This window comes from Pagrus pagrus, assembly GCF_965226575.1.
Source record: "Pagrus pagrus genome assembly, chromosome: 19".
NCBI classification, from domain to species: domain Eukaryota; kingdom Metazoa; phylum Chordata; class Actinopteri; order Spariformes; family Sparidae; genus Pagrus; species Pagrus pagrus.
The window spans coordinates 22,770,874-22,831,821 of record NC_140203.1 but is presented as its reverse complement, the minus strand read 5'-3'; the positions used below and the strand labels follow the sequence as shown (position 1 = coordinate 22,831,821).

General features: G+C 41.2%; 5 protein-coding genes across 7 annotated transcripts; 4 read left to right on the top strand and 1 right to left on the bottom strand.

Moving 5' to 3' along the window:
- Positions 1 to 362: 362 nt before the first annotated feature.
- Positions 363 to 24,680, top strand: ghrb (growth hormone receptor b). The gene is made up of 9 exons (XM_084383495.1): positions 363 to 561; positions 7,100 to 7,184; positions 17,014 to 17,146; positions 18,374 to 18,552; positions 20,225 to 20,403; positions 20,625 to 20,769; positions 21,244 to 21,334; positions 21,615 to 21,684; positions 22,048 to 24,680. The coding sequence occupies exons 2-9, from the start codon at positions 7,109 to 7,111 to the stop codon at positions 22,921 to 22,923; spliced, it is 1,749 nt and encodes a 582-aa protein (XP_084239621.1). The 5' UTR covers positions 363 to 561; positions 7,100 to 7,108; the 3' UTR covers positions 22,924 to 24,680.
- A 361-nt stretch (positions 24,681 to 25,041) lies between these two features.
- Positions 25,042 to 30,717, top strand: ccdc152 (coiled-coil domain containing 152). 2 transcript variants are annotated; one of them, XM_084382656.1, is made up of 8 exons: positions 25,042 to 25,287; positions 25,752 to 25,854; positions 26,350 to 26,418; positions 26,834 to 26,898; positions 27,910 to 28,045; positions 28,385 to 28,512; positions 29,159 to 29,260; positions 30,449 to 30,717. In XM_084382656.1, the coding sequence occupies exons 1-8, from the start codon at positions 25,225 to 25,227 to the stop codon at positions 30,575 to 30,577; spliced, it is 795 nt and encodes a 264-aa protein (XP_084238782.1). In that variant the 5' UTR covers positions 25,042 to 25,224; the 3' UTR covers positions 30,578 to 30,717. The 2 variants fall into 2 exon arrangements, with proteins under 2 accessions (XP_084238782.1, XP_084238781.1); XM_084382655.1 differs by having other exon boundaries at positions 25,749 to 25,854.
- Positions 30,718 to 30,898: 181 nt separating this feature from the next.
- nim1kb (NIM1 serine/threonine protein kinase) lies at positions 30,899 to 36,773 on the top strand. 2 transcript variants are annotated; one of them, XM_084384026.1, is made up of 4 exons: positions 30,899 to 32,187; positions 32,679 to 32,980; positions 34,655 to 34,923; positions 35,326 to 36,773. In XM_084384026.1, the coding sequence occupies exons 2-4, from the start codon at positions 32,707 to 32,709 to the stop codon at positions 36,082 to 36,084; spliced, it is 1,302 nt and encodes a 433-aa protein (XP_084240152.1). In that variant the 5' UTR covers positions 30,899 to 32,187; positions 32,679 to 32,706; the 3' UTR covers positions 36,085 to 36,773. The 2 variants fall into 2 exon arrangements, with proteins under 2 accessions (XP_084240152.1, XP_084240151.1); XM_084384025.1 differs by having other exon boundaries at positions 30,899 to 32,980.
- Positions 36,774 to 37,460: 687 nt separating this feature from the next.
- Positions 37,461 to 39,171, bottom strand: LOC311275023 (growth arrest and DNA damage-inducible protein GADD45 gamma-like). The gene is made up of 3 exons (XM_084383156.1): positions 38,845 to 39,171; positions 38,511 to 38,718; positions 37,461 to 38,395 (listed from the first exon to the last, which is right to left on the bottom strand). Exons 1-3 carry the CDS (start codon positions 38,985 to 38,987, stop codon positions 38,282 to 38,284), a joined length of 465 nt encoding a protein of 154 aa, XP_084239282.1. The 5' UTR covers positions 38,988 to 39,171; the 3' UTR covers positions 37,461 to 38,281.
- Positions 39,172 to 44,702: 5,531 nt separating this feature from the next.
- LOC311274611 (growth arrest and DNA damage-inducible protein GADD45 gamma-like) lies at positions 44,703 to 46,162 on the top strand. The gene is made up of 3 exons (XM_084382425.1): positions 44,703 to 44,809; positions 44,928 to 45,135; positions 45,250 to 46,162. The coding sequence occupies exons 1-3, from the start codon at positions 44,709 to 44,711 to the stop codon at positions 45,361 to 45,363; spliced, it is 423 nt and encodes a 140-aa protein (XP_084238551.1). The 5' UTR covers positions 44,703 to 44,708; the 3' UTR covers positions 45,364 to 46,162.
- Positions 46,163 to 60,948: the final 14,786 nt, after the last annotated feature.

Below are 60,948 nucleotides of genomic sequence, written 5' to 3'. Positions count from 1 at the left end.
GTATAAAGTAAATACAACCTACATGTAGCCTATGTATATGTTTGTATACATTCATACATGTAAATATATGTATACTTTACTGCATAGAGCCAGAAAATTACTTTTGATTTAAGTACTTTTAATATCAGATACTTTTACTCAGTTACTATTTGTATGAAGGACTTTGTATGATTTGTGAGTTCTTTCACAACACTGTCAGTGTCCCTGGACAGCTGCAGGTTGTTTTCCTGCTGTACTCAGACTCAACCGACAGAGGGCGCCCTTCTCTCCGCCTCAGAGCCAGCCGGGGGACTATTACAGCTGTGCTGCTGCTGCTGCTGCTGCTCTACAGACACACTCACACACACGCTCACACACACACACACACACACACACACACACACACAGACCGTCAGCCAGGCAGGGTTTCTTCGACAGCGTCACCAGCTTACATGGAGCTCGGTTAAACTGGTCCCAGTTTGTTTCCAGAGGCTGTCGGCGGTCTGAACGCGGACTGACGGTGTGAGAGTTGGAGTTGTTGCAGTTGGATGAAGGAGCGGAGCTGCGGACTTCTGTCCAGCGGTGAGTGGCTCTCATGTCCATGTCTGTGTGTGTTTGTGTTCACGCAGCTGCGTGGAAAGCGACGGTATCTGGCAGCTCCCAGTTCAACTCACGAGCTGAGATGTGTCAGGCAGGCTGTTTACTTCTCGTGAGTCATCGTGTCAGAACCTGTTAGCTGCTTAAATGCATGTTCTTCATGAGTCTTGCACAATCTCAGAGCGCACAGAGGAAAACAGGTCTGATCTGGAAAACAAACACGAGACCTCGTTACACTGAGAGCCCACTACTGTGGAGAAAAAGTTCATCTGATCTACACCTGTCTGACAAAAAGTTGAGACAAATACACCTCAAGTCTACAGGTGGTGGTGTGTTCAATCACAATAGAGGGTACTTAAGTGAAATGGGGCCATTTAAAAGGAAAACAGGCCTGTTTTTAATGATGGAATTGTTTATGTATTAAAAAATAATAATAATTACAACTGAAACACCCAGTCGATTAATCAATTAGTTGATGACCATACATTAATTTGCAACTGTTTGAAATTCCAGCTTCTTAACTGTGAGGATTTACTCTTTGTCTTTGGTGTTGTGTGAAAATATATTTGGTGTTGTGACTGCTGGTAACACAAAACCAACTATTTGAAATAATAATAATAACAACTATAATAATAACTTTCATGTTCGAGACATTTTATTCGGCATTTTTTACTTTTTTTTTACCTACATTAAAGAGGCGATAAATCATTAATCCACATGAATAATTGTTCAATTAATTAACAATGTAATGTTGTTCATTGTCAGTGTTAAAGTAATCATTTGGTGCTGCCCTGTAAATATTAGTTTAATATAGAGGCTTACTGATACTGGGGTTTTGGGGCTGATGTTGATACCAATGTTACAAAGTAAAAAAAAAACTTCTATCAGTATATCTGCTGATATTCTTTATGCACAAAATAAATACATAATTTAGCAATGATCCCTCAAATGTGATTAAACAGTTCTGACAGAGATAGAGGCAGGATATTTTAGACAGGGAACTTTATAGTCCATGTAACAGTGAACTTCGTAATAACCTCAACCATCTTCTTTCTGCATTATATTATGAAAAAACTAACGTTTTTATACCGGCACATATCATAACAGATGATTCTATATCTTGATAGGCCAATACCGGCCAACTGATATGTTGTTGGAGCTCTAGTTTAATGTTATGTTTAACTCAGTTGCATTAATTATTTGATGGCTGTTATTCACTAGTTACATGATGTTGTTTTTATATCCAAACACTGACTAATGAATTATGATGCAGTGAAGTAGTGATGAGCTGGTGGGAAAGTGGAACAAAAAGCAGATTATGAGATGAGATATTTTTCCCCTGGAGTTGATTGTGACTTAAACATGAAAGCAGAGTGGATGATGGACGATGAATGTCAGATGCTAACAAACGTAGATGATAATGAACAACCTTTTGCTATGGCAATTGTTATATACACATTTATTATGTCATGCTATGTTTACTGCTGGTTCTGCTGTCCCCTAGTGGCCAAAAATAAAAACAAAAACAAAACATTGCAGCTTTAACTTCAGCATGCTTTGCTGTCTATTAAAGGATATTTTCCACATAAGTTACAGAGTGTTTAACATTGTACACATTTGACTTTAAATAACTTTACGTAATGAGAAGTGTGCAATTCTGCAGTGAAAACTCTTATAACTCATATCATATTATATAACTACATATTCACACGGACACTTAAATACATTGATACACGTATTTAGGTCATATATAGAAAAACAACCTATATGGGAACTGATAAAGTTCAAAAAACAGGAAGCCTTGGGGTGTATTTTTCTTTCTTTTAACCTGATCTGGAATTCCCCTGGTTGTCGTGGTATTTACTGAGTGAAGCTTTACTCAAGCAAAAATAATATGTTCTCACCATACCTGCCCTTTCATACTTGCGGTTTCCTCTTCATATCAACAATAACAGTCAACTCAGATGTAGGTTACATAACAATAGTATCTATAGTATCTAATGTCATCTTACAGCATGGCCTCTCAACCTTTGTGTCCCACGGTTATAGATCAACAAAATTTCATTACTCTAGTAGTCAGGACAGTTTCTGGCAGAATTTGCAATAACAGTCTAAAGATAAAAGCTCAAAATAGATTGTATGGAAGTTTTTTTTGTTTTGTTTTTTAAGTGTGTCTTACAAATATTTTCTTATAAATCTTAAAAACCTCCCACTCCCTCCTCTGCAGTTGGAAACTTGGTGTTTTGTATCAGGAAATAAGGACTTAAATGGCAATGAAATACTAGTTTATAGTTTCTCCCAGTCTTATTATCATGACCTTGAGTTTCCTCCTGTTTTATCTAAACAGAGTTTGGAGGGTAGTTTAGTCTTTAAGTCTGTCTTATCAGTATGAGAAAAATGAGAAATCCCACAGTGTGAAAGCGTATCTGTTCTCAGCTGTATGTAGACCAACACTTGCTACAGAGTAATAATGGTGTGACTACAGCAGAGTTCATGTTGGTGAAGATGAACATTGTTGTTCTCGCTCCGGGGCTTTATACGAGACACGTAACGGCAAGAAAACCTTTCAGTAAGTATTTAGTCTCCATTAACTGAACACAAATGGTTGTTATTTTAAGCATATTGCGTATGTGCACCTACTAATTCTAACTGAAAAAAAGTAATACAATCATGATTAATCAGCTAATACTCTAATTAACATAAGCACCAAACTTTATGGCAAGAAGCCTTCATGTTCGGCAACTTAAGAGTCATCACAAAGATTAGTGATGATGTTATACATTTTACCAGGAAGACAGAAACATTATGAATTATATGAACTGATTCAGAGCTGCACAGCTGATCAAAATATTATGTGACAACACAGCAATGGAGTACTGTAGTGCTGCAGAGATGTCCTGGCTTACAAATCTTCTTCTTCTCCTGATTTAAGAAAGCATGTTTCTTTGGTACAGACCCCAACACATTTTTTTTTTAATCTTATCTTCATCGTGCAGCCCTTAATTAATCTTAATCCAACTGTTATTTTTCCATGTTTTGAAAAGACTAACTTCACTCGAGCTTAAATTATTCTAAATCAATAATTTAAATCAAGCAAATCACAACACTGCAGAGATATTCAAACCAAATATGAATCATTAATATCAGTACTAAACAATATACTGTACACTATAAGTTAATTCGGCCTGCAAGTGTATAGGAAGCAATAAAAGAGCATCTTTTGTGTGTCATGATAACAAAGTGACTCTATTATAAACTGTGTACGATAGATAGAAGTGTGATATGGTAAACTATTAAGATACTGCATGTCTTCCAGTATGCAGCAGCGAAACAACAAGATGACAGTCAGTGGGCGCGAGGAGAGAAAAAGAGGACATTATTTGACTGAGCATGAAAAGGAAAATGTAAATGTGACCCGTGAATCATTAATACATTGTTTGATTTCATGTACGCGAATATGTTTGCACAGTGCAAAGTCAAGTGCACTCCAGGTGTCACATCACATTTAGAAACACGTGCGATTCATTCAGGGCTCCTATAACAGATTTACCTCATTTACTTTAGAATGACATCAACAACATCACCGGATAGCGCCAGAGTTTGATTGCAGCACTTCCGCTTTCAATCATATGTCATACTTATCTTTTATATTGTGTATTGCCCAAAAATGTCTGTTAAAAACATAGGGTTGGGTAGTAACAGATTACAGGTGATTGGGATTACACAATTACATTACAAAAAAATAAGATAAGTAAATCAGCCCAGATTAAATTTGAAAAATGTGTAATTACATTATAGTTATGTTGTCAAGGGATTGCTTCGTAAAATGTCTGGATGACGTCATTTTTAAATCATGATAGCCAGTGCTCTATTAAATCATGAGAAGTGGTCTGATGAAGACTGATGTTGAGTCAAGATGGAAGGAAGCAGCAGCAGTCCCTCTGAAACAGCCTTCTATTCCTGGCGATATGGACGTCACTTCAGCTTTAAAACTACGCAAACGATGAAATTCTTGTCCAGTGCAATTTCATTGGACATAGACGTTCTTTTTCAGAGATCCTTTATTGATTTGTTTGGGAAAAAGCTTTACTCTGGACATAATTGAGAAACCAAGCTTTGTAACATACTGAATTTCTATCTTTTTTTTATTTGTTGTTGAGTCACTGAAGGATGGTATTTTTGGTGAATATTATTTGAACTTGCATGAGCCTAATCTGCAAAAAAGCCACCAGGATAAAGTCAAGCTGTTGTTGTAAAGCAACTCAGTTTTCAGGGTATAAAAGCAATGATATGTTGATCTTTACGAATGCGATGGTCTAACAATAGACCCTTTTCACAGCAGACATTTTGACTTTTCAAAGCAGGTAAAACACAAATGTGATTAATGATGTTAACAACGGCTCCACTCTATTAAGTTTCCCAATAGAAAATTGTCTCGTTAAAATTGAAAGTCAAATCAAATCAAATCCAGGATTTTGAGATTCTCAACACCCCTAATTCAGATTAGATTACTAATTGTTTGTTGTTATGTTACTAACGTGCCACTTAATTTGTATGCTGTATCTACTGTAAGTACATTGGCCTGAACTTCTCTCCTGCATACACTCTTTTAACACAACTCCTCAGGGGGTTTGTTTTGTGTTTCTGGCTGCCAACACACAGTTTTAGGCCAGCAATTACACGTGTTAAATTGCATATGAAATCCAATAAATACATTGCTATTTTTATCTAAGCATGGAAATCATCTCCAGATAGATCTTTTAAGTGATAAATCAGGTTGAGAAATGTGATGGAAACTCACAAGGGGCCCCAACATCTGGGTAGAAATACTCTGCATTACAAGATGAACTAATGATAATTATGTGTACAGGCATGTATTGGTTGACATGATCTAAATGAAGTCCAGATTTAGTGGGGAGGGATTGCAAAAATGCCGTCAGAAACCAAGCACTGTTGGCAGGAGATAGATGTCACGTTTCAAACGGTTTACTGTTTCGAAACAAGGCTCTCCAGGAAGATAAACAGTGTGAATACTAGGAAGTGTGTGATGAATAAAACATGCTCGGTTTCTGATTTAGACCTGCTGGTCCTCCCCGCTGTCCAGTAATTCTGTTGTACTATGATTCATCACTCAGGTTTTTTTTCATTATTTTATTTTTCATGTTAGACAACATCTTAGATGAAGAGGAAACATAAAAGAAGAGCAATGAGAGAAGTTGAAGTGTTAGATGAAGAGTAAACATAAAAGATAAGCAATGAAAGGAGTTAAAACGTTAAATGAAGAGTTAACGTAAAAGATAAGCAATGAAAGGAGTTGAAACGTTAAATGAAGAGTTAACATAAAAGGTACGAAATTAAAGTAGTTGAAACGTTAAATGAAGAGTTAACGTAAAAGATAAGCAATGAAAGGAGTTAAAACGTTAAATGAACAGTTAACGTAAAAGATAAGCAATGAAAGGAGTTGAAACGTTAAATGAAGAGTTAACATAAAAGGTACGAAATTAAAGGAGTTGAAACATTAAATGAAGAGTTAACGTAAAAGGTACGTAATGAAAGGAGTTGAAATGTTAAATGAAGAGTTAACATAAAAGATAAGCAATGAAAGGAGTTGAAACGTGAAATGAAGAGTTAACATAAAAGGTACGAAATGAAAGAAGTTCAAACGTTAAAATAAGAGTATACGGCAATGAAAGGAGTTGAAATATTTGTTCAAAGAAATTAGTGTCGGTTCGTTTGACAAAACTTCTGAAGGTATATTTCTTAAAGAAGTGGCAGTTGCAGTTGGTTAAAGTTCAAGTGAAAGCAATGAAAGGAGTAGAAATGTCGGCTGAAGTGTAAGTGATAGAAGAACTGAAAGTCTCATTGTGAGATCCTGAATGGAATTAGTATTAGTTCAATTGTGAACACTGAAAGAATATTTCTGAAAGAAGTTGAAGTGGCAGTTATAAAAGTCCTTAAGTCAAAGTTAGGTCCTTAAAGGAGTTAGATTCAGTTGTGTGTGTCAAAAATTGTAAGAACTGAGCAGATATCAGTTAAAGTAGCAATATTTCACATGGCTGGGATGAAACAAGAAAAATAAAACAAGAAATCATATTTTAAAGCAATCAATTGTGTGATTGCACATGTAGTAGTCAAATTGAGCACACAAATCAAAATAATAACACCCAAATAACTTGAGAAGTAAAAGTTGAGAAGGCAAAATGGTCACTATGGTTCCTGCCCCAGTTCAAATTTCAAGTATTCAGCAAAACATTTGTGGAATTCCTTCAGCTGAATATATATAAATGTCTGCTCTGGAGCAGGGTTTGCAACCCGAAACATTAAGTCATTTGATGAATGCTTTTTTTCTAAAGCGCTTCAAATGCTAAAGAGTTTTATCATGGGTATACTCAACCTCTGCTATTTAAGTTAAGGCGTGTCAGGCCCTGTTTAATGGTGGTAGTGGGCTGGGCCTTCATGTGTTGTGGTTCAGCTGTGTGGACTGCACTGAGAAAGTAACACTCGCCACATGTTTCCTTGACAGCTCAACACCATGGCTGCCGCTCTCACTCTGCTATTCTTCCTATACATCGTCACTTCTTCAGTGTTGGAATCAGCCTCTGAGCAAGGTAAGTTTATGAATACTGATATTTGGTAAGCAATGTCTTCAGTTTACTTACATAGCTTAAGTAGATTAGAATTTTTAAACACCCTGGGCATTTGAGACAAATATGTTTATTATGTTACAAATATCAATGCAGTGTTATGTTATTTTATGCTTGGCACTGATAATGCTGTCCTTAACAACTGGTGTCCTATGATGCCCAGATTTTGTGTTTCTGTTTATCTATTTGGTTTGAAATCCAAAAATTGCAAAACACCAGATGGAACTTGTTTTTGAGACAAATCTGCTTTTAATGGGACTCAGGACAATATAAAACACTTCTAATTGTACACTTACTGTGCTGCTTTGGTGTTCGAGTGAATCAGAAATGTGTTGCACAACAGCGAAGCCCTCCACAGAGAGCCACATGGAACAGCCAACAGGATTTCTAGTGAAGTGGCTTCCCAGGAATTCTGGAGAGCAGAGAGTACTCTACTGCTGAACAATGGGAAGCTGTTTAGTGTGTAGAGGCCCCCCTTTCGACCAAACAGCCCCTCGGTGGCAGTGGAAAGGCTGTGTATTTGCATACATGGGCTGTGTTTTACCCACAGATATAAACTCTGTTGGCGCTGACCATTACAGTCCCATATGGACATCCTGTACTTCATCTTGTTACATAACGCTGGCAGCGACTTGGCAGACGCATGAGGACATGTTCTCCTCTACTCCTGTTCTCCTTCTTATTTTCATTCTGTTTTTGTTTGATGTCTTTATGTAGGATTGAACAAGGGCGCTGTGTTCTGACGGGCATGTTTTCACCCTGTAGCATAATATGGGATTGAGAGCCAACAACTTGCTGCCAAATTGACATTGGTGGCTTCTCAGCCATGTATGCTTTTCTTTTAAATGCAGGCTTGGCAGCAAGTTTGAGAACCGCTAATGGCCGGCAGATTTCTGAATTGCTGCCTTCATCTCAAATTATATTGTGTGATTCAAATTGCTCAGGTGCTGAATGGCTGCTTTCCCATACTAGGGGTTTAATAGAATAATTTGACTTTTGAATTACTGCTGTAAAACAGTATCTCCAGCTCAGACAAGCTTGCTGTAGGTTCAGTCCAATCAGAGCTCTCAGAGCCAATGGAGGACTCTGCTATTTCTCCTGGACCCACCTATTAGTTTACCCTTAAGTACAGAATTTGAGACCATTTTGACACAAATTGATTGTTATTGGCTGAAAAAAACTCAAGCGATCAATCGACTATTCAACTTCCTTATTGGATTAGTTGATGACTACTAAAATGCAGTATTCATGAATGCCCCACTACATATGGAAGATCAAATATGAATTAAACACGTTAATGTTCTCAGTATTTGCTAGCCACGGTAGCTACGCGACCCTGAGTGTTTCTTGTCACATTATCATGCATGATCTGAAATTAACTTCCTGTTCATAGTAACATAAAAGACCTCAATTCTTCCATACACAGTCCTGCACCCCTTAGTTACTAGCTACTAGGTCGGACAAGCTTGACAATAAGAAACATGGCGACGCTGGTCCAGTTTTTTGGAGTCAGTCAATATAGCTTCAAGAAGCCGACAGCGTGGAGTACTGTACGAGACTGAAAGATATATTCACTGTATTAAATGTTGTGAACACGGGAGAATGTGAATTGAGGCCAAGTCATGCTGGTCTCAATGAAAACGAGAGAAGCCTTGATCTTTTATGACCAGCAGTAATTTATGATGTCTTAAAAATACTTCAGCAGCCAACATATTTCACCTTTTCCAAATCTTTTTAACTTTAATTGGTCATCCGACATCAGGCTAGCACCGCATGATGTAATGTTAGCAAACCGTATAACGTTAGCTTGTAGTACGGTAGACTTTCGCTGACATTAGCTAACCTAAGAGGTGACTATATACAATGTGATGTGTCCGTCACGATCTTTTTTGTTTTTAATCAGCCTTTGTTTGCTCACTGCTGTTGTAGACGTGTATAATATCAGTAATATTGGCACCTGTAGCTATCATTATTGCATGGTGTGGTTTATTTTCCCTCATGTCAAAGTTGTTTGTAGCTTTAGCTCGCTAGTGGTGCAGGCAACAATTTTAAGTCCCTCTTCTTACATTTTTCATGAACACGGGCCTTGACTTTTTTTCCAGGGACCAGGTATTCTGTAACCCAGTTGCTTATCTTTGCTACTCGTAATGCAACCTGGAGAGTTCCATGTCTGTTGGAGCCTTGTGGATGTGCTCTGTAAGTCAACGTCACTGGCCGCCCAAAATAATTAGCTTCACAACTCCATTGGAGCCCCATCCGCCGGAGATGCTGCTTTGAGAAATTGAATAGTCCCTGTTGAGGTGGACAAGTGTTTTTCCCGGATCACCACCTGAGCAGAGCTGTTTATTTCACTCAGGAATCAGGACATTGGTTCTTAATGTGATTATGTTTCTGGACTGGAGGGGTCACACTGTCACTCGTCACATTTTTTTCTGCCCACGTTGTGCCCACAAGGCTTGTTAGGTTAGTAAAAGGTTCAATAATCACTGATTGTAGAATTGTGGCCCTTAGCCAAGGAAGGAAATGGCTTTTCTAAATGCAGAGGATGAGGTATTTCCCCCCTGAGAGTGCACTGATTGATGTCTGAACACGTGACTCTCTAAATAACCATTTGGCCTGTGCACTCACAGGAAAGACATTAATGAAGGCTTCCCGCAAACACACACTGCAGATGTTAATAGATGCTATGATTGGAAAAACACACAGTAATTATCACCAAGAGGTTGTGTAAACGAACAACAACAATAAGCAGTGTTCTACTTAATAACATATGGGATCAGCCGAGGCTGTGATTGAGTTCTGTAAAGGAAATTAATGGAAGCTGCTATTTCCTGCTCCACTTGAAATCATGGCTGAAAGGAAACGCCTCTGTGCTTATCAAAACAGATTGGGCGAAGAATGTTTTGTTTCGGGATGCTGACCCTGAAATAGACTGTGTCAGCCGCACTCAGAGAAAAATCGTGCCGTAAACATGTTTACTTCGTAGCGGTTTTGGCACTTTGCCTCAGAAATGGGAGTCCCGAAATGAGAAAATGTTGTAAATTGATATTGCCATCTTTGAAATCGTCCGTGTTTTGCGGCTCTGATGTGCGGAAAGTGCTCTGCGTTCACTGCTCTCATGTTTGCTTAAACTAGAGGTGAACTCTGCCTGGCAGCTGTTGAACAAACACAGCAGCACTTAGTCTGACAAGCACACACGCACAGAAATGAATCTTGTTAGAATCAGTTTGCGACACTCTCACACACACTCTGCCAATAAGGGTGAATTAGGCATCACGGAGTCTTTTTTTCCTATATGGTCTCTTTATACACCTGTCTCACTTTCACTCAGTAGTAGAATACATATTCAGATCCAGTAGTTAAAGACAGGAATTCTTCATTGAAATGTCTAAAAATGACTTGACCTTTGTCGTTTATTTTGTTGAGTTGTGTACTTATCCCAAAACCCAGAGAAATCCGCAAGTTTACTCAAGGTAAAGCTTCCTTTCATCGGGTCACATGTCGCTTTAACTTCTGGCAGAGAGTCAGAGAGTGAGGACGGAAAACCACTTAACATACAGTGAATAAAACTCAAACATTACCTCGTCTGTGAACGTGTGTGCCCAAGTCCAGCACATCCATTTCCATCAGCAATGGTGGTTGTTCAATGGTATGTTCATTACCAGCAGAGCCAATTTGACCGCGAGATACTTGTGTGACTGTTACTGTGTGTATTTACCCCGAACACCAAGATCACGTTACTGTTCATTAGCCATAAGCTAACGAGCAACAGCTACCATCGAGGATGTGTGTGTGTGTGTCTGTGTGTTTAAATCTAGGTCAGCTCTCACTAAACTCAGCACTCACCAGAGAATCAGGTTCACTCTCTTCTGTTCCCCTCTCCTCTCTGTAATGTTACGTTCATGAAGTAAGTAACATTTCCTCTCAGTGAGCAGTCAACATTACAGTGCACAAACAATGGAGGGTTCCTTCGCAGATTGCTGCTGCAGTCTGGTTGATAAGCTGGAGTTAATGTAAATGTAATGCAAATTCAAAGTTATAAAGTCATGTCTGAGCTCTCCTCGGTTGGTAAATAGGTCCAGATCAGAGCAGGATCCGACCTGATACCAGATGTTCATTCCTCCAGGGAGGCCAAGATGGTTTTATTATGGTTATATTTAAGTCATTTTTTTATTATTTATATAGCCCCAATTCACAACAAAAGTTATCTAATGACACTTTAATTAATTAATTTACAGAGACCAAACATTTCCCCCCATGAGCAAGCACTTGGCAACAGTGGCCATTTTACTTGACTGGTTGAGTTGAATGACAGAGTGAGGAGAGAAATGTACAGCAACTACAACAATAACAACAGCTATAACAATTGAAATATGAATACAAATACGACTGTAGCCTCAAAATCATCCATGACGACAATAACAGTAATAATTATGAAAATATCATGCACAAATTTTAACAATTAAAGTGTGTCCTTACTTTTTACCATGGTCCAAATTAACCTAACCTGACCTCATGTCCAGCAGCCGCTCCGTGACATGCAGCAAATAAACACAGCTCTTCACTTAATTGAGAGGAACATTTCCATATAAATGCATCCAGGCAGTAATCAAGTTGCCCTTGGAAATATAATAAATCAAGAAAGCACACATGTTCCCTGTCACACACACAATTTTCAAAGCATCCACACGACCTCATATATCATGATGAAGTGAGCCATAAAAATGCTCTGCATAGCTGAGTGTCAAATTGATTTTTCTCTTAATCCTGAGCTAAGCACAGTTCCGAGGAGGAGCGGAGGATCTGGTAAACAGGTTATTTTTAACCTGTAGCTCCCTTTCCCTGAAACACCCAAAGCAGGCCAGAGGTATTCATCGTCTGCTCCGAGGGCTGCCTCTCAGCTGTAAAGGAGCCATCTTGTCCTCACGCTTCTCGGTACTCAGCCGGCCCGGGCTTGTGAGGTGTTTCTCTGTGAAATGTTTTGAGCGGTTGACTGCTGCAGCTGTCCCCAGAATCGCTGATCTCAAAGCCCTCCTGGTAATACAATCAGCAGTGTTTACTTAAAGGATTGTAGAAAAAAAAAAAAGAAAGGAAAAAAGCTCCCTCAGTGCTTTGTTTAAAGGGCCAGTTCACCTGCTTTGAACAAACACCTTGCAGTAACTCATGCAAACTAAGTCATGCAAACTCTATCCACTTATAAGGACTGTGAGATGTGTTAGAGTTAAAGGTGCAATATGTAAGAATTTTCCTTTAAAACATAAAAAATACAAAGATTATCAACAGAATGTGAAGAAATATTCAGTTTTGTCATGTCAAAGACGTCTCTGTATTGTAATCAAATCAAATCAAATCAAATTTTATTTGTATAGCCCAAATTCACAAATCACAGTTTGCCTCAGAGGGCTTTACAATCTGTACAGAGACGACACCCTCTGTCCTTCGACCCTCGATTCGAGTGAGGAAAAACTTGCCCCAAAAAAGGCCCTTTTAACAGGGAAAAAATGCGGAAGAAACCTCAGGGAGAGCCACAGAGGAGGGATCCCTCTCCCAGGACGGACAGACGTGCAATAGATGTCGCATGTACAGAGCAGATCAACGAGATCACAATGTATTCAATTATAAGCGATGGTTGACAGGAGTGAAAGTACACAAAGATGTATTACAGCAATAATGATGAAATGCACATGGAAATGTGATTACTAGTGATAACAGTAGTAATGATCAATGGCAAGGATGGTATGTAGCAATGCAGTACGATAATAGTAGTGGAACGTATGTAACAGAGATGTGACTAATATTAGCGACAGTAGTGGTGGGTGTCAGGCAGGGTCATGGCAGTAGGTGCATCCACGATCAGGCAGGGCCATAGCAGTAGGCGCATCCACGATCAGGCAGGGCCATAGCAGTGGGCGCATCCACGATCAGGCAGGGCCATAGCAGTGGGCGCATCCACGATCCACGACCCGGGCGCGGCCAGGATCCAAGGGAGCCTGTAGGACTAGAAAGCACAAGGACTCCGGGGAAGAAGCAAGTCAGTGACATGCAGAGATGGGGCATGTATACAGGCATAATGTATACAGATGGAGAGGAGAGGAGAGGGGAGGAGAGAGAAGCTCAGTGTGTCATTGTCCCCCGGACTAGGCCTATAGCAGCATAACTAAGAGCTGGTCCAGGACAGGCCTGGGCCTGTCCTGGACCAGCCCTAACTATAAGCTCTATCGAAGAGGAAGGTCTTAAGTCTACTCTTAAAGGTAGAGAGGGTGTCCGCCTCCCGGACCAAAACAGGAAGATGGTTCCACAGAAGAGGAGCTTGATAACTGAAGGCTCTGGCTCCCATTCTACTTTTGGAGACTTTAGGAACTACAAGTAATCCTGCGTTCTGGGAGCGTAATGCTCTAGTTGGGTGATAGGGTAATATGAGCTCCTGGAGATATGATGGTGCCTGACCATTAACAGCTTTGTAAGTGAGGAGAAGGATTTTAAACTCTATTCTTGATTTTACAGGGAGCCAGTGCAGAGAGGCCAGTACAGGAGTAATATGATCTCTTTTCTTAGTTCCTGTCAGTACACGTGCTGCAGCATTCTGGACCAGCTGGAGACTCTTTAGAGACTTGTTAGGGCAGCCTGATAATAGAGAATTACAATAGTCCAGTCTGGAAGTAACAAATGCATGGACTAGCTTTTCTGCGTCTTTTTGAGACAGGATGGGCCTGATTTTTGCAATGTTACGTAGATGAAAAAATGCAGACCTTGAAATTTGTTTTATGTGGGAGTTGAAGGACATATCTTGATCAAAGATAACTCCCAGATTCCTGACGGTGGTGCTGGAGGCCAAGTTAGTGCCATCCAAACTCGCTATATCATTAGATAATGCATCTCTAAGGTGTTTAGGACCAAGTACTATAACTTCGGTTTTATCTGAGTTTAACAGCAGAAAATTGCAGGTCATCCAGGTCTTGATGTCCTTGAGACATGCATGGAGTTTAGTAAGCTGATTAGTTTCATTTGGCTTTATTGATAGGTATAACTGTGTATCATCTGCATAACAATGAAAGTTTATGGAGTGTTTCCGAATTATATTTCCTAGAGGGAGCATATATAAGGTGAATAGTATGGGTCCAAGCACGGAGCCTTGAGGAACACCATGACTAACCTTGGTATACAGGGATGACTCATCATTAACATGTACAAACTGAAATCGATCCGATAAATAGGACTTAAACCAGTTTAATGCGGGTCCTTTAATGCCAATTAAGTGTTCCAGTCTCTGTAGTAGAATGTGATGATCAATGGTATCAAATGCAGCACTAAGATCTAGTAAGACCAGGACAGAGACAAGTCCTTTGTCAGAAGCGATTAGGAGGTCATTTGTAACTTTCACCAGTGCCGTCTCTGTGCTATGATGTGCTCTAAAACCTGATTGAAAATCCTCATATAAACTATTTTTATGAAGAAAGTCACATAGCTGGTTGCCGACTGCTTTCTCAAGGATCTTGGAGAGGAAAGGGAGGTTGGATATAGGTCTATAGTTGGCTAAAGTTTCTGGATCAAGATTAGGCTTTTTTTTGTATTGCAGAGACATCTCCTAAAGTTAGCATGCTAACCAGCTAGCCCCGGCAGACCGAGGCTCCTGTGTTATCTGTGTTAACACCAACACTCCCCCGTTGCTCTGAGCTCAGCTATAGTTAGCAGCAGTTACTGAAGTTAGCATGCTAATCAGCTAGCCCCTGGCCTAAAAACCCCTTTTTTCCCCAAAGCTCTTGCGCTAGCGGTGTAAACACACCAACCCTGGTAATCCAGCTAGCTGCATGGATTCTAAGGTGGCCAATTTTTGCTTATTGCACCTTTAAGATTATTTTGTCAGATTTTTGGCTTTATGTGCCTAGGTTGGATATTGGAAATTTGAGGCCAATACTAATCTCTGAGACTTATCAACTTATCATGAATTGTAAACACATACACAACACTAGTGCTAGTGGAACACACATATCTGAGCTAAGCTGTGTTATAATATCTTTGGATTATGTCAGCCGATAACCACAACAATGAAATACCATGCTATTGACAAGCCAACAGCAGGAAATGGCAAGCCACTGCCACGACCACGTGACATTTTCACCGTCATGTGCAGTGTGTTTTTTAAGACAGAATCAATGGCAGCTCTTCTGATTGCGAAACCAAATACATCTTTGCCAGTGTGGTAAAATCAGGCCCTCCACAGAATGAAAAGAGAGCCAGCCAATGTAGAAAAGGCAATATGCAATTCTCTCTTTGCTACTTAATGTCTTCTATTTACGGGATCACGGTGAGCTCCTGCTCATTCACTCCGCTACTCCGGACAGGACACACCAGCCTTCAAATTTAAAATGCCATTTGGTGTGCTGATTAACCCAGTGTCACACAGCTGTGGCGTAGCATCCCACAGCTGACACCCTCAGGAGTAGAGACTGCAGGTGATTAGTACAGGCAGATACTAAGGTTAAAACATTATACGACAGTACACATTACAACTTAGCCTAATTTGCTCGAAATAAAAAAAACAAAAAACACCACCAGCATTCCACACTGCTGATCCACCCGAAATTACAGCGGGGGAAATTCCTTCACCGTAACAACTATAGTCAGATGATCTTTCAGTTGACCTCTAGGTCTAAGATATTTGTCCCAGTGACTCTGGGTAATCCATATACCTCACAGTCAGCTGCGTTCATTGGAAACTACTTTCTACCTAAAGAATTAGTGCCCATGAAAATAGCGTGTTCTGTGGATCATGAGTATATCATAAGGTTACTCCTGAGGAAAACAACCCTTTAAGGAGGTGAGACGTTACAACAGAAAGCATGGAGCTAATGGGCTCACAAATGAGGACATGTTGACATTAAAGACATGGACAGGACTGATAAATTACAGTATACAGTGTATCTTTTTAATGCAATTAGTGCACATAGGCCGAAATCATTGTAGTTGTATACTTAACCGTATTTTGCTTGAGAAATGATACAATACTTGCAACCACAGATGCCAATCCAGTTGCACCAATGTAATGTCACTACCAATTACACTGGAAGAGTACCGCAGCAAGTTAGCATCGCACTCTGGACTCACAATGCAGTTACAAAAAACAAAAACATCCCACACATTCGGTTTCCTTGTTAAAGCCTACATTTCCCACAACACAACTTGGAAGATTCAGGTTTCATATGCTAGTAGAGTTTTAGGCTACAGAGATCTGTTCCTCTCACTTATTTTTCATTTCAAATCTTGTAGTCTGACATCATTTATCAGAGTTCACACTGCTCTGGAGCCACAAAATGCTTTATACAACTACCTCCTGCTTTGTGGGACAAGTGTGCCATATCTGCAGCACGCTAACAAATGAAGTAATTTATAGTATGCATGCTGGCTGCCCTGTGCACACATGGTTTGAGTTTGTGCAGCCAGTATAACAGGATCCAAGTCGTACTTTTTGTGCTTGGATGTTTCTTAGTACACAGAGAGCAGCTAGCTCATTCCACGACAGCCGTGGCAGTGAACTCTCCAGCTGCAGTTTTCGCTTGAAGAGCAATAAAACCGCCTTCCAGGAAAAAGCAGATACTTGCCCTGCGGCTCGGCTGCTCTCTGGAGTTAGGTTACAGTTATTATCCAGTCCTTGAAGTGCAGCACAGCCACCATCAAAGACGACGATGACTCATGGGCGTTGTTAGAAAGAAAATAAAACAAAACAGAGCTTTACAGTATAAAAAACAATTAGATATGTAATTATTTTACCCTCTCTGTCTCTGTTTCTCTACAGTCCACCCTCAGAGGGACCCACACTTCACTGGCTGTGTCTCTACCAACATGGAGACTTTCCGCTGCAGATGGAATGTCGGCACTCTGCAGAACCTCTCCAAGCCGGGAGAGCTCCGCTTATTCTACATTAACAAGTAAGTGGAAAAACTCTGTTAGTTCTGTGCTTTCCAGGAAATCAGAGTAACAGATTTTAAAAAAATGGGAGAAGAGAACAAGCCTTTAGTTTTTTAGTTTTGTTTTGTTTTTTATTATTATTATTTTTTCACTTTTGATATGGCTGGAGTACAAATAATTACGTAATTACAGCATGAGATTGACCATCCAGGCTTCCACACAGTGTTAATACAAGAGAAGAACAATAATGACAGCAATAGAAGAAATTAAACAACACAAAATGAAACGAGAACAAATAATACGATTTAAAATCAGTAGAAATAACAAATATAGATGTCTGACAAATGTGTGGGTGGTGTGTACAAGTGCTCGATAAAGGACACAAAGTTAACAGGTTGAACCTTGAAGAATTCACATTAGATAATTACATATGTGTCTGATAAGGAAAGAAGGGAGAGGAGTGTCAGACAATGCATATAGCTTTAAGCAAATGTGGGATAGAGTTGAAAAAAGCCTTTTCACCTACATTTGCATTTTTTCCCACTGAACGGCTGCTCTGATCCAGGTGAAGCAGGGTCACTGTTTTACAACTCTAATATTTACACGGTTGTGTTTAAGCCTTATCTGTCATGTGGTGCACCTGCTCACTCTGTGCTGTGTCCAGTTCAGGCTTACACTTAGTTGTAAGGTATTACTTTTAAAACACCCTACCTGGTATTCGAGCTACCCTGAAAACTTTCTTTTAGTTTACCATTTTTTATTTTTTAAATATCCTCAGTAATGTTGTAAAGCAGATGGATACTGTAGTCTTTAGCAGGAAGAAATAGAAGAAGTAGTGCATTTGTTCAGCTGCGGATTAATACACGTTTGGTGTACTAATGAGGATTAGATTAGCTCGAAATCCGAATTAACATAATTCGTTGGAATTATTTGGAAAGCTTGTGGAATGAGATGAGAGTATGAGACTTAAGTTCCCTGGATAAACTCTGAGCAGCACTTTTACATTCAAGCAACATCGACAGAACTGTTTCATCCAATCAGGAGTGCAGCCCTACTCCATGAATTACTCCCTCAGGCCAGTGTCACCTTTGGATAGGCTCTCAGAACATTATACCCTGTTATGATCTCCAGCTGTAAAGATTAGAAGAGAGATTTTCAGACTGAATGAAGACATATTTCCTGTTCCCTCCTTCCTCTAGTTCATGCTGCTTTTTGAATGACATGTTGACCCCCCCCCCCCCCCGCAGAATCCCACACGATCCTCCTAAAGAGTGGAGTGAGTGTCCTCACTACAGCACGGACAGGGCAAACGAGTGCTTCTTCAATGAGAACCACACATCCGTCTGGACACCTTACAGAGTCCAGCTCCGCTCGAGGGATGAATCCACCCTCTATGACCAGATTATGTTCAACGTTCAAGACATCGGTGAGTTTCCTGTCCCGTCAGATCAGAGGGAGCTGTTAAGAGCAGATGGAAAATGGGACCAGTTGCAATAAACAGACCCACACAAACAAAACAACAACATTGGAAATAATAATGGCACAGAAAGGATATTTACAGTAATAATCCTTAATGAGGGTAATAAAAATACTGCTGACCAAGCATGCTTGTTCCTGCCAGCCTATTCTGGAGGCCCCTGGTGGCGCCCTGACCCTGCCTCACTGCCAGTGGCTGAGGCGGATGAGCTGCCTGCTCCTTCCCTCACTTTATTATTATTATCGTTGTTAGTGGTGTTGGTGATGTTTGTAGGAATAACAGCAGGAGTATGATTTTGTCAGGGGGGTATATTAATATTATTGCTTAATCTGAGACCCGAATAAACCAAAATATACTCTTACTGGTACTCTTAGATAGTCAGTAGAACAGAGACCTAGATGAAAATAAAATAGCAAGTATAAATATGTTCACCTCGTCCGTTTACCATTGTGTCTTTTTAGTCCAGTGTTTATTTTTATGGTTTCAGCCCCCTTGCTTCAGTTACAAGAAATCTTAATGCTACAGCTTACAATGATCTTTTTAGACAATAGCATACTTCCCAGTCTTGGCAACAGTATGGGGAAGGTCTTGTTTCAACACAACATTATGAATGACACGACAATGAATGAACTCCAGTGCGAGCCAGGACTTATCGTTTAACACCCCTGTTGGACCTCACTAATGCTCTTATGGCTGGGAGGAATCAAATCCCAGCATCCAGGTTCAGAAAACCTTATGGAAAGCTTTCCCGTAGCAGGGGAAGCTGTTGGTTGGTTGGTCGGTTGGTTGTGAAATGACATGTCCAGAAATCACATGTAATGTTCAGGTGTCCACCTACTTTAGCCCATGCAGTTTAAAATTGCAGTCAGTCATTGATCGCTGTGGTCTCCCACTTAACAAATAAATGTAGTCCAGTGGAGGAATTCCTCATATGCAGACATAGGAGGCCCATAAAGAATAAGAAAATAAATACGGATATTAAGAATGAAATGGTACATGTAAATGTGAAATACAAAGACACATTAGAGTGAAAATAAATGAATTCATAACATATTTAACAGAATAAATAAGCAGTCAAAAGGTGTGAAAATATAGAGTAATAAATAAAACAATAAATACATGTGTTAATATAAAGACAAATAATGAAACATCAAGCATTTTCATTTGTTTTTAATTTTTATAGATTTTTTATCTCTGTATATATTTAATGTGTCCAGTTGATTGACAGCTCAGCCCATCGAGAAATAGGGAAAATAATTAAGGAATAAAAATAAGTAAATGACATTATATGAAAATAAAAAAAATATCGAAAATGTAATGGATATGCACTAAATAAATAAATAAATGTTTAAAAAATATATAAATAAGTATATAAAGAAGGAAACAGATAAATGTAAAAATTATTATTTCATATTTCCTATTTGTTTTTTTCACATTTAGTCTTTTATTTATTCCACAGATTTATTTTCACCGCTCCTCTGACTCCATCCTCAGACTCCAACTAACATACCTCCACCACCACTATATATTACAGAATGACTCCATGCATATATGCATGTAAACTTGTTGTAGTTCAATTGCTAATGATAAAACTCCTCTAAACTTACTTTCTGTTCTGCAGTGCAACCGGATGCTCCAGTCAGCCTGACCTGGGCAACACTGAATGAAAGTCTGAGCGGCATTTATTATGACGTTATGCTGAACTGGAAGCCGCCTCAGTCTGCAGATGTGGAGATGGGCTGGATGACGCTACAGTATCAGGTCCAGTACCGCAGCGCCAGCTCTGACCTGTGGCAAGTGGTGGGTGTCTTCTCTGTTTTATTTTAGTGTGCTTCATTACCACTTCAGCTCTGTCATGATAAACACACTTACATGTATTAACCTCAGTGCAGTGCAAGACTCTAATAAACACTGATAGATTTTTCTAGTCAACTTTGTCAAAGGAAACATGAATGCTTTTCAGATGAGCAGATCGTGATGCTGTAGCTTCTGATATCTGAACCTTATTTCCTTCAACACAGGTCGAGCCTGTGACGAGCACCCATCGCTCCCTTTTTGGACTTGAAACTAACGTCAATCATGAGGTTCGGGTCCGGTGCAAAATGTTGGGTGGGAAAGAGTTTGGAGAATTTAGCGACTCCATATTCATCCACATCCCGTCGAAAGGTAAACACTCATTGCAGTGTTTTAGGCTAGTAGATAGAGGTGTTGTGAATGCTATTCTAAAGGTGTTTCAACCTGTAGAGACTGCAGCTGAATGTCCTTGTCGGTATAAAGAAACCTCTCAATATGATTGCTTAGAGTTCACGTCACAGCTCCCCCATCCTTTCACTGAACATCAATAGCTTGAATCACCATATGAAAAAGAAATGATATGCCAGTAGTTATCTGTGTGATCTTCCCGACGCTGTAATCATAATGTACCAGTAGCAATGTGTGAATACAGTTGCATCAAGCCACATAAGTAGGCCCTGGACTTTACTTGGTGTCATATCTGAATACGTGCAGATGTCACTTTTAATTTGAAAGTTGCAATCTTTACAGATTACAGTAGGACGGACCTAGTAACATTTGTGTAACACAGGTGTCAGAGAGATAAACTCAATTTCAGCATTGTTTTGTTTGCGCTTCTCTTCCCAGTGTCGAGTTTCCCAGTGGTGGCTCTGCTTCTCTTTGGCGCCTTGTGTCTAGTGGCCATCCTGATGTTAGTCATCATATCGCAGCAGGAAAAGTAAGTATTTCGCAACCATCTGGATTTCTGTGTAGGACTGGAAGGTTTTTGAAAAGCTAAGAGCAATGAGAAATGCTCAGTGTGTGGGCTGATTGACCTTCAATAACTGTGTCTCTGTTGACTGGGATGTCATTCAAAGGTTTAGACACTGACATGAACATGAACAAACATCCTATATATCTATTGGTCAATGTTTATACTGAGGTCTGAGGTCAAGTGTGTTATGTCATTCATGTGTTATGTCAAATGTATAATTTTCTTTTTTTTCCCCCGCCCTAAGGTTGATGTTTATTCTTTTGCCTCCTGTTCCTGGACCCAAAATAAGAGGAATTGACTCTGAACTGCTCAAGGTATACGACTTGTTTTTTAGTAAAATCTAAAGTAGGCTCACACAAATATCAGTTATACCTTACTGCAGTCCAAAACTGTGTGCTCACAACTACAGTTAGCAGGTCAGGTCAAAGTTGAAGCAGGAAGGAAGTTTTTGCTTCCAAAGAAGTTTTGCTCATCTGCAGGCAATGTCACCCCATTTCCAGTTCTTCCCAATTGACCTCATGAGAAGAACATTATATTACCAGTATAAATGATTGCCAAAGCTACAAAAATAAGACCCATGTTGTAATAAACTTGTATTCTCCCTTAAGCAGCCAAAGTAGGTCACCAGCTGCATCTGGCCTCTTGAGTGTACCAATGCTATTTTCTTTATCTAACAGAAAGGGAAGCTGAGAGAGTTGACATCCATCCTGGGCGGCCCCCCTAATCTGAGGCCGGAGCTGTACAACAACGACCCCTGGGTGGAATTCATCGATCTGGACATCGAGGAGCAAGGCGACAAACTCACCGACCTGGACACGGACTGTCTCATGCACCGCTCCCTGTCCTCCAACTGCACTCCCGTCTCCATCGGCTTCAGAGATGATGACTCAGGCCGGGCCAGCTGCTGCGACCCAGATCTCCCCAGCGACCCTGAAGCATCACCTTTCCATCCTCTCATCCCAAATCAAACCCTCAGTGAGGAAGCGTCATGCCAGACTGCCAGCGAGCCGAGCTCCCCGGTCCAGAGCCCTGCCTCTGGAGAGCCTCCTTTTGCAGCACCGGGCAGAGAGGCTTTGTACACCCAGGTGAGTGAGGTGAGGTCGTCTGGCAAGGTGCTGCTGTCACCTGAGGAACAGACCGAGGTGGAGAAAACCACGAGCAAAGACACAGAGAGAGACGTCATGGCGGAGAAGGAGAAAGAAAAGAAAGAGTTTCAGCTCGTGGTGGTGAATGCAGATCACGGGGGTTACACCTCAGAGCTCAACGCAGGGAAAATGAGCCCAAGATTGTCCATAGGAGACAAGAGTGAACCCAGCCTGACAGGAGACTCGAGTCCTTTGCCATCCCCGTCGCCTTACCATGAATCAGATCCCACCCCCGCGTCCCCTCTTCCCCCTGCTCCTGTCTACACTGTGGTAGAGGGTGTTGACAGGCAGAACAGCCTCTTACTGACACCAAACTCAACACCTGCCCCCCAGCTGATAATCCCGAAGACCATGCCAACACCAGGCGGCTACCTGACCCCTGACCTTTTGGGAAGCATCACACCATAGATCAGCAGTGAACGGTGCACAGATAAGACTGGCCAATCAACGGAGATCGGCTTGGGAACAGTCTTGGTGATTGACTATTGAGGGTCCTGAGGTTGAGTGTTGAATGTCAGCTCTCCTAAAATAGTTGGGTGGGTGGGGCATCTGTGCCTGTCCTGCCACCACCTCTACCTCCTCTGGCCTCCCACTGCTCCCTCAGACAGGGCTGTAAAATCAACATTGGCTGGAAGTTTGGTATGAGGGAGGATGAGCACACAACAATGTGTTTAACTGCAGTTGAGGAAAAGGAACCTTTCAAAGGGAAATACCACAAACTGGTGCTGGAAATGTTCTCAAAAACGGAATAAGCACCTAAGAAACTGGTTTACAACACTTTCTAAAGGTGTGCTATGCAGGAAAACAATGTATGAGCCTCATAAAAAAGTAATCCCTCTCAGTCATCCCTTATAACCCACTAGAGGTGTGTGGCACTGTCTATATCTGCAGAGACTCTTCTCTCTGCCTGTTTTCTTATTTTTATAGTATTTTGCAGGGTTAGGGGACAATCCCAGGACAATAGAGCCGTGCAGGATGTGAGGTCAGGACTCAGTTTCCTTCGCTGCTTCCGTCTCTCTCCTCTGCTCCGGGCTGTTATGATGTAAAAAGAGCTGCAGGTTTGTGTGTCTGTTTGACTGAGGGTGTTGCTGAGCTACACACAGAGCAGAGCAGAGAGGTCGAACAGCAGACAGGATAAAGCTTCACTTCAGCTGCATTCCCATGACAAAATCCAGAGGGTCATGCCGAGGTGTGAGCATGTTTGTTTGTGCTTTAGAGCATAACCAACATTTAATTTATCTGCTTTGTTCTCCTTTAAGCTGTGGCTCGGCCTCCATCAACTCTTTAGAAAAGTATCTCAGTCTCCTTAGCTGCTAAATGCTCCGTTTTCTTCGCCAGCTTGTCGCTCATTTTGTCTGTCTGCTGTTAAGTGCTTCGAGCGAAAAGGCTAAAGAGCTCTGTTGTGCTGCAGAGTTGTTGCTAATTCCCTGTGGTTTGTCACTACATAACATTTTTCTCATTGTAAGTAGTCATTTCATTCAACGTTAAAATAAAACTATTGACTTATGCAGCTTTAAATAAGAGCACATTAAATTGCATTTGTAAATTGCCAGATGCTTTTTTTTTTCTTTTTACATTTTGTACGTATCAAAAGCTCTCTATCGGATAAAATCAGGTCATTTGTAAATGAAATGCTGTGTGAACAATGTCTGTAAACACTTTTATATGAATCCAGCAATTTTACGCTTTCCATAAGCTCCATTAGTTTTCTTTTCATTCAGTCCTATTGAAGCTTTAAGACCAATATTGCCACAATATCAGTGTTACTTCCTCAATAAGTAATCCATTGCTCTATCGTAATACAGCCGGGGTTTATATATCATGATATTACCAACACATGAACTCCAGACAAAGTAAAATAAAGCACGAGCTGTTTGTGAAAGTATCAACTGGAGCAGATGCTTATCGTATTTTGACGCCGTGACGCTCTTCATTTATGTTTTCGATAACTGGGAAATGTTTGTAGAGCTGAACGACAAACTAATCTGCTCAGTCAGTCAGTATATGTTTGAGTGCATGGAATATAAACGTTTTTGTTTTTCATTTGGTTTCTGATTTACAGAGCATCGAATGTAAATGTAGTCGGGGATACATGGTGTTGAATTTGTACAGTTATTGCTTTTTGACCAGTCAACCGTGAGTCACAAATAAACAACTTTCATATATCTGCCCTGTCTTCTTGTTATTAATCACAGGCCTGTTTAGTTTTATGTTCCCATAGTGCTGAGGAGACTGCACAGATGACAGTGTTTAATTTACTGGGTGCACAAAGAGGAATAAACTACGCCCTACAGATGTTACCTCAGTAAGAGCAGCAGCACTGGGAAAATACTGAATAACAAACAATATGCTGCATTAAAATTTAATTTTGGTGAATTAACAATAACATGAGTTTAGTGAGACAGCTGCCTTTCAGGGTGCTACATTATTTAGGCATACATGTAAATCTCCATACACACAGACTTTGCTCTGAAATGTTGAGTAAGTTAAAGTAAGTGTACTAAAATCATATTAAAGCAGCTCAGAATGTACTCACATTACATTCCACGGTGCACTAGCCCAACAAGCGCTGCTACTTACCAGCTCCTGCTTAGCTTTAACAACTGCGTAGCTCGCTTATAGCTAGCTGAGATTTTAACGTGATTTTAACGCTGAAGCGGGAGTATTATTCATCTTTTACAGTCGTTTGGTCTTCCTTTAACTGGCAAAATGATAAAGCCAAACTGTGTTAACCTTGACACGTTTATGGAGAAGTTCACTCAACTGGAACAGGTAAGTTACTGTCAGCTAACTAGCTTAACTCACAGATGCTAACGCTAATTACGGACGTCCGCCATTTCTGTTATCTTGACGGTTGTTTCCGTTTTTGCGACTTTATGAGCCTCACTAAAGAGTCAAAAGTATGAAAATGGGTTGAAAGAAACATCCCTCCTCTGCAAATAGATAATTACAAGGGCTCAAGGAAAGTGGTAACCTTAGTCATAATTTTACTGTTTCAAAGAAGTTAACTTTATGTGGTTAGCTGTGTGTCAAGTCTGTAATTAGCGTTAACATGCTAGTCACTTGCTTCTGCATTTTTTCTCTATATTGTATAATTGTTGCTACTGTTACAGCAGCCAAGTCACATAAAAACACGAGAGAAACTGAATACTAACGAAATCCATGAATGATAAACAGTAAATGCACTAAAATAAATTAAAAACTCTGAATATACACTGAACTCTGATCACCAGAAGATCACAGAGGTTAATGGCAGAAACAGCATGTTGGATGTCATGCTGGAGGACGCCAACAGACTCCTGAAATTCTATGTGACCAAGGAGAAATGTGTGAGTGAAGGTGAGTGTGTGTCCTCTCCTGTGAGCCTGGAGCTTTATCTTACTTTTCACTGCAGTGTTTGTTTTCTGAACTGTAAAATCCCTGTGGTGCTTGTGTTGGTGTTTGTCTCCCTCTGCTGGTGATTTGTCCAAATGACAGCCCTGACCTGGTTTCCTTCAGTTTTCAGTTCAGGGAAAAGAAATCTTAAAAACAATGGAAATATACACATGGACTGATATATCAGGGACCTTCTTATACAGTGTACAGCAGGTCAGCATTAGTAGACAGTGCACAGTGTCAGACTGGTAAATATTAATTGAACCTGCAGTATTTGGACAAAACGCAGGATGGGTGAGTTTGAGTTTCAGCAACATATCAGATCCATTTAAGCGGTGTTATAAACTGTATGTCCCTAATTGAGTTGTTTTATACTGGAACTTGTTCACATGTATGGCATTTATAATATAAAAAACACAACATGAAAAGTTGCTAATTCTGTTGTCCTACCTGTTGCAGAGAAGGACAGTCTTCTTGTTGCTGTGAACAGTCTACAGCAGACTCTGCAGGCGCAGTGCAACCTAAGAGGTAAATGTACTAAACTACTGGACAAAACCACACCGGTGTGTGTGTGTGTGTGTGTGTGTGTGTGTGTGTGTGTGTGTATGTGTGTTTGTGTGTGTACATCTTTGTGTCATGATAAGAAAAGAAAAGAAATTTCCTGGATATTTAAAAACTCGAGGATGAAGGAATAAAAAATACACAGGGCAAACCCGAAGCACTTTTGCTGCACAAGTTTACCACTAATCCCACCAGTCAACAACAAAAACTCCCAGTTCTGTCTTTAATAGTGTTGCTTTGAAGTTATATTCTGTTTGATATCTATTTAGTATTATTTGGGATCCATAATCATTAATAACCCCAAAGCACCACTGTTATAGTAGTAAAATTACACATGAAATTATTTGTCAGGTTTATATCATGAAACTGTGTCATGTTGTAGTGGAGAATGAGAAGCTGAAGAAAGATATGGCCGACCTGAAACAACAGCGTGAGAGAGCGGCAGAGGTAAGACCTGACACTGACACACAAGAAGTAAAATTAAAAGGTTTCCCTTTCCGTATGTGGCCTGTGGATGAGGTCATGTTTTTCTATATCTTGGCATGTATGTTAGTAACGTTCACAGACATTTATTCATCTTTTGTAGCCCAGTTATTACGTTGATAATCAAAACGATCATATGGAAAATCCCAAATATGTGTGATTTGTTTAAACTGATGGTTCAGAAACAGGGATTTGGGGGAATTTTACTATTTTTTCCACTTTCCCAGCTATAAACTAATAAATCCGTTTAGACAGAGCTTTATTCATGTGTTTGGTAACTTCTGAAGTTATATCGAACAGCAGTATTAGCTTGTCTTGGCTCAATTGTCGAGATCAAATAACAAAATAATGATCCCAGGTATCCAGTTAAGTGAGTGTAACTGAGCGTGTAAACTGAGGAGGTGTCTCAGGGGAGGCCCAGTCTCAGACCCCTGAATTATGCACACACCAATATTAAGCTTTGAGAGCTCTGCAGTCACTCCTGAGGATAAACAGTCCATCCAAAATGACAGTGTGTCATTTTCTATTGTATTGATATTCTTTTAATACAAAATACAGTAAAACTGATCATCAGTCAAAGCTAGAGCAGCAAAGGCCAGTGTTCCTCAGACAGGAATTCATTTTTGGTGACAAAATGATTTGATGTGTAGCATTTTCTTATTATCAGTGTCTAATGTGCAGGGTTAATATAGATGTATGTTATGGAACAGCAGTGACGTGCGTCTGTTTTGTCTGGTTGTAGAAAAAACTACGAGGCAGAAGCACTTTTCAGGTTTTTCAGGACTGTAACTGTAGCTCAACGCTTCAATTTCACATAATGTTGACTGGACTCTCTCCAGTCTTGCCCATACTTTGAAGCTCTTTTGTGCCTTTCAAAACCTCAGAACTGGGTAGCATTTCCAAATGTTTCTCAAGTAGTATTTTTAACTCCACATCAGTCAGTGATGTGGTTTGTGGCCTGTTTGTTGTCGTCAGGACAGAGAGGCTGAGGTTCAGCAGCTGGTCAGTGAAATGAGAGCGGAAGGAGAGCAACACAAGGGGGCGCTAGAGACTGTGAGGCAGCAGTGCAGGAGGGAGGTGGAGGATGTCCAGAGACAGGCTGTCAATCAGTGTAAGAGCTCACAGAATGCTTCATACACTGAGATGTAAGATGTTCCAGGGAATAATAACATTATACACGCAAATAACCTCCTTACAGCCCCAAAGTCTTAATGCAAGACATAAACAGTGGATCAGATATATCCTGAAACTAATGTTGAACACTAATGTTGACATTGTGGGAGTTCATAACAAGAATAAATGAAAGGTTTGTCTTGATATGAGCCCACAGCCTCAGAGCAGAGCAGCAGAACAGAAATGAATTAAGACAAAAACAGAGAACATCAAAACAAGTAAGTTAAAGATTGCTCAGCGTTTGTCCTGTGCCTGTCGATGGTGTACTCCCCAACAGTGGAAGCTAAAGACGCTGAAGTAAAGAAGCTGCTGGAGAAAAAGGATGTGGACGTGGAGGAGATGAAGAAGAGGCTGAAGGAGCAGGAGAGGGAGAGGCAGAGCGAGCTCCTCAAGTCACAGATGGAGGTAAATGAAAATCTACACTGTGGAGGAACTGATGAACCATGTATTGTAATAAATAAAAAGGCTGTTTCAATCATTAATATTTATTTGCTGATATGAAGCTCATGCTGATGAATAATATCTTTAAGGACCTGTCAATCGAATGCAGTTTATTGAGGACAGTGATGGGTGTTCTGCAGGATTAAAGTGGTTAATAGTTTGAGTAAGACTGTCTGCAGAAGAGAACAGCTGAAATGTAATTTGAATATAGAGCTTCAACAATTAGTGGATCAAGAGAAAATGAATTGACAACTATTTTGTTTATCCATTAAATGTTTCAGTAATTTCTTTAAGCAAATATCAAACATTACATTCTCAAATGTGAGGATTTGGTGCTTTTCTTTGTCGGTTATGACGGCAAATGAAGAGTCTTTGGGTTGTGGACTGTTGTTTGGACAAAAGAGAGAAGATGGAAGATTTGTCAGATTAAACAATAATGAAAATTGTAGTTGCAACGCTAATAGACAACATGACACTGTTCACATCAGTTTCAAGTATTTTCAGGAAAGCTCATTGAAATGAGCAGAAGTCTTTTCAAGTCAGTATAATCCTGCTGTGGACTGCGCCTCTCTCTGAGCTTTTTGGTGTTCTGCTCTGTATGTTTTTGCAGTTTGGTGCGAAGTTAGCCAGAGTTCAGAGTACAGCTCAGTTGAGCCGACAGCAGCAGCAGCAACACGGCTCCAACCTTCTTCCACAGAGTGTCTTCAAGAGGGTGAGCAGCTCACACTGTACCTTCACATCCTCTCTTTTTTCATTACAGAGGCTGACTAACAAGTTACATTACAATTTTAAGTGGTGATCAGTTTGTATCTCGAGGTCTTGGTGAGCAGGAATCTGTCTCACATGTTTGATCCTGCAGCATGGTTTAAGTTTGTACGGGGTGTCCTTGGCCCGCAAATCTCAGCGAGCAGAGCGCTGAACAAAGTATAAGAGATTTGACCTGAAAAGCCTCATCTTGTTAGTCCCACCTTCTTAGTAACTTCAGGCTACATCCCACTTACCAGAATGCCTCGTCAGCTTTGTAATATGCCTGCAAGACAGAAGTCTGTCAGAGAAAGTAGCCTCGTGGGTATTCAGACTTTAATTTTTAAGTCACTCAAGTTCATGGATTTGACCACTGTAGTGATTTATTCACCCTAAGCAGCTAATGTGCTCACTGTACAAACATGGGCTTTAGCTAGCTAGCAAGGTAAGCAACAAACATGTGCGTGTGTGTGTGTGTACACAAACCATGCTTGAAACTCCAGTTTATTGTTATTTTCTTCTTGCAGCCCAGTCACCAAAATAAAATAATGTCATCTTATGTTTCTGCAAATAGCAGCTACATCAACAGATCCGTGGAAAACGTACTTTGCCAACATTTGTTCTGCCCGTTGTTTTCACTACTACAAGTTGTTACAACATCATATACACACACATACAATTGCACTGCAAGTCTGAACACAAATCAGTTCTGTTGAAGGTTAGCAAAAGATTGTCAGCAGCTGTTTCTCTTCCATCATCCAGTTATCAGCCAGTTGATTGTGTTTATCAGTAAAAATATCAAACCTACTCAGGTTGTAGCTGTTTTTTTCTGGTTTACATCTTTGTAAATTCAATAGTAATTTGAAGATGAGAAATTGTGCATTTTTCATCATTTTATGAGATAAAGAATAATCACTAGTGCTAGCTCTAAAAAGAAATGATAGCAGTCAGTACCTAGAAAGCACACCACACATGATTACATTACTAGATGCAGCACTCACAAGAATCACTGCATATCAGATTAGGAATGAGTGGGTGGTGTTTTTATAGGACGTCACCGTCAGCTGTGCTGTTCGGAGAAATGCGCTGCATCTCTTGTTTATGTTGCCTCTTTCTAGTGTTTGTGTGTGAGGATAATCTGTGCGTGTGTCCTCAGAAGCTGCAGTTCTTCCAGGAGGAGAAGAACAAGGAGATTGGGGCTCTGCGTCAGAGAATCGCAGAGCTGGAAGAGAACCAGCGTGTCTGCAGCCTCAGCGACGGCCGTCTGAAGAAGAGAAAGATCTAATTTGTTTAGAGGCTAACAAGCTGCTGATCTGTCAGCTCTGCGGGTGCACAGAGTCACAGAAGGGGCAGGAGTGACTGAAATGTTTTTAAATTTGCAGATTTGTCTTTCAGGTTAATTTAAAAGCGTTTCTTTTAACTATGCTTCTATGTTGTGCACCGTCATACTTCATTAGGTCTGCAGTTTCAGCACCCAGCGTGCAGGTGACCAGTGCGCAGAGAACACATTTAAACACAGGCCGTATTCCTGTCTAATGCTTTAATCTAATCAGACGCCTGCATGGGAGGGAGGGAGGGAGAGGGGGATGGCGGGGGAGGCATAGACGCACTTCAGAGTGAATCAGATTAATTCCATTCAAAGAAAAAATAAATCATTCAACTCATCTCTTCTTTTTTCCTTGGACAACATGTAGTCTTTATATTTTGGAAAGGAAGAGCTCTTGAACTCAAATTCTTGTTTTTCCATCACTGATGATTAGAAAAGCAAACGCTTGCAAAGATCTGCTTTTCTCAGTAGCCTAAAAACTTTTAAGTCTACCTGAATAATTCATGAAGAATCTGTTTCTTTATATGGACCAACTTTGATTTTTACCAGCAGAGTAGAGCGTTCAATGAGAAAATTCATAGTGCTGCAGTTATTATACACTCCTGCCTGACTGGTTTGAGCGCAATACCAAGCTCCATATCTGTGATTGATAATGCAGCAGTCAGCCTACACGCACTGCAGCCCAGTTGATACTAGACTTCGTAGCTCTACCAATACATCTGTGATAAAACTAAAAGTTGTTCGCACAACCCCTGTCCCTCCACTGCTCCTCACAGGGACAAAACACCTGAATGAACATGCGCTGCCAGGTGAAGTGTTGACCTCATGCTTTTTAATCTCTTTATCTCTGCTGCTCAGCCAGCGTCTAAAGGGGACAGAGAGCTAATCTCAATGGGAACATTGGGTAATGCCATTGCATAACGTTTCATCTTCACAAAAGCCAGGAGATCACCGAGATCAACCTTCGCTGCAAACATAGTCGATTCTCTCACACAAGGCCACTCTGCTCAACCTGCAAACTAAAGCATACTATATATATATACGCTGCAGATACGAACAAATGTGCACATTTGTCGTCTTTTGCGTCACGTTGGCCTCATTTTTGTCGCCCTGAACTGATGTTAGTTGTTTGAAGAGATTGGGACAGACCTAAATTAAAACAGGATTACGGTTCATGACACCACCTTAATCCTCCGTCCCTCAGCGAGGAGTAGAGGGTGAGTGCAGGGAGAGGTGAGCTGTGAGGGGTGTGGCCAGCGAAGCCCGTACAGTGTGTTCACTGGTCTGATGGCTCAAACACATGGTTGCCCCCTACCCTTCAGTGTTTTTGTCCATCAGCGTACTGTACTCTGTCAGAGAGCACAGAGGAGCAGACGATGACGGCAGCGTTCTGCTCACGAGGACAGGACTTTCTGCAGGGACACAAACTGTGTTAGGCTTCAGCATGTAAGTGAAGAAATTGAATTTTTCTGGATGTTGCTGTGCCAAAAGAACAACTTACTTTGTACTGCTGCATGCAATGGATTCTACCACCTTGTTTTGATGCAGAGCAGCAATTTGGAAACTTGGTAAGAAAACAGGAATCTTGTTTTTTTCATATTCTTCATCTCTGTTTGCAGCTAAATGTTTCTAGTAAAAGTACCATAATATAAGTACACAATATTGCATGAGACCGCTAAGAATTTGTATTTGTATTTGATTTTAAAAGCATTGAAGTGTAGAGAAGATTAGTTAGTGTAGAGGTTCTTTAGGGGAAATTTAAAGGGAAAATCACGGACATAAGGTTTTAAGTAATTAATAGGGAAACATGATCGCACCAGTATATGCAGCGTTTCAAATGACTACTTCCTCATTAAGATTTGATGCTGTCATTGATTGTCATTGATTTACTAAAGCATCTGGTCTCACAAGTTAACCCTTTCTGTATACTGTATTTTACAAAACAATGAATATGGCTTTTTAAACATCCCATCAGCATTTTCAGGGGGTAAAAAGTAACTACTGTGTGTCCAAACCAAAGACAAAGCAAAGACCTAACGACATTATTGTGTTTTTAAAGATGACCTTGTCTCCAGCCTGCTGCAAACATGCCTGGAAGCCAGTACCAGGTGACGCTCCCCAGGTTCCACCACAGCACCTACAGTCTGACGGACAGCTCCGAAATCGGCCCGGATGATGAGGAGGCCGATGGCTCGCTGCGCCTCACCCCTCTGCAGAAGCTCACCACCAGCATGTGCAAGGACGAGAGTACGATCAAGGAGCTGATCATAGGCCGCAGGGTGGGCTTCTACAAGGTCCGCGGGGAGATCGGCTGCGGGACCTTCTCCAGGGTCAAACTGGCTTTTCATGCTCTGACTAAAGGTAGGTGTACATTCAAAACAACAAAGCACCTGTAATTATCCATCCCTAAAATCTCTCTTATATATAGAGTCACATTTCCTTGGCCTGTGATAAGCCTTCACTATTTAGCCCTTTTATGTACAAAATAAGAGCGACTCAGAACACCTTGTGAACATCTTAAGGAAAGGGATGAGTGTTTATTCAAAGTTAAACGTGATGCCAGTAAACAACATAGAAAAAAAAGAAAAAGACCTGCACACCTTTGTTTATAGAGTTCAGCACAAGCCTAAAACTGAGACCTGAACCCAGCCCGTACTTGTGTCCTTGAGAGCAGACCCACTTCTACTAAATCCAACAGATATTGTCACATTTAAGAGCAAAGCTTAGACTGAAAGGTATGAAGCTCGCTTTATTTCACTCATCATTATGCAACCACTGGCTACACTCTCGGTCTCAGGCCGCTCACGTGGGAATTTCACGTGTTCTCGACATGACATGCACAGATACAGACGATATGCTCAGTCTCAAAGAGAAATTTCTTTATAAGTTACATTGAGGAAGTAACCCAAACCCAAGCTTTATGCACCTGAACAGACCCCATTGGGTTTCAGGTCGGAAAGCAGAACCCTAGTCCATAGTACGACTGCAGCACCTGTTTACATATTTTTGTCAATGTTTCATCTATAAAATGTCATGTAACTAACCAGTATGATCATTACTGATGCCAATCATCACTATGGTGAAACAGCCCATTATAAGTTTCTATAGTAATAGTAGGTGATGTTTTTAAATGCCTTGTTTTGTCCGACCAAACAATCTGACAGTTGATACAAAACAAAGGAAATTCTAATATTAGAGAAGCTGGAAACACCAACCCAGTCACCCAAATACATGTTGGCAGTGTACGTCTCTGCAAACCACGGAAAAGTTTTAATTTTTTATTTTTTTTTTAATCTTGTGACAGTGCTGTGCTTATACCTGGTTACATTCAGGTATGAAAAACACCTGGTCTGGGTCAGGAAAAGATCACGTTTTCTAATAACAACATCCAGTGGTTTATCGCATCCACATTTTGAAACGGTCTTGAACAGTGGCCTCCGTTTGAAAAGCCATCTGGAACAATGGTCTCTCACTTGAAACACTGTCTCAGACGGTTGTCTCGTGCTTCAAATGCCATTTCTAATGATGGCCTCTCGCTTGACACTCAAACAGCGGTCACTTGCTTGGCAGCCGTCTCACCTGGTTGTCAAGACACACCCATCACCTTCCTCCTCCAGACAAGTCAGCTCATATACTTAGTATGTAATATGTAATCTAACTGTGATGAAACCTACTGTTGAACTGTTAAATATAATATGAAATGTACAAATTGATCTGTGGTTTGCAGAAACGTACAATGCCAATTGTCACTGTCCTTCAATAACTTTTGAAGTCTGTCCAACAATCCACTTTACAATAATATGAAACTTTAATTTAAATATAAACTGGATAAATTGATTACATAATCACTGGATTATTTTCTGTCCACTGACTTTTAATTTCAGTTTAAGTTATTTGTTGTTGTTTTTGTTTAGCTTCTAGTGTTGTACAAAAGTTCCTAGTAGTTCCTACTTTGTAGAAGAGTCATTTTACCCCTTGTTGACAGCTAGACTGCTGTGTAATGGTTTCATGTCCTTCCATTTGTCCCTCCCATAGACAAAGTCGCCCTGAAGATCCTGGATAAGACCAGGTTGGACTCTCAGGCCCAGCGTCTGCTCTCCAGGGAGATCAGCAGCATGGAGGTGCTCCGCCACCCCAACGTGGTGTACCTGTACGAGGTGGTGGAGATGCCGAGCCGCCTCTACCTGGTGCTGGAGTACGCTGGAGGAGGAGACCTTCACAACAAGATCTGCAACGAGGGAAAACTGTCTGACAACGCCAGCAAGATCACCTTCGCCCAGATCCTCTCTGCCATCAAATACATGGTAAGTGACATAGAAACAGGTCTGAGCTCAAGTTTCTGGTTTCTTTTTTTCACATCACGCCGTTTTATTCATTTATCACAATAAGTCGTGTTAAAATAAGATAGTTTTGAAGCACATAAGGTTAAGACAATTCTGTTGCTTTTATTTTATTTTTCAGCCCTTGGGCTCTGGGAAACTGTGATGAGTATTTATTCCCTTTTAGAACCTTATACACAAGAGTGAAGCATCAGTGCAGAACATAATGGAGAGACACAACAATCAGTCAGCATTATATCTCTCCACATCACAAGTGTTCATGCAGCTGAATAAACACAGGTCTGCTGGAGGACGGACTCCACAGGGCAACCTGGAGCAGATGTATTTTGATTGATATTGATATTTCTTCTATATTTTGATGTGCAGCACAGCATCAACGTCATCCATCGGGACCTGAAGGCCGAGAACGTCCTGTTCACCAGCAGCGGCTGCGTCAAGGTGGCCGACTTTGGATTCAGCACGCGGGTTTCAAACCGCAGTGACGCCCTGGACACCTTCTGTGGCTCTCCACCCTACGCCGCCCCGGAGCTCTTCAGGGACGAGTGCTACCAGGGGCCCCCAGTGGACGTGTGGGCCATGGGGGTCCTGCTGTTCTTCATGGTGACCGGCACCATGCCGTTCCGCGCTGAGACCATGGGGAAGCTGCGGCGCTGCATCATCGACGCCGCCTACACGGTCCCTCCGTGGGTGCCCGGGCCCTGCCAGAGGCTCATCAAGGGCATCTTAAAGACGGCCCCCGCGGACCGTTACGCTGTCGACCAGATGCTGGGCTGTGATTGGCTCTTACCTGTGGAGTTTCCCTGGTCGTTGGTGCCTTCCGAAACAACGAGCTCTTTGCAGAGCATGATTGACTCGGAGCCCTGGGGCCTGGAGGAGGAAGAGGAGGAGGTCAGGAGCTCGCTGGAGGAGCTCGGTATCACCGCGGAGCACCTCCAGAACAATCAGATCAAAGACAGCCGCAGCCCCGTCACCGGGGTTTATCGGATCCTGCTGCACCGAGCCCAGAAGAGGAGGGGCTGCGACAGTCCCCCAGTGGTACGAGGGATGGTCAGGGACCCCAAGAGGGAGGGGCTCCGGGCCTACAGGGGCCTCAGACACACCTCCAAGCTGTGTGTGCTTTCATAAACAGACTGAAAGAGACGCTTCAGCAGTTTTTATACACACTCCTTCTTTTATACGAACACAAAACTAGTAGCAGTAGTGATTTTTTATTGTACATTTGACTTTGTTTAAGTGTTTTGTAGTTTTTACTGAAAAATACATTTAAGCTTTTGATACATTTGTTTTATTCCTTCCAGTGCAACTGTTTGGTGTAGCCTAAGGTATATATAAAAGTGCCTGATGAAAAAAAAGAAAAGTCAAAGTAAAAGCATCCTCATACATTCAGCTAAAAAGTGTTTTGCCTTTCTCAAATGATTTGCTTTGTAAGGATTTTTAGAGGCCTGAAGATGTAAAAGTATTTATTATGTATAAGCAGTATTTTAAAGAAGAAAAGCAAAAATGAGAGAAATGTCAGAAAAAATGAAAACGTCATGTTGTGTAACTTTTGTTCCCAGAGTCAGAGAGCCATGAAAAGATAGACTGCAGTGATATAAAACTAAAAACTGCATTGGTATAAACTGGATTTCCATCAGCAAGAGAAGTTTCATGCAAAATATATTTGTGCACCTGATTTCTGCTTTTCAATCCTCCTGTGTGCACAGTGGAGGTTTAGTGAACAGCATTGTAAGTTTGTTAAAGAGAAATCTCACAGACACTTAAACCAATTCTGTCTGCTGAAAGGATTCTTATTGTTCATGGAAAACTAAATAAAGTGGTGAAAAAGAACTGATGCGTCACGCAGATTTCATTGTTGAGGCGCAGAGCAGGTGGCTGCTGCTGCTGCTGCTGCACCCAAACAGAGCTGATCTCGCGTCTTTGTGGCCTGTTTACCAAAGTTTCACTAAGTGCGTGCGAGTAAATAATAGTCCCGACGGCAGCTGGCAGGACACCAGATGATACTCGGGACCCCTCTCCGTGTCCACAACCGGCCCAAACCGGCCAGACCCAGCCCGGCTGCCCCCTCTGGCACTGAAAACCCAGTAACCCCCGGCTCCTCCCAGCCCTGCCCTGCCCGACCCCCACCTTCAGGAAGCGGCAGATGGCGCAGCTTGGCTGCGGAGACATCTGCAGGCCAGACAATAGGCGCTCTGTGCGGACCGCTGGAGCTGACAGGCCCAGAGCTCCGCTATTGTGCGCTGCGCCATACACATGCAGATGAGTTCTGCTGGAGGAGGGACCCAGTTTTTTTTTGTGTTTTTTTTTTTTTACTACAGGGCAACATGGAGCAGATGACAGGCCTTAGCGCCTTCCATGCAAATCTGCTGAGTTTTAAACTTTTGTAATCACCCTCCTCCCTCTGCCCCCTCACCACCTCCTGCACCCAAACACACAACACACACACAACTCACAGCATAGACCCCGCTTTATAAGAGAAAGTGAAAACACGTCAAAGCAAGAAATATGATATTTGTGTTTTTTATTAATCATTTTCCACTTGATTCCAACAATTTCTACTGTGAAACTCATCATGGTATAAATTAATTTGTTTCCAACATTGTTCCATCAGGATCACAACATCTCGAGTCAGATATTTTAACATTTTTAACATTTGTTTTCAGTATATCATGACAGTGTTTATAAGAAAATCTTACAAATTCTCATCATTTTTAACATTAACTTAATTTCGCCATTTTCTAAAGTAAAATCTTTAGAGAAAAGACTATTTATTTTTATTTTTTTTTTCATGTTTTTAAAGAATATTCTTGTCATCATTAAATTTCTAAAGTGAAACCTTTAGAGAATTAAGACAATTCTGGAAAGTGGGAAACATTTGCGCTGACTGCAGCTGTTGTCATGCTGCTCAGCGAAGAGGACGTCTTTAAAAAGTCCCTTTTTAAGAGCGCCTCTTTCTCAGCACCGCTTCTTCTCCTGCTGCGCGTGCTTCAAGATGCGACATCTGCTCTGTGGAACCACAGGACGCAGAACTCGCTTCTCCTTCCTCTCCAAACCTCATCCGCACAAAGAATGAGGGTCGATGTGTCGCTCTTGTGGCATACCTGACCTCATTCACATAAAGAATGAGAGTCATCTTGGCATGGACGGGACAAGAGGCGACGGTTCACGGGGGGCCCCTCGGGCCGGCGCCGTGCTGCCTGGACGGGAATCCTCCTCAGGAGTATCCAGGGATGAGCAGAAACAGGGTCATCCTGTTCATAAGGATGAGTATTTCCAGATAAGATGCTTTACAGCAACTGAGCAAAGAGAGGAGCCGAGTCCCAGATCAACGCCCGGGGAGGCTGATCTCAGGAACCCAGTCGTTCAGACGGCGGCTCTCCTCACAGAACAGGTGCAGCTTCTCCAGAGCTGGGTCCTCCCAGGAACCTTCAGCTGGGTTCTGTTCACACAGGAAGAGGAAGGAGACGTTAGTCACATGTTTCTTTCTTTCAAAAAAGCACCACATAAAGACTTGTGAGATGAGAATATAATCTGCTTAGCGGAGCTCTACATACCGTGATGAGGACGCAGTGGGCGTCTTCGAGCTGGCCTGCCTTGTCGCCAACAATCTCAGCCAGACGCTGCATGTCGCTCACTCTGACGATGCTGATGTCGTTGTCGAAGCAGAAGGACTGGATGAGGGTGAAGTGGATCTGCAGAGCGATGTCACACTCAAACTCCTCATCCACAGCCAGGACGCAGAAGGACACACTGTCCGGGTCACTGTGGAGACAAAGGAAAAGAAAACATAAGAGTCCATCCAAAAAAAACAACAACATCCAAACTACAACACATGATTGATCAAAATACAGAAAGCTGTAACTCTTGAGCTGAGAGTCTCATACTTACAGGTTCATAACTTTAGCGCACTCGTAGACACCCACGGTGAGGGAGTCGTTGTCTTTAGCAGACTCCAGGACCTCCTCCAGGGCTGTGCCGGTGCACTGAGCACGCTCGGCGGGTTTCTGGATCAGAACTTCCTCAAAAGTCATGATGAAGACGATGTAGATATTCCGCAAAGGGAGAGTTTGTAGAGAGTTTGTACGGAGAGTAAATCCGAAAGGGAGCAGAGTGCCTTCAAACCTGCAGCCTCCTCCTCTTATACCCTGCAGCTCGTGCGGAGCATTGAAAGCGCTGCGCCCTGATTGGCTCGGGCTGAATGGTGTATTGGTATGATAATGCCATTGTCACACTCCGGCTCGTGGCAGATTGATGGGGGTCATCGAGCCACGCACGCTCCCCCCCTCCGAGCGCTGCAGCCTGGCCCGAAACTAAAAATAGCTTCATTAAAAAAAGAAAGTTTGATCACTCTGCAGAAGTTTAGTGCAGATTAGAGAAAACACTGCAAGTGATTGCAGCTGCAGAGATGCACGCTGCATTAATTGCACTTTTCCATGCATGAGTAAGAGCTCTTAAACGTGCACAGCAGCTCAGGTTGTCCTTTTTGGAAACACAAAAACTAGTCACAGACCAGATTTGTCCCCATGAGCCACATTTCAGTCTTTAAAAACACAAAAGAATACACTCCTCCTTATGAAAACTCAACACACTCTCATACTGTTTCTTGCATTAAATATATTTGGTGATTCTGTTTCAGCAACAACACAGAGAAAGTGTGAGGCGTCCCCTCCCCCCTCTCCGCGAGCAGCAAGAGAGAAAGGGCAGGTGGATGATGCCATCTGTGGACTAGAGGCTGGCCATAAAACGGCCCCATTGTGCGCGCAGAAGCCCTCTATTATCACAGAGCCCCATACAAATGCAAATGACCAGCGCGTGCCAGAACGCGGTGCGTGCTGCGCAATCTGCACTGCTGGCCCATGCGGACCACGTGGCCATCAGCTGTCCAGAAAATCCCTACTCGGTTTTTATTTATTTACTCTGGGGAGTTCAAGGGCCACACGAACTGAACTCTGCAGGAACACTTGTGAAGTTTTTATTGCACTTTTGTTTGTTGTTTGGTTCTTGGATTCCCCAAATGTCTCCAACTGTTATTTTAAAGTGATTTCTGGCAACTTTTTGTTGATTTCCGATCAATTTTAAGCACAAATAAACCCTTACGCACAGCTCTTTCTCACCATTTCCACTGACTGAGCTGTTTCTCTCCTGCAGTCCGTGCTTATTTGATTGTATTCAGTATTTTCTGTGCATGTATTCACTGAATGATTTGAAATATAATTGTTTCTGACAGTATTCTATTCATTTCCAAACACTTTTACGCACCACAAAACTTTTACACACAACTGTATTTAATCTGCTTCACTAAAAGAACAGGTTCATCCTGCAGCTCGTGCTTATATGGTTATATATTTTTTGTTTTTTTTATGGTTTGTATAGCCTCATTTCAAATTAAACTCGTTTACTGACAGCCTTTCTGTTTTTTCAGATCACTTTTACGCACGAAGAAACTTTTACGCACAGCTCTATTTCACCTGCGCCACTAATAGAACAGGTTCTTTCCGACAGCTCGTGCTTATTTGGATATTTTTTATCTGCATAATAATTCAAAACACATCTTGCATCAGGTCAGGCCTGCTGCCGCTGCTGCGTAAATAGAGGGGGGGCTGGAGAGGAGAGGCGTTGCAGGAGACACAGGTTGGCGGTGATTGATTCAGCGCTATTGTTCTGCGGATGGCAGAGCGGCAGATGGAGAACTGTCGCTATGAGGGACCCCCCCTCCCTCTCCACTCTCCTAAACCCAGGTCAACCCCGACCCCGGGGCGCGCCGCTCCATTGTCTACAAGTCTCCACATTCGCCAGCCTGTTGTCTGAGTTTTGATTAAATTTGAATGCCAAAGAGGAGAGCTTATGGTCTAAACTTTCACAATGAAAAGTGTTATCACCAAAAGTTGACCAGACATGTAAAGGCAGATAAAATCAGTGTTGGTTTGAGCTGTAAACACCTGCAAGAATGCAGAAAGTGTGTTCTGTTAAACAACAAAACAAAAACGACCAACTCTTATCTGCACGTTACCGCAGCGACACGATCGTTTGTTTGTTTCTGCATCGCGTTCAGTGCTGCAAACTTATCAGCTCATCGGCCGGCAGAGGGGTCTACATTTGGGCCAAAGTTTGATTCGGATCCAGCTGATACAGACTCAAACACACTGAGCTATTTTAGGAAGGATCAGCTTGCATGGCCACAGGGCAGGCGCGTGCAAATCGATACCGACCTATTGTTGGTGAAGCACATCTGCCAGACGGAGGCCTCCCCGGCAGCGCGCGACAGGTGTTGGTGGTCAAAGCTCTTTTCTGGTGACCTGCGGCGAGGCAGTAAAGAGCTGAGCCTCTTTGTACAGATGGAAAGAGTCTAAAGCTGCAAGATAAGATGATATGGACGAGAAATATTTGACGTCTGGTGTGCAAATATGACTTGGTTTCAGGGAAACTAGGCCAACAGTTTAGTAGATATAGAAAGAGCGCAATAATTACTGATTTTGATTCATAAAAAAATGTATGTTCGAGATATAAAACAAACAAAACTTCAACAAACTTACACCTGATTCCACCTAAATCCGTATTTTGTTGAAATAATCATATTTGCGGCCGAGTGAAAACAGGCCATTACGCACAGCAGGTGCTGCCTGACTTCCTTTGTCCAGCCCTCTCTGCACCTTCCCCCCGGGGACAGATGGTATCTCTCGGTTGCTATGGAGCGTGATGCAGACAGAGAGATAAAGCATGCAGGCATCTCCAGATGCCACGCGCCTCGAGTGAGGCCTGGCTTTACTCATGCAAAGCAGCGGCGCGTGCCACTGCCCGATCTACAAGAAAAGTTCATTCAGTGAAATTGGTCATGAGTTGTAAAAGTCCGTCTGACATCCGATGCAATTAATATGGTCGATATCTGAGAGTTGTGACACTTCGGATGGTCCCAAACTTCATCATAGAAGTGTTTGTATCAGTATACTGCCTCCTCTTCACTTTTCACACACATGCATAGTGTTTGCTTTTTTGCAGTAACACTACAATCATTAATAGCTGGTAAATTAAATGAATAGTTTATTATACCAAACAATGACATGCTTAATAAGTCATTTGTTAAACAATTGTAAACTATTATAAACATCAGCTGCAACATCACAATAAACAACTGCTTAATAAATGGTATTAAAGCATTTCATTGTTTGTTAACAGTGAAGTAACTGTTACTTTCATTTACTGTTTATTAACGATGGTAATTATAGAGTGATAGTGTCTTTGCAACTTTTAGCAAACCAAGTGTGGGGCTGCTGTACTTGAATGTGTACATTTTGTGAATTTTGGATCTATTTTGCTCGCAGCCTAGTTTACATTACAGTGCAGGAACACTCAGAGTTACACTTTTAAAGAGAAACCCCCAAAAATGGGCTAAGAATGTAAAAAAGTTCAAACAGACATGAGGTTTGACAACTAATCGGTCAGCAAGAGACTGAAAGTAACCCTTAACCTTTGACAGATTGTACCTTTAGGGACCCTGAGAGCAGTCAGAGAATGACACTGACTTCTGACATAAATATACTGTAACTGAAGTGAAACCATCAGGAAGTGTTAAATGTCGTGTTTGGTTATTTTGTTTGCTTATTTTTTCAAGACTACAGGTCAGATGTGAGATGATATTTCACCACCGGCCCAGTCAGTCGTTGGCTTCCAGTTACATCTGCACAACATAAAAATCAATCAGTCCTGAAACCACTGTATCGGTAGAACTAACATGTGACAGGATGTTTTTTGTATAATTCTGCACTTGTACTGCTGTATCTCTGTGATACATTGTTGATACTGCAAATGAAGCTGGCAGCACTAACATGTCATTTGACAGTTTAAACTATATTTATATATATAGCTTCTGTTTTCATTGCTTAATGAAAACTCTTTGGGGTCTAAATGCACAGGTTTATCCATGAGTTAAAGGTGCAATACGTAAGAACTGGAGTCCATACTCAAAACGATTAGAGGAGCATTGCAGCATATCACCAAAATAACTGCTAACTGCTGCTAACAGTAGCCACTGTTAGCCAATTAGCTCAGTTAGCTGTGCAGCTAGCGCTTAGGTTTTGGAGGTGGAGCACAAGGGGAGTGTCGTTTTTTACACTGCTAGCATAGGATACAGTGAGAGGGTCAGAGCTAGCTGGTTAGCATGCTGACTTCAGTATATCTCTGCACCACAATACATAGGCGTCATAATGTCATATCAACATTCAGTTGATAGTTTTTGTTCATTTTTTAATGTATTCAACTAAAATTCTTACATATTGCACCTTTAATAAATAAAGGAGTTTGTTTTTATTATCAGAGAACCTCCGAATCTTTGTTAGACTGCCAACCAATACTGTGGACTTCGATTTCAAGTAAACTGGACAGTCCCTGTTTTTTAAATTTTTACTCCACTATCAGCCCTACCCTCGAAGAGCACCTGGTTTTTTACTCCCACATTACTTCAGTTTTGCCCCTCGCCTTATTATTCTTTATAGTGTTGAAACTTGCTCTGTGTTCAATCTCAGCAAGTCTGTATTCATTTTTGCCAGCGTTGCATTATAACTGCATAGTAATACATTTTAAGTTGAACCTAAACTTTTTTAAGTGCAAGGTGGACATTGCATTACCTCATAACAGTCATCTGAAGTCAGACAAAAATGAATGCAGACCAGATGCTCCCTGTTAAGGGTTACACAGCTCAAGCAAATTTCAAGAGTCTGCTAATGGATTTTTACTTTGTATAGAAATGAATGGGAGGCTGGACAACTCAGGAAATACATTTTTAACTTCAAAAGCTTACTTTATAACTGTGTTACCATGCAATTACAATGTGACTTTGACGGAAATGAATGCAGACCTGATGCTCACTGTGATGGATCACGCTGCTCAAGCAAGTTTAAATAGCCTGCTTAATGATTTTGCTGCACAGAAATGAATGGAAGTCAATGGCTGGGTGGAGTGGAAGGGAAAACACCTTGAATCTTGAAATCTGGAACAACATGGAGGGCTGCCTGTAATGTTGAAAAATGACATTAGAAAATCTACAACACGATGGCGTGGTTTGTCAAATGTTAAGCGATGATGTAGAGCACTGTGTATGTGAAAGGGCTGTCGATTAATCTGTTGATTATTTCCTCTATTAACCAATTAGTTGTTTGGTCTATAAATGCTGAAAAAATGTCGATTAATGTTTCCCAAAGCCCAACATGACGTCCTCAAATGTCTTGTTTTGTCTACAACCCGAAGATATTCGGTTTACTGTCACATTTAGGAAGCTGGAATCAGAGAAGTTGGACTTTATTTCTCTTAAAAAGTCACTCAAACCGATTCATCTTTGATCAATATAGTCAGCGATTAATTTATCTGTCAACATAAAGAACCCATGTATGATCCTCATGTGAATGGGGGTTATTGGTCACTTGTAACTCTTCCAGAACTTTGAGGACTTTGACGACGGCAGTCTGCTCTCTCTGTGTGGCTTCATTATAAAGAATCATTTAAAGGTCAGAGAGTTTCTACATCTGATCCTTTCATCCAAAGCTGCCCCCAACTTTCTAAGACTTTTTCTATAGGCACGCGTCCCCGAGGGTGGGGTTGGGGCTGCAGGCCTGTTGTAGCCTTTGTGCCCCAACAGCCAATCAAAGAGTGAGCGTGTGCCGGGTCCTCAGTATAAATGCTGGCAGATTGTAGGAGGCAGCACAAACACTCTTCTCTGGACTTTGTGATCACATCAACTGAACTGTAACTACAGCGTCACCATGCAGTCTCCTGGAAAATCTCTGAAAGAAGCTCTGCACTGTGCTCAGAACGAGGAGCGACTCACTGTTGGAGTCTACGAGAGCGCTAAAATCATGACTGAGTAAGTAGACTAAACATGAAACTTAAAGTTTAAACACAACTTTGGCGTCTTCTTTGAAAGTCCAACATAATCGACTTCAAACAGCAGCAGCTAACAAGACTTTCCTTTGTCTCCACAGTGACCCGGACAGTGTGTCCTTCTGCGTCCTGGCTGTGGATGAGGAGTTTGAGTGTGACATCGCTCTGCAGATCCACTTCACCCTCATCCAGTCCTTCTGCTTTGACAACGACATCAGCATCGTCAGAGTGAGCGACATGCAGCGTCTGGCTGAGATTGTTGGCGACAAGGCAGGCCAGCTCGAAGACGCCCACTGCGTCCTCATCACGGTATGTAGAGCTCCGCTAAGCAGATTATATTATCATCTCACAAGTCTTTATGTGGTGCTTTTTTGAAGAAAGAAACATGTGACTAACGTCTCCTTCCTCTTCCTGTGTGAACAGAACCCAGCTGAAGGTTCCTGGGAGGACCCAGCTCTGGAGAAGCTGCACCTGTTCTGTGAGGAGAGCCGCCGTCTGAACGACTGGGTTCCTGAGATCAGCCTCCCCGGGCGTTGATCTGGGACTCGGCTCCTCTCTTTGCTCAGTTGCTGTAAAGCATCTTATCTGGAAATACTCATCCTTATGAACAGGATGACCCTGTTTCTGCTCATCCCTGGATACTCCTGAGGAGGATTCCCGTCCAGGCAGCACGGCGCCGGCCCGAGGGGCCCCCCGTGAACCGTCGCCTCTTGTCCCGTCCATGCCAAGATGACTCTCATTCTTTATGTGAATGAGGTCAGGTATGCCACAAGAGCGACACATCGACCCTCATTCTTTGTGCGGATGAGGTTTGGAGAGGAAGGAGAAGCGACTTCTGCGTCCTGTGGTTCCACAGAGCAGATGTCGCATCTTGAAGCACGCGCAGCAGGAGAAGAAGCGGTGCTGAGAAAGAGGCGCTCTTAAAAAGGGACTTTTTAAAGACGTCCTCTTCGCTGAGCAGCATGACAACAGCTGCAGTCAGCGCAAATGTTTCCCACTTTCCAGAATTGTCTTAATTCTCTAAAGGTTTCACTTTAGAAATTTAATGATGACAAGAATATTCTTTAACAATATTGGAAAAAATACCATCTAAAGGTTTCACTTTAGATGTTTAACATTGAAAGAAAAATGACAAAAAATGTTAAAATGAAAAGAACAAATGTGTGAATCTGATCTCGAATCTTCAAACATTAAAAGAGAAAAATACTCAAACTGAAAATGTACTTCCTGAAGGTTTCACTTCAGCTTCTTATTATGTCAAATGATATAACCTGTTCGCTTCATATCTGATTGTTTTGTAAGATGAAAGCATAGAAATAAAAATATTTGAATTGAATATTGCTCTCTGACTGTCTGTTGTCTTTATCATCCGAGGTTAAAGTTGTCTAAAGCACAGATTAACTCCCATTTAGACCTTTTCTTTGGCAAACCCGCTGCAGTTTGGTTTGCCTTTTTGACTTTCAGAGTCCTTTTTGGGGGTTTCTTTAAATATTTCCTGCAGTTTTAGTCTTCATGTCATGTCTTTATACATCTCCCAGTATGCATCAGTTTTGACTTAGAATATGCTCAGTACATCCTGGCCTTTGCAGGCAATATATGGATAGAGCAGTGTGTGACACCTGTAATGTAAGTTTAACATGCAAACAAAGGAAATACCACAAATTCCCATCAGTAAACGTGCTGATTACAGTGTCAGTCAGGTGGCTGGATGGCGACCGGGGTGGAGGCGGTTTTGATTGATAATTGTCTCTTCTCTTTTGCTCAATATGGCGTTTTCTATTGGGACAGATGTCATCTCGAGGCTACACAACAGACGACTGACAGTTTTGTCCTTAACTGAGTCGTCAACTTGAACCCTTCTTACAGCTGATTGGATTAAGTGACCACACACTGGGCGCTCATCGGCCTTTCTTCTAAACACTCCACTAAAATCAAGTTCCAAATACATGTAGAATATATGCTAAATATTATGCAGCGCAGTTGCCTCATCAATCTCCCTTTGTACATTTAGAGCACTAAAGTTTAAAGGAAAGGTTTGACATATGAAAAAATGTGCATGCTTTCTCACAAAGAGCTAAAAGATAAAAGATCTAACTTGATTTATCCTGAAAGAAAATGCTGTGCAGCTGCTGCAATACAAAGTAGGAACGAGTGAAAATAAAGAAAAGTGAAAATATAAAATATCAATAAGTACAAGTGTTCAGAAATCAATGAACAGATATTTAAAATCCACATATACACAATATCAAAAGTACAAACATGGTTAAGGGTAGGGCTGCTTCTTGGTGCATATAGATATGTATGAAGTGGCAAATAGCTATGTACAATATCAAATTTCAAGTACAGGTATATCATATGACATGATATTGTATGTAATGTGCCATTAATGCCCATAAATCAGAGAGTTGAAATGATTGTGATCCACAGAGAGACAGTAATCCAGAGGGAAAGAGAGAGATTAAACAAACCTCAGCACTCTCTACCACTGCTCCCACACCAGGCCTCTAAAACATGCAGCTAGAGACAGGAGGCAGTTAGCCTAACCTAGCATTGAGGCTCGAAACAGCCAACGTGGCTTTGCCTAATCTGTGCAACAGCTAAAGTGTGAAAAGGACAATTTGCACTTTTATGGCTGCGCTAACCACCTGCTAGCTTTAGCTGCATATTTACAGCACAAACTTGAGAGTGGTCCGACTTTGGAGAGAAAGTGATTCAGTGTATCTCAACAAGAAGCTCCTTTAAATAAATGGTCAGAAGGATCAAACGACGACATCAGTCTGAGGCTGTGTTGAGGCCGACATTAGCTTATCACAGGCTGCTCATTCATTTCAATGACTTTGTTGGCATAGCAGGGCAACGACGCTGACTCAGGTACAAAAGTGCATTTACTTACTATAAACGAACAAATTGGCAGAGCTCTTGACACATGAACTATGAGTTCAGATGTACTTTTAAACAACATGTTGACTTTTTTAAACATTAGAGAAAAACAGGCTGGTATTGTGAGTTGTGGCATGGTGAGTACAAAAAGAGCACAAAAGAAGTCCTACAGTTCAAGAATAATGGATTATTTTAAAAAAGTTGCGTAGTGCACCTTTAAGTAAAAAGGTTGTTTATTTGACCAAATAGCCTGTATGCATATACAAACCCTGGGTGAACGTCTGCAGTGCTGTCACACTTTATTCTGCTGCTTACCATCAGCACAGAGGAGTATTTTCAAGACACCTTTCCAGGTACTCTGTCAGCCTCAATTAAGCCACAGGAAGTGTAATCGCGACTTAAATCACAGTGACTCCGAGCCGGTGATGTGTTTACTGCCTCTGTGCAGCGCAGTAATTCGGTGTGATTGCAGAAACCGTGTCATTCTAACTTTAACTGGAGTCATTCACAGAAGTTTTGACTTCACTTCCTGACGCTGCTCAAGAAACAAAGTGACCCGAAGTGAAGCTGCAGCTTAATGAAGCTGATCTCTTGCTCCTGGCACACGCTGCTTTTTCTTTGCTTTCTCTCATTTGTGATTCAGAAGCTTTAAGAGGCTTTTGTGTCTTATGACTCAAACTCTAAAGTCACTCTGACCTGCGTGTTGCCTGTCACTGCAAACTATTGTGGAGTCAACAGCTGCTGCAGCCCCCACGCCCCACTGTGACACACACACACACACACACACACACACACACACGACTGTGACTTTCTCCCTTTCTATTGAAGTGCTCATTACAACTTAAAGTATTGCAATGCTTCAACACAATAAGGAGACCAGAGAAGAGTGCCTCAGTCTGAGTCTGCACAGTTGAGACATATCATTAATCCGCCTTATCATTCACTGTGCTGCACCCTCACATGTATACACACACACACACACACACACACACACACACACACACACACACCCTTCATGTCCAAAAAGAAAGGACAGAAATGGACCAAGCAGGACCAGCTGAAACGTAATCAGCCCTTTAAATCTCCACGGCAACCAACCAAGCACTCACTCCATCTGCTGTCCAAATTAGAGATGAGGAGAAAGGGAGAGAGAGAGGAGGAGGAGGGGGTGGAGGAGGTGGAGGAGGAGGTGGAGGCAGTGTGCCTGGCACAAGCCTGCTGCCATTCATCCATTCAGGAGCAAATCCTGACTAACAACAACAACAACATCCCCCAACAGTCAGCAGAAACACGTCTGAGGTAACAACACAACACAGTCCCTGCAGGACAGAGACGCATCCGCACACAGATACACAAGAGTTGAGGGATATGATCAGTCACTTTCTTTTTTAACAGTGAGATGAGACGTTTTAAACCATCTGTGAAGCACAGAGCTGGAGTCAGGACGTAGTTAGCTTAGCTTAGCATAAAGACATGAAAGTAAGAGGAAAATGTCCAAATTTCAACATTTCTAAAACTCACTAATTAACATGTTGTATTGTTGGTTTGAATCGTGCATGAACGGGAAAGTAAAACCACTAAAAATCTTCTGTCAGTCTCTCTGAACTCTCTCACCCTGAACAACCTCGACTGCCCTCTGGCTCAACCCTGCTCATAAAGAGCTCTGCTGCTGCAGCCACATGCTGCCTCTCAAGTGTCCTTTCAACATAAAAGCATAAAAGCCTCCGCCTCCTCCTAAAATCTTTTCTGTGCGCTGGAGAGCTGCAGCAGATGGTTGTGACTGGCTGCAGGCAGAGCGTGGTGTGTGTGCGTGTGTGTGTGTGTGTGTGTGTGTGTGTGCCAGTTTAGTTTGTTGGTGTTTTGGTTGAGCAGGTTGCCTAGGATACATCAGCACCCCCTAAAATTAATTTGTATCTTTCTGTGTTCATTTGTTTGTGAAGTTATTTATTGATTTATTTTCTTAGTGGCACACTCGACCAAATTGATAAGATGTAGACAGGAAGTTATTATTCTATAGAATATAGAATGTTTTAGTATAAAATAATAGGAGTGTTATGAGTCTCCGCCAGGATAAAATGTTAACGTTTCTGCAAACCACAGGCACGTTACATACATGTTACCAGACTTTAATTTCGGGGGGTGGGGCATACGGTGGTGGAGTTACAGGCAACAAGGTCGACAAGCCAGTGACCAGTGTTCGAGTCTGCGTTTTAACCTTTCTAAACGTGAAACTACTGGATATTTTTGATGAGGGACCGTGCATTTCAACATTTGTATGCGTCACACCGCTGATATTTTAAGGAGACCATGTTTGCCATCGTACCTGTACCTGAACCTAACCAGAGTATAAGCGCAACTTTGTGTGTGTAAAGTTGAATGTAAAGTTTGCAGAAACACACTTTGCCAGCATTTTTTGAAAACATTTGTTCAACCAGGAGCCATAAGATTAATTCAAACAAATTAATGTTGAACTCTACTTGTGTTTAGGAAAAACACAGAGCTGCAGAGAAACTCCATTTTCCACATTTTCTATTCTCTGGACAGATTTTGAGTGTTTGTCAGAACGAGATAAGTTTGTAAAGGCGGCCCCACAGTTGAACAGTTTCAGAGGTTAAAGTCTGCTGACTTGCTCTGTCTGATAGCTATGCTAATACACTTTTTAACTATGCTAATGTCGTCCTCCATCATTACCATAAGCCTGCTGCTGCTGCAGGTCACAGCAGGCTCAGGGTCAAACAGCACACACGTGTAACATCTCTGTCAGATCTGCGTATATGCACACACACACACACACACACACACAGACACACACATACACACACACACACACACACACACACACACACACACACACACAGACACACAGACACACAACCATGCACATGGCCAAACACACGCCCATTCCCTCAGTCATCAGCTGCTGATGCAAATTTCTGATATCATCAGTCAGGCCTGTTTCAGCTCATGATGGATCTAATCGCTGACAACATTAACATCTTCCCCATTTGCATAATTAAAAACATTCATGTGTTAATTCAAACACTTTGGTATTACAATTAGAACTTTTCTGTCTAATTCTAATAACTCCAATATAAAAAGTTGTGTTTTTTTTATGCAAAAAACTGCATTATTACAAGATAATTAGATGTTATTTGTTATGTGGAAGTGAAAGTTCATTGGATTGTATCAGATTTTATCTTTAAAGGCAAAAAGAGTGTAAATGAATATCAAGATAGCATTTTTTTTTATCTGTTTACGTCCACAGTTGCTGCATGTAAACACAAAGTGGACAAGCACACACACACACACACAGACACAGCCAAACACACGCCCATTCCCTCAGTCATCAGCTGCTGATGCTAATTTGTGATTTCCATCAGTCAGGCCTGTTTCATGATGAATCACCAGTAACACCAACATCTTTTGATTTACACAACAAAACACATGTGATAATCCAAACATCATACTAATATTAGTATTAAAGTGAGAGCTTGTATGTCTCGTGCTAAATACTCCATATAAACAATGTTGTTTTTGTGTGCTGCATTATGACAAGATCATTAGATGTTAGTTGGAAGTGAAAGTTGATTTGTTTGTATCAGATTTTATCTTTAGAGGCAACACGAGTGTAAATAAATATCAAGATAAAGTTTTTTTTTATCTGTTTACGTCCACAGTTGCAGCATGTAAACAAGTGGACAGACAGACAGACACACACACACACACACACACACACACACACACACACACACACACACACACACACTGCCAGCTGTTGCCAAAACACTAGTCTGCTTCTCCATTCAGTGCTGAGGCCCTCAAGGGTCTCATTCAGACACAGAAGCAACACTGTGTGTATGTGTGTGTATGTTGTGTTTTAGAAAGCTGATATGGCAGAATATGAGTGTAAAAGTTCATTCTTGGAAATAGCAGTTTGGAGAAAAACTAAAATTGGAAGAAAACACATTTAACTCAAGATGCAAATTATCTTTGACTTTGCAAGATCCAATCACAACAAAGTGGATTGTAGACCAGACTTGAGTCACACAACACTTGTCTGCCTGCTGATGTGTGTGCTGTCCATCCACATCAGATGGCTAAATGTGCTTGTACTGCGCCCCCATCCTCTGCACACCCTCACCAACACAAAACTCAGACAAAAGCTCCAGCCAACACCCTCCTCAATGGGCACAAAGAGCAGAAAACGACAGGAGGGGCTCTGCACAAAGGTGCACCGAGACCCCGGCCCTCTCTCCTCCTTTGTGCTGAAGAATGGCGAGGTCCAGGAGCAGCTGCTGTTGGCTGCACGGGACATTTGAGACGGTCCCTTTCACCAAAAAACAAAGTCTGGAGCTGTGAGTGTGCAGGCTGCAGGGCTGCAGGGGTGAGGAGGAGGAGGAGGGGGGAGGAGGGTGTATACAAAACGAAAGGCACACTTTGCCAGATCAACATGGAGCTGACTCCCCATTCATCCTGCAGATCAGCAGCAGAGGGGGGGCGAGGGGAGGGAGGGTCTTAAAGTGAAGGAGGAAGCCTTTAAAGTTGACGTGAGTCACATCAGTCACAGCACAAAGGAGTCCCAGAGGTCTGCCATATGGGTGCAGGCACATCATCTGTTCAGGAATCACTAAAACAAATCCAGCCACAGCCAATAGGAGAGCCAGCTTTGCACACTGCTTTACCCAGCGACAACACGTCTCTGGTTTCTGGTTGGCTGCAGAGGTGTTGTCATTATGTTTACATCTCCACAGCATTGTGAGTGAAGATACATCAATGGACTTTTGAGGTAAAAATAAGTAAATAATAAATGAAGTCGTTTTTAAAGTAGTCCACCATGATGCAGCTGTCAAATCCTGAGGCACTGTGTGAGTTTCACACACTCTGCACCTGTGACGCACCACTTCACAATCATAAAATATACTCTTTCAGTCTGGTTCTTCCTTATTCTCACATTCTGTTTCATTGCTGTTTTACACAGCATCCCAACTGTTTCAGAACAGAGTTTGTAAAAGCTCAGATTTTATTAATATTGGGGGAAAAAAACACCTGATTCAATGGGCCGTTTTCTGGAAAGTTCCTAGAAAGTCTGCCGCTTGCAACCCTGATGTAAGGCAAATAAATAAATACAATTTAATTGAATTTATTTAAGGCAACATTATGCAGAAAGTTTGATTTTGTGTGATTTGGCGCCCCCCACAGTTTCTGAGTGCAACACTACTGTTATGGGATTGACTGTTTGCTCATTCAAATGGATGCAACAGGAAAAAACCCTGGAATAATATAAAAATGAGTTGCAATGAAGTTGAGTTTTGGGGGAACATGCATTTTATAATAACAAGCTGAGTTTTAAAATTGTATTTATTTCACATTTTCATAGTTGTATTACATTTTCTGTCATCACTTTGGGTCTCCTCCTCATACTGAACATATAGATCATTTCAGATCTGTTACTTACTTTACTTTACTTCAATAAAAGTACCAATATAACTACATATAAGTACTCTATTACATTCCTGCATTAAAAATCCGTTCTAGTTGTTAATGTTAAATGACCCCTGTGACTGATATATTACATATTTTCTGCCATTGATCACCTGGTGATGGACTGGTCTAGATGACTGAGTCAGAGGTGAACTGAGTTTAAATCAGGGCTGAATGAATGAATGAATGAATGAATGAATGAAGAACACAAGCCCTCACATCCAGCTGAGTGAATGGATCTTATCCGTGTGTGTGGTGTGCCATCCAGTGGTGTAACAGTGCTACTACAGGCCGTACTGTTCATCATCACATCACAGAGCAGCAGCTCCACCTAGTGGTGAATAGTCGCTCCTGCATCACAGCAGATCTGCTGATATCAGACAATCTGGTCTGGATTAAACTCTCATGAAAATAAATGACCACCATGATGTGTAAAATTAATTCAGATGAGAAAATAAAGAAGCTGCAACCCAGTTAATATGTTGAGTTGAACACAAACTAACAGAGAATATTTCCTGTGTAAACATGACTGAACTCTTCAGTTTCCTGTGGTTTGTTTGACATGAGATTATTCACGCTAACTGAAGGCGTCCAACACACACACACCCACAGAGGGTCATATATGATGGACTAGTCTCTCTGCTCCTGTGTTGTCTGTAATTAAACCTGGGCTACTTATTACTTCCCTGTAACTGTTTTTATTCTCTTCAGTTTTAACTGAATTTATTTGACTTTGCATTGAGATTTTGAATGTTGATCTAATGCATTTATTTGCCTCATATCAAGCATGTTGAATTGCTTTTTTGATTTTATAATAATAATAATAATAATAATAATAATAATAATAATAATAATAATACTTAATTATTATTATTATTTTTACATTTGAGTGAACTAAACCTGAGAATTAATGAATACATTCTAAATCCAAAAGAAAAAACAAGAAGTAAGTAATAGACTGGATGTGCAGGTCAGCCATTAGGCATTACAGGAGGCAATAATAATAATAATAAATACTTCATAGTAAATAAAATAATCTGATGGCCCCTCATCCACAGCCACTGCAGCACCACCAGCTGCCCGCCCCTGTTGAGCTTATCTTTAATACCAACACAGGCAATTTCAAATAAGCTCTTGTTCCCCTCTGGCTCAGTTTCTGTAGCAGTGATATCACGGAAACAGTCTGATTATTGTTTTGCAGACTTTAGGAACAATTTACTAATTGCAAGCAGTTGTAATACCAGCAGGCTGCAAGGGCAGTGTGGTAGTGTTTGTTAATCTGGTTAGGTGAATATGCTAAAGTTCATTGCTAAGTTTTATTTGCTAGTCTGCATTTATTCCCGTAATGGTGGACCTGGGGCTGGCAGGCATTGTTATATTGCCATGTGTCTATTGCACCAGACAGAAAAAGAAAAAAAGGTACAAACACATCGGTGCAGACAATATACACACATTTTCTAATGTATTAAAGAGGTACTCTGAGTATTTAGTATTGCACTTCCATAATGTTGCAGGAGTCACAGGAGACAGGTTATAAAAAGAATGGTCAAAGTTAATGCAGCAGAGGCCGAGTTATCCTGACTATTAATCCCTAAACCAAACTGGATTCAAGGTTTTATCTTTAATGTATCATTATGAAGTAAAAGTTGATTGAACGATGTCATGACTACAGAATAATGACACCATCAGTGTTCAGACTGGTTCTCTATAAACCTCATTTTCACGACTATTCCATCACCAGGCAGGAACTCTTGAAGCAGAGTGAACTCTGACTGGTCCAGTCAGGAGTCTTCTGCTTTCACTTTAAGCTTCAAAAACGTTGGATCCTACATTTCCCATAATGCCACCCTCTTGTCATTATCCCCGTCACAGGCTTGTAAACAGTCACATCTCTCAAACTTCACCCCCCCAGTTTTACTTATACCTTTTCTGACACTGTCCCTCTCCCCAGATGTTTGCCAGCTGTTAACAAGCACTGCAACAATTATTTCAGAAAGATCATTTCAGTCAAAATACTGTACCTTTAAACCGTACTGATACGATGCACGGAGAATTAAAAAAGGCAAAGGAGCACAGAAAGAAATAGTTTCCATCTCTGGATGTGGAGTGACCACAGCCTTTGCCTCAACCATGACTTACTTCACCATTCTAATACTTGCATGGTTTTAATGTCAGGTTAGCTCTAAAGCTGAATTTTGAATCAGGAAACAGAGGTTTTTGTTGCTGATGTCAGACCTGCATCTCCCCGCTGCCCAACAACCAGACCACCCACACAAGCATCAGTCTGCCCATGTTCTTAGCTCACACTGAGTGTTTACTGAGTCAACAGAGGATGTGTGTGGTCGGAGGGCTGTGTTCGAGATTCCTCCGTGTTTCCCTCTGACTGATCTGCCGTTCAGAGCGGAGCACGGCACCAAACTAAGAGACATTACCATGTTTGAGCACTTGAGCTCGTACACAGTCCATTAAAGCCAGACAGGCAGATGAGTGAGTGTGAAGCAGCGTGACACTCGGCTGACTTACAGCCACGTCTTGCACGACTTGAGAAACACAGTTCAGACTGAAGTGCTGCGGATTTCTCCTTTTCTTCCTCTGTCAGACGTAAAGCAGCTTTTCTTTCAACTTATTTTCAGCTGGAGGATCACACAGTGGACGTGCACCATGACACAGATAAAGACATGTTAGGTTCCAAAACCTGAGTAACACAAGGAAACATGCTGACCCAGTTATAAACATCGCTGTTGACATATATAGTACAGTCGGATCAATTCATAGGAGATCAACATGGACACGGGCCACAGACTCCATCTACTGAGGACCATGACATGAGGTTGAAAGCCTGCAAAACCAAGTAAGAGAATATAATGATGGGATTTATTTTTTGGACAAATATCATAACATAGAAATAACCTACAGGTCGTTCATAGCCAAGGTCACATCATCATGTCCACATGTCCGAGAAGCAGGGAGTACAAACGTGAGAAGTAAAAAATCAACCAAGTTCTGCTCCTCGTTTAGCTTCAGTTCCAAATTACGCACAAAGTTTCTCACGTCTGTCTCCAAACAAAGACATATTTCACTTTCAAAAAGCTTTCCCACCCTTCATCCCCAACGGACACATTTTTACTGTCTCAACTTGATTTACACACTAAAATCTCTCCAAACAGTGTCCTGTAGCCAAGTTTGGAACCACATTTCAAACACATTTCCTAAAAAAACAATTGGCAAAATAAAAAAATGCAAATGAATGCAAGTTTCCATCCACTACTGCTAGATTTAGAAAAACGTTAACGTCCTTCAAGAAACAATTTGTGGTACGGCGCAAAATATATTAATATATTTCAAAATGATACACATGAGAAGCATTAAAATAAAATAAAATCAATCAACAAAAACAATAGCCAACATCATCTAGTGCAGCCATCATCAATGTCTTCACGGTCCAGGCAAACATTCAAAGTGCATGTCAACAGTCTGCAGGTCTGTCAAGAGACAAATCAAGGTTCTTACTAAAGAACAAGAAGTTACTGCATTGCATATTTCTCAGGCCAGATGTTTTCAGAAACTTATTTCAGTGTACTTTTTAGCTGTCATTTCAGAAAGCTTGTGACCAGGCTGCTTTGTTTTCCTGCTTGAAAACTGACCGAGCATCACCCAGCATGCATGCGTCACTCAGCACTATATCACACGCGTCATTGCTCTGATTGATTGCAGCTCTATCCAATTGGATTAAGAGGTATTTGTGTCTGTGCCCACTGATAACTGAGAGGTCCCACACTGATACGCACGTGTGAAGTATCGGGGCCATGCCAGGCTACAGGTTTCTTAAGGTGCAAATTAAACAATGCACTAAACAGGTGGATAGAGTCTGATCAGAGTCACCTTCAAGTCTTAGCATGTACACACATTAGTTATACCCCTTACATGCTGGTAAAAAAAAACAACTAACACCTGCTAACATCTGGCTTTTGTTTGCAATGTGAACATATATTATCAGGATTTACTTAATAACCCTGCAGGAGTCACAGGTATTTATCCCCGCCGGCTCTGATGTAAGCACAAGACCCGGGTGAACATGCTTATTCACTCTCCTTTTCAGGTGTGATGCTATGACGTGAGCCCTCTGGCTTAATAATAACTTTCCATCTGTCCCTGTCAAGCAGCACTTTAACGTCGTTGAGTTGGTGTTGAGTTTGAAAACCAGACTAAAGTTAAAGATATTAAAAAAGTAACTGTTTTCTGGCTTTTGTGTGCCGTGAGTCTAGTCAGCAGACTGATCGGTACTGCACATGTGCAACTCTCAACAGAGATGAGAATGAATCAAGATGTCTCACTCCTTAACAACTTCGAAAACAATGTGTCCAATATATACAATATAATATAGGATATTATTGATGAAGAGGTTTTAAAACTCGGTGCATTTGTGATGACTAGGAAAAAAAACAGAAAGGCAAACTCATCAATCACCTATTTTTAGCAGGTGTATCCACTAAAAAATACATTTTATTAGCATTTAAACACTATTTTTGGTGTCAAAGTGATATAAGGTTTGTACACACATGCTTTGTGTGCTGTTTTGGCCTCAGGAATTACCTGTCAGGCTTCATACAGACTCCCATACCTTCTAATTGGTGAATCTTATAATACAGAGGTCTGCAGACACTACTCAGGGCTGAAAAACCCTGATGCAGCAATGCAAAAGATTCGATTTACATGTGACAGTGTATATTCATAATACTTATGATTATAAGAATTTCCTAAAAAGATGTTAGAAATGAGCAACATTCAAAGATAAGGCACAGATTATGTTTATTTTACTGATTCTGTTTCTCCTGCTTCCTATGTTAACCTCTGTCTCCCTCCCCCCTCTCGCTGCGTGCCAGGGTGAACACAGAACAGACTGGAAGTCATTTCAGAAAGAAATTAACACAGGAGTCTAATACTCTAATGCTCCCACACAGCAAATTGGATTTGTGCGCTCCACTGACTCTGAGTATCAGTGTGTTGCAGGACACAAAGCCTCCCGCAGCAAGGCAGAAACACAGGCTCAGGGGAGAGACGTGGTGCTTCAACACAGCTCAGCTCTCAGAGGAGAAAGAAGAAGAAGTGTGTGTTTGGGACTGTTACTTTGGCATTTAGACCTCATGGCCAGAAGTATGTGGACACCTGAGCATGAACACATGCATTAATCTCCTCCGATAGTTTCAACTGCTGTAGGTAGACTTTTAACAAGATTTCAGCAACAAGAGCCTTAGTGAGGTTCAGCACTGGGTGATGAGGTCTGGCTCTTGGTTGGTGTTCCAGTTCATCACGAAGGTGCTGGATGAGGTTCAGGTCAGGACTCTGTGCATGAGAGGACTGTTATGCTGAAACAGGAAAGGACTTAGAACTTACAAAGTTGGAAACACACTTGTGTCTAAGTGATCATTGTACGCTGTAGCATTAAGATTTCCCTAACTGGAACTAAGAGGCTCAAAACATGAGAATCAGCCCCGGACCAAAAGTCCACTCTTAATACACTGCATATTGTTGCATTTAACTTTGGAAATGTGAAAACATATCTTAATTTTAAATCTGTACTTCATCAGCAAGGCACATGTTCTCATGGAAACTGGTGCTGTTTTCAAAACTAAAACAACTGTAATGGCCCTATTTTGCAGAACAGCTATTTTTATCTGATTAGTAAAAAGTTTCCATTTATATTTCCATAGATGATAATTACATTTTGGGGAGGTTGGGGTAAAATATTTAGGAAATGTTAATGAAACAGTATTTGTTTTCTTTATTACTACAAAAAAAATAGATCATTCAGTTAAACAGACGCTTTTAAATTCTCTCTTGAGGTAAAAAAAAAAAAATCTTGTTTCATCTAAACCTAAATCAGCAGCTCGTTCCTCATTTCCCTCTTTATATTGCTGTGATGCTGTAATATGTTTCATTACTCTGCTGCCCTGCAGCTCAAATTTTAATTGAGTTTGTGAGAGAACTTTTGTGTCAACACAGAGACGTTTCTGGTTGGTACTAGAAGACGTGGATGAGATCATCATTGAGAAGCTACTGTGAAGCCTTAATGTTGTTGTATTGTATCTAATTCTATCTATGTGATTTCTTTCCATGTAGTGATGAATTCCGTCATTGCGTGTAAAACTTAGTTGCCCCTTCAAACTGTCTTTCATCCACAAACCAAAGAACTGGATTTAAAGGTTCTCACATCTTTCCTTCACACGCTGACCTTTGACCCCAGTGTGAAAAAGCATGTTTGCATGGTTTTCAAAAGCAAAATACAAATCAGCCAGGGTTCACAGATCTATACACCTGTACTGTGACCACAGACTCTCCATAAAAGTCTCCAATAACAGCAGTACAGTGGATACAGAGCTGTGAATGGAGGCTCATCACTCCTCTCTCTGGGTTTAAACATGTCACTGGGAATGCTTTTTCTATGAATTTCTTTGGGTCAGAAAAAAGGGATGATAGAGGTGGAGAAAAAAAGTTAGTGCTCAAGCAAAGACTGAAAGAGAGGTGGGTTTTGTTTAATTAAAGTCAAAGGCCAATGCTCAACATTAAAAAAAAAAAGAATTGAAAGGGCATTCTGGAAAGTTGGAGACACGATTCAACCCATGAAGCGTAAAACCCTCAACCGTCAGGCTAGTAAAAGTAAAATAATATTATTAAAATAAAACAGGGCTCTTTCCTGAGCTCATGGAAAGCTGACTTTTAAGAGATACGTGGTTCTAACAGGACAGCAATGCTGCAAAAATATGGTGAACTTGGATGAACTTGAATGTGAGGCATTGTTTTTAAATTAAACCAGCCAACAGTATATTAACAAGTTAGAACAAGTAAACATTTACTGCAGTGAAATGCAACATACGCTTGAATGCAGCAGTGACATTAATCCAAAGCTTCACCATGACACTGTCAACTATGATTTTCTGACATGGTTTATAAAGTTACTTAGTCTTTTATCAGTCGCCCTGCACTGTAGTTTATTGCAACCATAAGCATGGTCAAAATACATGACACTGGAACCACTCCCCGTTCTAATTTCATAGATAATAACATTAGATATTTTGATGTAAGACTGTAAGTGTAAGAACTTATTTCAAATATCTGGTCAGCTGATACTACGGTGGCAGTTAAAAATGCAAAAAAAACAATGTGGAAAAACCTCCTCTCCTGCTATCTCCCCATAACGTTACGTATATTGTGAAAGAAAAGGCTGAACAATGCTGGATAGATTCTTTACGCATCACAATCCTCACAAAATGAATTGTTTCAAAGTCTAGAAGAGCCACATGATTTGATCATTTTATCCTCATTCAATTTGATGTGAGGCCTACAATTGGGAAACTATGCTGAAGAATTTTAGACTCAGAAATTGAACTTTTTGGCTTCATCCGCCACCTAACTACTAATGAATTCTAAGGCCAGTTCTCATTATACGCCCATGTTCATTATGTCAGAACTTATTTGGATAAAGTGTTTCCACCTACCATTTACTCTTTTTTGAAAATAACAAACTAAACACTTCACACACACTTTTTTTCACTCAAATTTAGTTGTTTCCATTTGCCTTTTCTAATGCAACGCTTCAAAATGTGCATACAATTACGTTGACGGAAACACAACTACTCTCACGACTTACCAGGACACTTGAACAGAACGGAGCACTCGTTACTGTTGCTAGTAACAGCTGTGCTTCTCCTACTATGACAAATCAAAAAGTCCCACTGCCATGTAACTGAACCTCAGTGTCGA

Coding starts and splice junctions, on each gene's coding strand:
- ghrb (XM_084383495.1), top strand. CDS start 7,109: ATGGCTGCCGCTCTCACTCTGCTATTCTTCCTATACATCGTCACTTCT. Junction 7,185..17,013: donor GGAATCAGCCTCTGAGCAAG/GTAAGTTTATGA, acceptor GTTTCTCTACAG/TCCACCCTCAGAGGGACCCA. Junction 21,335..21,614: donor ATCATATCGCAGCAGGAAAA/GTAAGTATTTCG, acceptor CCCCGCCCTAAG/GTTGATGTTTATTCTTTTGC.
- ccdc152 (XM_084382655.1), top strand. CDS start 25,225: ATGATAAAGCCAAACTGTGTTAACCTTGACACGTTTATGGAGAAGTTC. Junction 25,288..25,748: donor AGTTCACTCAACTGGAACAG/GTAAGTTACTGT, acceptor TCTGATCACCAG/AAGATCACAGAGGTTAATGG. Junction 25,855..26,349: donor GGAGAAATGTGTGAGTGAAG/GTGAGTGTGTGT, acceptor TACCTGTTGCAG/AGAAGGACAGTCTTCTTGTT.
- nim1kb (XM_084384026.1), top strand. CDS start 32,707: ATGCCTGGAAGCCAGTACCAGGTGACGCTCCCCAGGTTCCACCACAGC. Junction 32,981..34,654: donor TTTTCATGCTCTGACTAAAG/GTAGGTGTACAT, acceptor TCCCTCCCATAG/ACAAAGTCGCCCTGAAGATC. Junction 34,924..35,325: donor TCTCTGCCATCAAATACATG/GTAAGTGACATA, acceptor TTTGATGTGCAG/CACAGCATCAACGTCATCCA.
- LOC311275023 (XM_084383156.1), bottom strand. CDS start 38,987: ATGACTTTTGAGGAAGTTCTGATCCAGAAACCCGCCGAGCGTGCTCAG. Junction 38,719..38,844: donor TGCGCTAAAGTTATGAACCT/GTAAGTATGAGA, acceptor TTGTCTCCACAG/TGACCCGGACAGTGTGTCCT. Junction 38,396..38,510: donor CCCACTGCGTCCTCATCACG/GTATGTAGAGCT, acceptor CTGTGTGAACAG/AACCCAGCTGAAGGTTCCTG.
- LOC311274611 (XM_084382425.1), top strand. CDS start 44,709: ATGCAGTCTCCTGGAAAATCTCTGAAAGAAGCTCTGCACTGTGCTCAG. Junction 44,810..44,927: donor AGCGCTAAAATCATGACTGA/GTAAGTAGACTA, acceptor TTGTCTCCACAG/TGACCCGGACAGTGTGTCCT. Junction 45,136..45,249: donor CCCACTGCGTCCTCATCACG/GTATGTAGAGCT, acceptor CTGTGTGAACAG/AACCCAGCTGAAGGTTCCTG.